This window comes from Megascapheus bottae, chromosome 9, assembly GCF_031878675.1.
Source record: "Megascapheus bottae isolate mThoBot1 chromosome 9, mThoBot2.hap1, whole genome shotgun sequence".
Classification (NCBI taxonomy): domain Eukaryota; kingdom Metazoa; phylum Chordata; class Mammalia; order Rodentia; family Geomyidae; genus Megascapheus; species Megascapheus bottae.
In genome coordinates this window covers 40,565,669-40,632,014 of record NC_143517.1, presented here as the reverse complement: position 1 = coordinate 40,632,014, position 66,346 = coordinate 40,565,669, and the positions used below count along the sequence as shown (strand labels likewise).

General features: G+C 43.0%; 2 protein-coding genes across 2 annotated transcripts in view; both read left to right on the top strand.

Moving 5' to 3' along the window:
* Positions 1 to 6,521: 6,521 nt before the first annotated feature.
* Snx31 (sorting nexin 31) lies at positions 6,522 to 48,258 on the top strand. The gene is given in 14 exon segments (XM_090339148.1): positions 6,522 to 6,640; positions 6,642 to 6,762; positions 14,257 to 14,371; positions 18,656 to 18,720; positions 23,565 to 23,675; positions 25,140 to 25,230; positions 30,082 to 30,169; positions 31,001 to 31,070; positions 33,356 to 33,448; positions 35,216 to 35,419; positions 39,532 to 39,645; positions 42,223 to 42,300; positions 45,870 to 45,926; positions 47,462 to 48,258. Coding segments are annotated over 14 exon segments (1,422 nt in total). The 3' UTR covers positions 47,558 to 48,258.
* An 8,849-nt stretch (positions 48,259 to 57,107) lies between these two features.
* Positions 57,108 to 66,346, top strand: part of Ankrd46 (ankyrin repeat domain 46) — a 20,735-nt gene continuing 11,496 nt past the window's right edge. Inside the window, exon 1 of the mRNA XM_090339147.1 lies at positions 57,108 to 57,153. The gene's annotated coding sequence lies outside the window, so the exon portion shown is untranslated. The remainder of the gene's footprint in view (positions 57,154 to 66,346) is intronic.

Sequence of the window (66,346 nt, the reverse complement as noted above, 5' to 3'; positions counted from 1 at the left end):
CTGTTTTGGTTTTAGGCAGATTAGTTATTTCCAAGTTGCATTTTTGTATTAAAATTAAAGCAAAGGGAACTCTAGCTAAAAGTGGCTTGTTTTGATGTTGACTGTTCACTCTTTTTCTCTCTCTCATTCCTGGAAGGACTGATGGCTCAGTCATGATGAAATGATGTGCAATTCCAACATTGAACATGAGAGACTTCAGTTTGGTTTAGTGAGTTGGGCGGAGCGCAGGAGATAAGTCCAAACCAGTGGCTTCCTACAAATTTTATTTAACAAGTAATCTTGTTCTACTTCTGTGAACTAGGAATAGAAAGGGGAAATAGTCTCTCCTTCCAGAGTTTGGAGACTTGTACAATATGGCCATATTCTCTTAGGATAGCTGATTGGACTAAGGATAAACCAAATTCTCTTTTCCTGTAACTTCAAACCAGGGCTTCAATGAAATGTATCACTGTCCAAAGCCTAAGCTATTACAAGCTATATGAAAACTAAGGGGGAGGAAAAGAGAGCTGTAATGTGGCTATATTGTATTGGGTGATTTAGGGAAATAATACCTAGAAAAAAGGAGGAGGAAGAGGAGTAAAAAGGGAAGGAGGAGGAGGAAGAGGAGGAGGAGGAGGAAGGGAGTTTCAGAAAGTCTTCAGTTCTGTGATTTATTCCTTGTCAAGACCCAACTGTGCCCTGATTTCACTGCTTTCAAATTTCTTTTTTTTTTTTTTTTGCCAGTCCTGGGCTTGAGCTCAGGGCCTGAGCACTGTCCTTGGACTTTTTCAAGGCTAGAGCTCTACCACTTGAGCCTCAGCACCACTTCCGGCTTTTTTTTCTTCTTCTATGTATATGGTACCAAGGAATCGAATCCGGATCTTCATGCATGTTAGGCAAGCACTCTACCGCTAGGCCAAACTCCTGGCCCCGACTGCTTTCAAATTTCTGTCTGGCTGGGCATGGTAGCACTTGTTCTAATTGCTGTTATATAGGAAGAAGAAAAAGGAAGATTATAGTTGGAGGACAGTCCTGGACTAAAGCAGGAGACCCTACCGGAAAAATAAACAAACAGAGGTCCGGGGCACGGCTCAGGTGGTGAAGTGCACAAGCACAAGGTCATGAGATCACATATCAGCACCTTCAAACATTAAAACAGAATCTATATCATTGAGCACATTCTCCTTTTTCTTTTACCAGTCCTGGGGCCTGAACTCAGGGCCTGAGCTTGGCCTGCCCTTGGGCTTTCTCAAAACTAGAGCTCTACCACTGGAGCCACAGCACCATTTGCAACTTTTTCTTTGTATGTGGTACCAAGGAATCAAACTCAGGTCTTTGTGCATGCTAGGCAAGCACTCTACCACTAGGCCAAACTCCTGGCCCCCACATTCTCCCTTTTTTGTCCACAGTGGATTTCTATGACTTATCTTTACAGAACTGCAAGATAATACTTTATTACTATAGGTATTTTAACATATCTCAGTAAATCTTGTTCTTTGACAGGCTGTAATCACAGGGCATCTTTGCTGTCAGATCTGAGTTCTGTTCCTCATCAGCTGTGTGCTTTAGGAAAATTTCACTTGCCCTTCTCCTTATTCTTAGGGCAATAAAAACATCCCTGCTCCAAGGCTGCAATGACAGCTGGGATGAAAACACAGAATACTTAGCACAAAGTCCAGGACTAAGCCAGGGCTTCCTGACCAGGTTTCTCCTCTGCCTTTCCCCTTTCTGCTTTATCTTTCACCTTGCAAGGACTGGAAGTAAATGCCAGGAGGATTGAGATCTAAGGTCAGCTGGAAAGAAACCAGATATCTTGTCTGAAAAATAACCTACAAGAAAAAGGGTGGTGAGTGTGGTTAAAGTGGTAGAGGGCATTCCTAGTAAGTGTCAGGTCTTGAATTCAAACCTCAGTACTTCCAATTTTCTTTTTCAAAGTTATAGCATTTGGTTAGAGTCAGTAATAACAGTCTCACTTCTCATTGTATAGTCCTTCTCACCAGATGCCTTTCTTTACTGATAAACCTCCCTGCTATACAATATCTTGCCACTAACAGCAACAGTAGTTTTTCTGTCTTGAACCCTCTTCTGGTCTCCACTGAGACTATCTCCTAGCTTTGCAGGACACTGAAGTGGTAAGGGCAGAGTGATTATCTCAAGTCCAAATGAATAAAACCCTGAGGAAGAGGCTGGAGACTCTGCCTATTTTGTATTGCACCCCCCTTTCCCACTGTGTGTGTATGTGGGGGGTACTAGAGCTTGACCTCAGGCCATGTGCTCTTGCCTGGATTTTTTTTGCTCAAGGCTAGTGCATTTCTCTTAATCGATGCCTCTACTTCCAACTTTTTGTTCATTGACTCGAAATAAGTTGATGTTTGTTTGCCAAGACTGGTTTAGAACTAAGTTCCTCAGATCTCAGCCTCCTGAATAGCTAGGATTACAAGCAGGGTGGGAGGGAGGAAGGGAGGAAAGGAGAGAGAGAGAGAGAGAGAGAGAGAGAGAGAGAGAGAGAGAGAGAGAGAGAGAGAGAGAGAGAGAGAGAGAGAGAGGCAGTCAGTCAGGCAGACACATAGTAGTTCTGAGACACAGAAACTCAGCTAGTCCTTTGTTTGGTCTAGTGCGTTCTAGCTTTGTCATCTTCAACAAAACTTTGCTAAGCTAATGTTTCTTCTTTAAAATGGTCCTATTTTTAAGGATTTGTAAATGGGAAGATGGCCCAGGGCTATGCCAAGAAGGGTGATGATTGTGATTTCCAACTGAAACAGCCTGAGTGAGACTTCAACTCAATGTTCAAGGTCAAAGTTTCCATGTTAGAACCAGGAGTGGGTAACAAGGCCCCTTCCTGCCTCTTGGTGTTAGGTGCAGGATGGTATGAGGTAGGATTTTGCAAGTGTGATAAAACCAAAGAAAATGCTTGTACTGGTTGTTCTACTCAATCTCCTGTTCTCAGGTCAAGTCCAACAGCCTTGTTCTTTGTTTCTGTGTCTCCATGAAGCTTTCACCCACTTATTGCTTTTCCGCTTACTCATAGCTCTATGTTCTGGGCCCCTTTTCCACAGAAAATCTCTCACCTTCCACTGCTGGCTTCCCTGCAAGGCTGCATGAAAGCACAGGGACAGCAGTAGCAGCAGCCCCTACAGCTCAGGTCCAGGCTCAGACACAACAGAAACCCGCTCTGCAGGCCAGCCAGCTTGTCTGGCCTGCTCGCAGCTGTACCATGTGCTGAACCTTGATCCTGCAACTCCTGGGTCAGAAATGCAGAAAAGCTGGTTGCCCTCAAGTTTATGTGTATTTAGCCAAAATCAAAGTCTGATAACTGAATGGTCAGGAAGGGTTAGCAGGCAGGATGTACCCAAGTGTCTTGCTATTTATTATGAAGTTGCTGTGACAGAAAATGCCCTCTCTTTGTCTCCTCCACCACTCCAGTCATGGCTCTCATTTCTGTTGAAAACACAAAATGTTCTTCGTATGAACTCTTAACTGATGGGGTTCCCTCAGAGCTGTGGGTATGGCAACTGAAGAAGGAGCCAAAAGAATCAAACACACAAACAGGACTTTTCTTTTCTTTTCTTTCTTTCTTTCTTTCTTTTTTTTTTTTTGCCAGTCCTGGGCTTGAGCTCAGGGCCTGAGCACTGTCCTTGGACTTTCTCAAGGCTAGAGCTCTACCACTTGAGCCTCACCACCTCTTCCTGGCCAGAAACAGGATTTTTCTTATTTAAAAAAAAAAAAAGTGTTGGGGCTGGGAGTTTGGCTTAGTGGTAGAGTGCCTGCCTAGCATGCACAAAGACCCGGGTTCGATTCCTCAGTACCACATACATAGAAAAAGCCAGAAATGGTGCGGTGGCTTGGGGGTAGAACACTAGCCTTGAGGAAAGCCCAAGGACAGTGCTCAGGCCCTGAGCTCAAGCCCAGGACTAGCAAAAAAAAAAAAAAAGTGTTCTGCAAAAGCCCTGTGGGTTCATAAAGTGATTGTGTGGTCATTTCCAGTAGTACTGTGAAGAAAAGAATGATTTCTGATGTTAAACTCTCAAGTAGGAAGATACTAGTCAGTGATAATCATGGATTCCTTATTTCCACTTACAAGTGAAGTGAAGAAAAGATAGGCTAATATGATATGATATCTATTGTTGGGAAAACAATCATACCTAGAAACATTCTCCACTCATCTGGGTGTCGGGACAAGGTATCTGGGACAAGTTCATTCTTGGCACAGGTTATTAGGGGTTGTGGTATTTAGCATAGGAGTTGAGAGGTCAGCTCTAAGATCGTTCTGTCTGGTTTGAGTCCTGGCTCTGTCAGTTATCAAATGGTTTCATGACCTAGGCTATTTCCTCAACCATACAGTGTATCTATAAGCTCAACAATAAATAGGGAACAGACAGGTATCTGCCTCAGACTGTGGGGTTAATTGAGTGATGTAACATACAGACGGTTCCTTACTGACTATCCTTCCAACTCCTTGATTTTCCAACTTTACTGTGAATTCAGTAGAAACCACTCTGCAGGTTTTTTTTCTTCTTCTTTTTGAGTTTGGATCCTTTTTTCTTGCTAACAATAGGTGGTCCAGTCCCCTGTATTTATTTTTAAAATATGGATGGAACCCAGGATTTTGCACATGCTAGGAAAGGGCTCTACTCCTGAGCTACCTACTCAGTCCTTTCCATTATCTCTCGAGAGACTGAGTGGGGGCATTAGGTTGAAGCACTCAGGCAGCCATGTGACTATGGGAACACACAGCCCATATTCTAGTATACTGCCTTGGGAAGATCCTGGGCAGAAAGGGTTTATCACATCCATCATCCACATCTGATATTTCCAGTTCACAATGGAGTTTTCAGGATGTAAAGCTATTCCAAGTTGAGAAGTATTGATATATGAAGTTCTAAGAAAGGTGTTTAGCCCAAGTAAGTACTCACAAAATATTAAGTACTTTGGCCAAAATGTGCCTATTAATAGGTGAATAACTAAACACACTGTGGTATACAGATGCAATAAGATACTACTCCATCAATAAAAAGAGGTGAAAACAACCCAATGGAATATTATTCAGCTACAATGGGATACAAACCACCCACATTCACCTACCTTGAAGACTCTCAAAGTAACTCCTGAGTAGAAGCTAGGTGATAAAGTTCACACTGAAGGATTCCATGACTATCTGAGACCTATAAACTAAGCCGTGGTGGCAGAAAGTAAATCTGTGGTTGTCTGGCTGGTGATGGTAGGGAGAGGAAGGAGGAAAGGGTTACCTGATGGTAGGAGGTAACTTCTGGGGTGATAGATTGGTTTACCATCTTGACTGTGAGAATGGTTTCACAAGTGTACATGTGTCAAAACTTACCAAAGTGTAAAGTTAAAATTTGTGCATTTTGTGTGTGTGTGTGTGTGTGAGAGAGAGAGAGAGAGAGAGAGAGAGAGAGAGCGAGAGAGAGAGAGAGAGAGAGAGAGAGAGAGAGAGAGAGAGAGAGAGAGAGAGAAGAGAGGAGAGAGGAAAGAGGAGAGAAAGAGATAAGACAGGTATATCTCCTTTACTGTAGGAAAAAGAAATATTAGTTGTTCCTGTTCCCTATCTTTCTGAACACAGTTCCCCAGGAGGCTGCCACCTGGATCGGGGTGCGAATTCAGTATTCCACATATATGGGGCATCCTGGCTTGGATGAAGTGTTTGTATGCTCTCCCACTTATAAAAGTTACAATTCTGTAATTTACCAGTCTTCCAAATCAGTTATTTTCTATCGATAGCATGGAATCATAATTCTTACCTTAAGATTGACTGAGAAAATGTTCAAGGGCTGGGAGTTTGGCCTAGTGGGTAGAGTGCTTGCCTAGCATGCATGAAAACCTAGGTTCGATTCCTTGGTACCACATACATAGAATAAAGCTGGAAGTGGTGCTGAGGCTCAAGAGGTAGAGCTCTGACCTTGAGAAAGTCCAAGGACAGTGCTCAGGCCCTGAGCTCAAGTCCAGGGCCTGGCAAAAAAAAAAAAAAAAAAAAAAAAAAGAAAATGTTCATCAAAGCCCTCTAAGAAACTGCACAGGGTCAAAAAAAAAAAAAAAGGAAAGCAATGGGTGCTGTGTGGCTGGCTTCAATACCTGACCAGCTGCAAGACTGGGCAGGCCTCTCTTTCATTGCTTGTTAGTTTTGTTTTGCTTTTGCTTCAGTACTTTCACACTATATAGCCCAGGCTGGCCTCAAATTTAGGATTTTCCTGCCTCAGTTTCCTCAGTGCTGTGACTGCAGGCCGGCCTGGCACAGTAAGGGGCGCTGAGACCAACCTCCACGCCCTTTCCCTCCTGGCACTGAGGCACAGAAGGTGACCCAGGTCACTGAGCCGAGGTGTGGGCGGGGCCTGGGGGCGGGGCCGAGGAGGTGGCTCTAGAGGCCACGCCCTCCGTGTGAGCGGCCCCGCGTGCGGCGCTGGACTCAGGCCCCGCCCCGTCGGCGAGGCTCCGGAGCTTCGCCTCTCCGGGCCGGCCCAGAGCTGCGCCGGCGCGCCCCGAGGCAGGTCGGCTTTCCAGAGCCGTCCCGGTTCACCGTGCGCGCCATGAAGATGCATTTCTGTATCCCCGTGTCCCAGCAGCGGCCCGACGGGCTGGGGGGCCGCTACGTGGTGCGCTGGGGGCCGGCAGGGTGTGTGAGGGGGGTGGGTGGCCATCCTCGCCCATGCTCCCAGCTCCCTAACCCGGGACGGGGTGTCTGTGTGCTTTCAGCTGTACTCCGTGTACCTGGACGGGTTCCTCTTCTGCAGGGTGCGCTACAGCCAGCTGCATCGCTGGAACGAGCAGGTGAGGGGCGGAGGCGGGGACCACCCCCCCCTCAGCCGCTGGGAACGCGGCTTTCCCAGGACCCCCGGCTTTGGGGAGCTTCAGGCGCCTTCGGGTTTGTGGGACTAGACTGTGGTAAGCATTCATTATGAATCGCGTTGACACACAGACATCCACCATCTGCGGTGTGAGATGGGGCAAAGGGCCCAGGTGATTCTGCCAACCCCGCTCCAGCCCACGGACACCACCGAGCCCAGTCCACTCAGGGTGCTGGGCCGAGGGTGGGGTTCGTTTTAGTGCCAGGGTTTCCCAACGATGTCCCCCTTCAAAGTGAATAAACCAAGTGGAGACCGGGGTGCAGTCTTAGGAAGGCTGCTTGGGGCTCTCTCATCTTCCCCTCCAGAGTTTGTAAGTTCACTCACTTTTAAAAAGATGTCTGTATTTCCATTTCAAGTCTGGGCAGACTTGTAACCGAGGATATAGATGGCTTTTCAAATCAGGAGTCCTTTTCTTCAGTTTTTCATTTTCTTGGGAAGGTAAATGGACTTAATGGATTTTATCCATTTCAGGAGGTCCTGTTAAGTCTTCAAAAGAGGTTACAGAAATAAATGGCTGTTTGGAAATGTTCATTTTTCCATGTTCTTTTTACAAGGAGTTCTTTTTTCTTATTTATTTATACCAGTCCTAGGTTTGAACTCAGGCCTGGGCACTGTCTCTGAGCTTCTTTTGCTCAAGACTATCACTCTTCCACTTGAACGGCAGACCCATTTCTGCCTTTTTCTATTTATGCTGTACTGAGGAATTGAACCCAGGACTTCATACATGCTAGGCAAGCAATCCACCGCTAAGGCACATTCCCAGTCCCATTGTTTTAGATTTTAAAGATGACATATCTGAAGTTAAAAAAGAAACAAAAAAAACCCTCCAAAAACTATTTGCTCAGAGACAACAGCTTAACAGCATACATTTGGGTAGGGGTGAAGAGAGACCTTTCAGTCTCAGATTTCTAGTGAATTGTAAGTGCACCATGTTTCATATCATCAACTTCTCTTGGTGGACCGCTGAGTTTGATTTTTCTACTCTTGAAAACCTCACAGTGATCTTGCTCTCCCATCCCAGCACACGGGGATTGTTCATTTTCAGGGGATGCCTATTTTTGGAATAAACAAGAAAATGGGTATAATGTGATATATATTGCCAGTACTGGGGCTTGAACTCAGGATCCAGAAGCTGGTCCTTTAGCTTTTTCTCACAAAGCTGACACTCTACCTAGCCACCCTAGCCACAGTTCCGTTTCTGGCTTTTTGCTGCTTAATTGGAGTTGAGTCTCACAGATATTACTATCCCTGCTGGCTTGGAACTGTAATCTTTAGATTTCAGATTGTTGAATATCTAGGATTACAGGTGTGAGCCACTGGTTCCTTGCTGTAATGTGATTTTTTAATTTGAGTTGTCACCTTTGTATTGCTAATGCCTGCCACAGTAAGTTCTTAGAAATGATTGCCAGATGACTGAAGGAAGATGACCTGGGTTCAGATTTCTGAAAGATGACAAGCTCCTTTTGAACACAACATGCTTAAGGAGTTATGAGGACTGCAGAGAAAAGCAAATGGGGGTTTGGAGGAAGAGGAAGGACAGGTGTATTAGACATTTGATGGTGGGAGTCAGGGCATCATCCCATCCCTCCTCTGTCTTTCTGTAAGCTGAGGTGAGAAGATGCCAAGCAGGAGTCAGTAGTGGGGCCGACTGGCCACCTCCAGGCTGGCCACCTCTCCTCTGTCCTTAAATGAATCAATGAGCAAGTAGATGGTTTGAGATACGACCTTCTAGCACGCTTGTGATACTATTAGGGGCAAGTTTTCTTGTCTAGTCTGGGATTTAGTACCAGAGCTTCAAGAATTCCTTAGCTAATAGTGTCAGGAAAGTTCTGCTTTTCAGCATAACTGGATGTATCAAATCCCACTAGGTCCAAAAGCAGACAGAGATAATATTTTTATTTATACCAGAGTTTTCAAAAGCCTGCAGTGGGTATTTCTGGCCAGTTTCCTTTCACTTTGTACTTACCATTTTCCAGTGTCTCCAAAGGAATAACTTCTTTTGGTGGTACTTTTGTTTATGTTTGAATCAGGGCCTTGCACTCTTACTTAGCTTTGCTGCTCAAGACTGGCACTCTCCCACTGGCCCCAGGGTCCACTTCAGCTTTTTGGTGGTTAATTGCCCAAGGTGCAGGAAAGTCTGTGGGACTCTTATTTCCAAGTAACAACCAGAAAACCAGAAGTGAAGCTGTGGCTCAAAGTGATAGCGTGCTACTCTTGAGCAAAAGAGCCAGGGACAGTACCCACACCCAGACTCTGAATTCAAGCCTTATCATTGACAAAAGAGTAAGTCTCACAAACTTTTCTGCCCAGGCTGGCCTTGAGCCTTGATTCTCAGATCTCAGCCTCCTGAATCGCTAGGGTCATAGGCATAAGCCACTGGCACCTGGCTCAAATTCTTAATGACTTAATGCTAAATACTATAAAAAAGCTCAAGGCTAGTACTTTACTGCTTGAGCCATAGCTTCTGACTTTTGCTGATTCATTATAGATGAGGCTTATGGGTTTGTCTGCCTACATTGGCTTCAAATCTCCATCCTCAGACCTCAAGTCTTCTGAGTAGCTGATGATAGGACTGGTTTGGTAGCTAGCTACCTGTTTGCTTAACAAGGACCTCCTGCCCAAATGAGGTGGTCTTAAGTCCACTTAGCCAAGATAGGTAAATAATTAATGCATAAATGACTGAACCTGAGGAAGAGACAGGTGTGTATCCACTAGATCACCTGTGATGAGCTCTCTAAGGTCATCACCCGCAGCCCTGTCCTTGAGTGAGGCTGTCTTAGGGATGGGAGAGTGCTGTTCATCCCTCTGCCTTGCGGACTGGCTGACTGATCTCTCTGTGCCTTCAGATGAATAAGCACCCTTTGATTTAAGCCCCGGCCTTTGCCTGAACTATCCTCCTTAAATGATGTAAAGAAAACAGCTCATTCCATTCTAGTGTTAAGAAGGAGGCACTCTGGGTAAGTTGGGAACAGGGTGCTACTTTTTGCACTCTGCCATCATCAGATATGACCAAGTCAAGCTAGAAAGGACACTGTAGCAGGGGCAGAGGCTGAGGCTGGGGGCAGTGCATGCTCCTGTTTTGGTGTACCTCCCGGCTCCATGTTCCTTTTCCTGCACCATCCCCACACTAGGCTAATCTGATCTCCCCTTTTATTTTTTTCCTGAAACAAGGTTGTGATGTAGCCCAAACTGGCTTCATATTCTTGCCATCCTTCAGCTTCAGCTTTCTGAATGCTTAGATTGCAGGTGTCCACAACCAAACTAGACACCGATCTCTTTCTCTTTCTCCATTTATCTATTTCTGTCAGGCTGGACCACTCATTATCTCTGCCTTGCTCACCTCCTGTGCTTGGAAGACTTGATTTCTGGCCCACCTATCAGGAGCCATCCCTTTCTAAAAGCCCGAGCTCATCCAGGAAGTCCCCATGGGTTGCATAAGGTACCTCTGTTTGATTTCTGCAACATTTTGCGTTTAGATACCACAACCCAAAGTACTTTGAGCTGTGACCCTTCTTTTGGCTGAAAGAGGACTCGGGGAGGTGGGGGGAATGAGTCAGGATTAGAAACAGAGAAGGGAGAAAGGACTCCATTCGATAACTCCACTTGTCCCAAGTTGCCACCAGCAGGTGTCAGGGCTGAGTGAAGTGAGGCAGGGGTGAAAGGTGATATTTCCTCATAGGATCTGTTCATGTTAAGAGGCAGAACTGCACATTGGGATGTCAGGAGGAAGATTTAAAAGTATCTCTAGACGGTACCAGTAGCTCATACCTGTAATCCTAGCTTCTCAAGAGGCTGAGATCTTAGGATCATGGTTCAAAGCCAGCCTATGCAAAAGTTTAAATCTCCATTACTACCAACAAGCTGGAAGTGGAGTCATAGTCTCAAATGATAGAGTGCCTTGAACAAAAGAGACTCAGAGACAGTGCCCAGGATCTGAGTTCAAATCTCAGGACTGGCACAATAACAACAACAATAACAACAACAAAATATATCAGCCAAGTTTCCCAGGTGTGTGTGTGTGTGTGTGTGTGTGTGTGAGAGAGAGAGAGGGGGGGGGGAGAGAAGGAAAGAGGGAAAGAGGGAGAACCACAGAAGACTTTCACTTTTTTTTTTTTTTTTTTTTTGCCGGTCCTGGAGCTTGAACTCAGGGTCTGGGCACTGTCCTGGGGATTTTTGAAGGATTGAACTTGAGCCACAGTACCACTTCTGGCTTTTTCTGTGTATGTGGTATGGAGAAATCAAACCTGGGGCTTTATGCATACTAGGTAAGCACTCTACCACTAGGCCACACTTGCGGCCTTTTGCTTTTCTTTGACAATGAGAATAGGCTGAGCTATAGAATCAGAAAATGTGCTGTAGAGTTTCAACTGGTATATTTTGTATTGAGACCTGTGCAAAAGGACTGTGTTGGTATTGTTGAACTTTAGCCACATTGGAGAAGGGAGGTGAAAGATTCTTTGAGAAGTCAGCTCATGTTGTGAAACCTGCTGGGAACCTATTGCCTGCGATGGGCCTTAGAACCTTAATGTGTGTTGACTTTTCCCAGCTCTAGGCCTCCATGGAGGCGGGGCTCCCAGGATGCTCTCTTGTAGATAGCTATCTCTGCTTCTCAAGGCTTCTACTATTGGAATCCACTGGAGAACATCTGCGACATCCATGAACACATGCCTAGGAAGCCAATGGCCTTTTAAAGATCATGTAATCAAGAGATAACTGCATGCAAAGGAGACATATTTCTACTTCTGCTGAATGGAATTAGCCTTGTCTGGAAGGGAATGCCAATGGGGGAACTTTTGATAACCTTTAGCCTGGCAGGAACATTTGAGTTTAAGAGTAGTACTGTTGTATTTACGATGCTGTGTACTGGGGTTAGATGAGAGACTGCATCTGTTGGGGTCAGTTAAATCATTTCATATGCCACGATAGCATCATATAAAACAGCTTTAGTACTGTAAAACAATTCTATAAATTCTGTTTGGTACCCCTGATCCCAAGCCCTAGTGTTAACTACTTGGGTTTTTTTTTTCTTTTTCTTTTTTTTTTGCCAGTCCTGGGCTTGAGCTCAGGGCCTGAGCACTGTCCTTGGACTTTCTCAAGGCTAGAGCTCTACCACTTGAGCCTCAGCACCACTTCCGGCATTTTTCTGTGTATGTGGTACAGAGGAATCGAATCTGGGTCTTCATGCATGCTAGGCAAGCACTCTACCACGAGGCCAAACTCCTGGCCTTGTTTGTTTTTAACCATCTCTATATGTCTGCCTTTCCCCAAGATGTCATATAAATGTAATCATACAGAGTTTACCTTTTCCAGACTTTTTTTGGTTTACAATATGCATTTATTTAAATTTTATCCAGTATTTTTTTTTTTTTTTTGCTAGTCCCGGGGCTTGAACTCTGGACCTGGGCACTATCCCTGAGCTCCTTTTGCTCAAGGCTAGCACTCTACACTTGAGCTACAGAGCCACTTCCAGCTTTTTCTGTGATTAATAGGAGATGAGAGTGCAGTAGGCTTTCCTGCGTGGGCTGGCTTCCTACCACAATCGTCATCTCTCAGCATCTTGAGTAGCTAGGATTGCAAGCATGACTCATCAGTACCTAGCTCCAGGTATCTTTTTTTTCTGGTTGTGGGTCTTGAACTCTTCACCTAGGCACTGTCCCTGAGCTCTTCAACTCAAGGCTAGCACTGTACCATTTGAGCCACTCACCACTTCCTCTAATCATTTTTTTGCCAGTCCTGGGGCTTGAACTCAGGGCCTGAGCACAAACTCACAGCCCAGGCATTTTTATACGTAGTATTTTTTATAAATAATATCCTATTATGAGGACATCTATCATTACTGCTCATGGATGGAAGGACATCTTTGGTGGCTTTCAGTTTAGGGTTATAATAAAACTTCTCAAGTGTTCACATGTGGGTTCCTGTGCAGTCCTAGTTTTCAAATCAGTCCAGTAAATATTTAGACGATTGATTGTTCAATTATTTAGTAAGAATACATTTAGCTGTGTAAGAAACTATTTTCCAGAGTGACTGTGATGCTTTGTATCAAATATTGAAATAATAGAACTTAAAAAGCCATGGAGGAATTTGAGCCAGGAGTTCAGTGGTCTGACATATATTTTGAAAGTTTCACCTTAAATGCTGCATAGGAATAGATGGAGGGAGGTCAAGGATAGAGCAGAGAAACCTTTTGGAAGGTTACCTCAATAATCTGATTTGATTTGGTTATTTGGTTTGGTTAGCATGTGGTACTGTGGTAGATAGAAATGTTCAGATTCCCTATATCTTTTGAAGTTAGGAACTATATAAAATAAACATTTGTGTATTTAGGCACTGTAATTCTGCAATAGGTAATTAAAAATTTAAATCTTGTCAGTTCTCAACTACATTTCTCTTAGACCTGCTTTCATTTTGTTTTAAGACAATGATTGATAATAAGTTTCTTCACTTTCAAAAGTGCTGCGTTAAAACGTGACTGGGTTTCTGACTGGTGTGTGTGTGTGTGTGTGTGTGTGTGTGTGTGTGTGTGTGTGTGTGTGTGTGTGTGTGTGTGTGTGTGTGTGTGTGTGTGTGTGTGTGTGTGTGTGTGTGTGTGTGTGTGTGTGTGTGTGTGTGTGTGTGTGTGTGTGTGTGTGTGTGTGTGTGTGTGTGTGTGTGTGTGTGTGTGTGTGTGTGTGTGTGTGTGTGTGTGTGTGTGTGTGTGTGTGTGTGTGTGTGTGTGTGTGTGTGTGTGTGTGTGTGTGTGTGTGTGTGTGTGTGTGTGTGTGTGTGTGTGTGTGTGTGTGTGTGTGTGTGTGTGTGTGTGTGTGTGTGTGTACCAGTCCAGGGCCTTGAACTAGGTCTGGGCACTATCCCGTGACTGGGTTTCTGACTGGTGTGTGTGTGCGCACCAGTCCAGGGCCTTGAACTAGGTCAGGTCTGGGCACTATCCCTGAACTTTCTTGCTCAAGGCTAGCTAGTGTTCTACCACTTGAACCAGAGCTCCACTTCTGGCTTTGTTTGCTTGTATTTTAGGAGTTAGGTGAAGATAAGAGTCTCACAGACCTTCCTGCTCAGGCTGATTGTGAATAGTGATGTCAGCCTCATAAGTAGCTATGATTAGATAGGAGCCACCTGCACCCAGCTCCTTTGTGTGTTGTTTTGGAGAGATTAATACCATCTCACCTCCAAGCTTACGTATCCTAACTCATCCAAAGTTAGGAATCCTCAGTTGTGTCAGGTCTAATAATATCTTTAGAACATATGCTAAAATATATTCCTCCTTAAGAAAATCAAATCATCCTCATTTCTTCCCTTGGATAGTGCAGAGCATTAGTTTCAAGTAAAGTGTTGGGTTTTCTCTGAAAAGAGGCCTTAGTATCTCATCAGCGCTGAATTGTGGGTGCACCTGCCTTAACTGTGTATTTTCTGGATCTCTCAGCTGAAGCGGGTCTTTGGAAATTGCTTGCCGCCCTTTCCACCAAAGTACTATCTGGCAATGACCACATCTATGGCCAATGAGAGGAGAGACCAGTTGGAACAATACTTACAAACTGGTATGTATTGTTCTTATAGATTGAGATATAAATTACACATCATAAATTTTATCTGGATGGTTTTATACATTTTATATAATTGTGCAACCATAGTTTTAGAATGCCGTCATCATTCCAGAAGAAAAGTTATGCCTATTGGTAGTCAATCCCTTCCCCAACAGGGTCCTGACAACCACTTTATTATTTTCTATCCATAAATTTGCTTATTCTGGATTCCTCGTTATGTATAGAATTATACAGTGTATTATTATATTGAGATTTTAGAATACTTTGTGTTACTTGACACCAATGGCTCATGCCTGTAATCCTAGCTACTCAGGAGGTTGGGATGTGAGGAATGAAATTCCAAGCCAACCTGGCAGGAAAGTTCATGAGACTGTTATCTCCCATTAACCAGCTGAAAGCCAAGAATGGAGCTGTGGCTGAAGTGATAAAGCCTTAGCCTTGAGAGGAAAAACAAAATGAAACAAAACAACAAAAAAAACTAAGGGACAGTGCCCAGGCCTTGAGTTTATGCCCAATACTCCAATACTGGCATAAAAATAAAATAAAAATAAAATACGTTCTGCTATGATCCACTCTAGGGTATTGTTTTTTGTGCTAATACTGGGGCTTGAAAACTCAGGCTTGTGTGCTCCTGTTTGGCTTTTTTTTCTCAAGGCTAGTGTTCAACCACTTAAGCCACATCTCTTCTGTTTTTTTTTTTTTTTTTTTTTTGTTTTGTTTTGTCTCATGGATTTGTCTGCCCATACTGGCTTTGAACAGTTATAAATCCTCAGATCTTAGCATTTTGAGTAGCTGGAGTGTGAACCTCCAGTACCCAGACGTATTTGACTTTGAGGAAATGAAAGAAATATTATCTGGCTTAAGATAGAACGAAGGGTAGAGCTTTAGCAGTGCTGAAGATTATACCTCAAACTCAGCCCTTACCAGAACTGGTATGAAGGTACCAAGGATACGGACTCAGTGGCCAGGCTGGCCACTGTAGTCTGGGTCCTGCAAATGTGCACACAGCAAGCTTATAGTTAACAAGATTCACCTCTCACACAGAAGAGTGGCTTGAGGGAAAATAGTCATTCAAATATTTAAACTTTTAAAATCAGTCTGTGTGTGCAATGTTTTTTTTTTTTTTCTTTTTTGCCAGTCCTGGGCTTGAGCTCAGGGCCTGAGCACTATCCTTGGACTTTCTCAAGGCTAGAGCTCTACCACTTGAGCCTCAGCACCACTTCTGGCTTTTTTCTATGTATGTGGTACCGAGGAATCGAATCCGGGTCTTCATGCATGCTAGGCAAGCACTTTAACCACTAGGCCAAACTCCCGGCCCCCCCCCTTTTTTTTTTAACAATATAAACTATGCAAAAAACAAAAAGTATACAATGAAAGTCAGTCTTCCTCTCATCCTGGTCTCCCAAATCTCTAAAAGTAAACACCAGTTTTTTTCAGATCCCCAAAAGCAATCTTTATGATGTAGACTAGAATGAATATAGATACCTTTTTGTTTAGTGAAGATTGAGGTTCACCGTATGTGCTTTTCCATAACTGTTTTTTTTTCTTTTGTCAGTCATGGGGCTTGAACTCAGGGCTAGGGCACTGTCCCTGAGCTCTTCAGCTCAAAGCTAGTGCTCTACCACATTGAGCATCAGTGCCACTTTCTGTTTTTCTGGTAGTTAACTGAAGATTAGAGTCTCATGGACTTTTGTGCCTGGGTTAGCTTTGAACCATAATCCTCACCTCTCAGCCTCCTGAGTAGCTAGGATTACAGTCATGAGACACTGGTACCTGGCTGGTTTTTTTTTTTTAACTTTTTATTCTGAAACCCAACATATAGAACAGCAAAAAAATACAAAGAATTTCCATATATTCTTCAGTCTCTTTCCTGTGTGTATATTTGTTGTTGTTTTTTTTTTTTTTTTTTTTTTTTTTTTTGCCAGTCCTGGGCTTAAACTCAGGGCTTGAGCACTGTCCTTGGATTTTTCTCAAGGCTAGAACTCTACCACTTGAGCTTCAGTACCAGTTCTGGTATGTGGTACCAAGGAATTGAACCCGGGTCTTCATGCATGCTAGGCAAGCACTCTACCACTAGGCCAAACTCCCGGCCCACTGTGTATATATTTGTATATCAAGTATATACATGAACATGTATGCTTTTGAAATGATTCATATTACATACCTAAGCTATAAAGACCTGTCGGGGTCCTTCATCCCCAGTCCCTCTTGAGGAAGGATGGGGAAAAGCACACCCCAACCAGTCCAAGCCGTGAGAGGTGAGGGCCCACTGTCCTCCCGCACTCAGCCTTGCTTCCCCGGAGCATGAACAGAAACGCCACGCAGCTTCATCAAGGCAGGAACCTCTCTCTCTCTACAACTCCCCTCCTTATATTGGGTGTGGGAGCCTATCAGCACAACAGGTGGGCAGGATAAAGAGGTCCACTTGTTTACCCCTACTGCAGGTCTCAGCAGAAAGTTATTAGAATGGTGTTACTCGGCCCCCAACAAAGACCTACTCCTAGGTCTTTTTCCTTAGATCAAGGACACTGTTATATAAACATACATAGTTATCAAAATCAGTAAGTCATTGCTGTAACAGACCTTATTTGCACTTACTGAAGTGAACTATCACACTAACCTCCTTCACAATTAAAGTGTTTTCTTCCATATATTGCCTATCTCTTTTAAAACACCTATACTTTTACCTGACAACTTTTCATAACTGCCTAATTCAAACTTACTTTCTACTTGTGTTTTGTAGTGCAATCTACAAAATACAATCTTTTGAGACCTGTTGAATAAGTCCTTTCAAGCTCAAAATGTAATCTCCCTTTCATGTTCAGCCTCTCTTGGTTTTCTTTCTCATGCCTCAGCAAAATCCACCTTTAATACCTGGCCTTTCGCTGATAACTCCAGAACTTATGGGATCACAGTTCCTGGCCCCATCTTCACCACATCATCAGGATGTCTTATATATCCTCTTTGACAAGGTCAAGAGAGGACAGAGTGCAGCTTAGTGTCATGACCAGAGTCACACTCCAAATTTGCTTTTCACTGGCTGTGTGACTTGGGGGTGAGATATTCACCTGTCAGGCATCTCACTTAGACACTTAGGTTCTTTTATCTGTAAAATGGAGGTAACAGATACTTCAGGACTCATCATCAAGATTAATTGAGCCAAAATGCATAAACTTCTTGTTTGTGCCAGTTACCTGGATTTAACATTCAACCATAGAGTAAATGCACATGGATGAATACTTTCCTCATCCCCAATAATCTGTGCTAACAATATGGTTTGGCTAATGTGCCACGTGTATTCCAGAAAATAAAGCCAGGGTTTCTCTTTTCTTTCCTCCCTCAAGACAGAGAGAGGTAAGAGCTGGTAGCTCACATCTGTAATCTGAGCTACTCAGTGGCCTAAGATCTGAGGATCATGGTTTGAAGCCAGCCTCACAATGTAACCCAGACTAACTCTGAACTTGAAACCATCTTGCCTTAGACTCCCCAGTGCTGAGATTACATGCCCATCTGGGAATGCCTTTTACTTATTTTAGTTTATTTGGAGTTTTAGTTTATTTGAAACACATGGCATTTCTTAGACAGTTACATCTTAATAATGAAGTCTTGAATGCTGTTTTGATGAAATGAGCAAAACAACAACAAGAAGAAAGGAAGAAATTTAAGAGTGATTTAGAAGAATATAATGTTAGCTCAAGTATTGGGTCTAGGAAGGCCTTTGAGCCAAGAGAGCCAAGGCCAGAGGAGGCAGGCTGGCAGCTCGGTGTCTGCAATGCTTACAAGGGGTGGTTTGCTCCTGGCTCTGAGGGCAGGTGAGATGATTTTTTGTTAAGAACTAAGCTTTTTAAATTTCTTGTCACTCTTTGGATAACCTTTTGAGAGCCTTGACTTTTCAAAGTGGTGCTCTCAATTGATGTTTCTTGGCTGATTGGATTTTTTTCAGGTAACCCGAACTTGTATGATTTTTGTGCTGTTTCTTATCAGTTTCATCACCAGCCCAGCAGGACAGTGAGATGAATATTGAGCAGTGTGATAGCATGAATAATGTGAGATTCCTGGGCATGCCCTTACCCTGCATTGGTACAAAGGGTTCATGTGGTTAAGGCTATCTGCAACTGGCAAGCTTTGTGGATTTTCCTGTTCTGGAGGAAACTTCCTTGCCTCCAGGGAAGCCACCATGTGCTGGCCAGGCTTGGAAGACTCCCTGGAAGACAAGCACTTCATAGACAGGGCTCCCCCCAGTTCACGCTCACCTGGCTTGCTGTCCATATTTTTCAGTAACTGCGGACCCAAATGTGTTGAGAAGTGATGTCTTCATTGAATTTTTAAGGCTTGTCCAGCTGGTAAGCTTGCTTCCTTTATTTCTCTGCAGAGTATGTCTCTGTTATCCTCCTCTGCATGTATATAAGTACATGTGTGCTTTTACCATCAGCCATGCACAGACCTAGGTAAAATATACTTATTTTGAATAGATTGGAGCATGGTTCTTATTCTAAATGGAAAATGAAGTATGCCATTGGCTTTTGGTTCCACCACTTTTTTTTTCTTGTAGCCTAAGTACTTACTATCCCGCCCCAAATTGAATTCAAGGGAGCTAGTGGAAGGAGATGGAGACTCAATTGTAGCTTTATCTTTATATGTGTGTGTGTGTGTGTGTGTGTGTGTGTGTGTGTGTGCGTGCGTGTGCGCGTGTGCATGCACCCCCCCCCCACACACGTGTATAAGACTCAATAGCAAGGAATGGGCATTGCCCTTGAGCTATTTTTTTTTTTTTGCCAATTGTGGGGCTTGAATTCGGGGCCTGAGCACTGTCCCTGGGCTTTTTTCAAGGCTAGAGCTCTACCACTTGAGCCATAGCACCACTTCCAGCTTTTTCTACGTGTGTGGTACTAAGGAATTGAACCTGTGTCTTTGTGCATGCTAGGCAAGCACTCTGCCACTAGGCCAAACTCCTGGCCTGCCCTTGAGCTTTTTGCTCAAGGCTGTCATTCTGCCACTTGAACCACAGCTCCACTTCCAGTTGTTGTTTTTTGCCAGATAATTGGAGATAAAAGTCTCACAAACTTTTGTGCTCTAGCTGGATTGGAACCAGGATCCTCAGATCTCAGATTCCTGAGTAGCTAGGATTACAGGTGTGAGCCACCAGCACCTGGCTATTTTTGCATACTCTTGATGGTTTAAATAGACATATCCTTTCTTGTTATTGCTGTTGAAAGAGTGGTGATGATAGAAGAGGAATATGAACAAGGCAAAGTAACTTTTCCTGGCTGTAGTCCCTCTTCCAGAGATAGCTGTTTTTTGTTTTTAATAGTTAATGTATGCTCTCCCAACATATTTCTGTGCACATGCACTTAAATACACACTTTCTTTTAAGAATATACATACTTCTTGGACCCTGCTTTCCTCTCCCCCGACTGAGGCTCCAACCTCTGTACTATAGTACTCTGTATTGGAATTCAAAACATTGTCTTGCTAGGCAGGCATTCTACCACTTGAGCCACATTACCAGACTGAATCTTGCTTTTCAAAACTTGTCATCTTCAAATCATTCTATATCAACACATATGAAGGTAAGTTTGACTTTAGTTCTTTTGAGGATACCTGATGCATTTTTTACTTTAATGCTTTTAAAAAGTTATCCATGGGGTGTCAATGCCTTTATAAATTTATAGAAAAGTATTCTGTCCCCAGCTGTGGTTCTTTTGCTGCTTCTAATGTGTTTTGCACTTGTGCAATGGCCTTATTTTTCTCTTTCATTTTTTTCCATGAACTTTGCTAGCTTCCCCCCCCTCTCTCTCTCCTCTCTCTCTCTCTCTCTCTCTCTCTCTCTCTCTCTCTCTCTCTCTCTCTCTCTCTCTCTCTCTCTCTCTCTCTCTCTCTCTCTCTCTCTCTCTCTCTCTCTCTCCTTTCTCTCTTTCTTGTCGGTCATGGGGCTTGAACTCTGGGCCTGGGCACCGTCCCTGAGCTCTTCAGCTCAAGGCTATGGCCCTACTCCTTAAATCACAGCCCCATTTCCTGTTTTCTAGAGGTTAATTAGAGATAGAGTCTCCCATTCTTTAGTGTCTGGGCTGGCTTTGAAGTGCAATGGTCAGATCTCATCCTCCTGAGTAGTAAGGATTACAGGCATGAGCCATCGTACCTGCCCCCCCCCCCCTCTCTCTCTCTCTCTCTCTCTCTCTCTCTCTCTCTCTCTCTCTCTCTCTCTTTTTCTTTTTGGTGCCAGTCCTGGGCTTGAGCTCAAGGCCTGAGCACTATCCTTGGACTTTCTTAAGGTTAGAGCTCTACCACTTGAGCCTCAGCACCACTTCTGGCTTTTTTCTATGTATGTGGTACCAAGGAATTGAACCCAGGTCTTCATGCATGCTAGGCAAGTACTCTACCACTAGGCCAAACTCCCGGCCCCCCCCTCTCTTTTTAAATGCTGTTCATGTGTTTGGTTTATTGTATTTTAGTTCAGTTCATTCATTCATTTTTGGTATTGGTAGTGGGGCTTGAATAGAGGCCCTCATGGAATTTACCACTGCTTAGTAGTGAGGCGGAACCCATAACTCTTTTGTGTTAGGATCGGATGTTTCTGATGCCTCAGTTGAGGTAGATCAGCAGTCCCCAAAGTAGCTTAGTGGTTAAGAACTCAGGTTCATCACAAAGGTGCAATACCAGTGTGTATCTGATCACATAAAATCCTATTTATCCAAATGAACTCCAGGAAATTGTTTTAAAATCTTTGTTGCTGTTTTGTTTTCTTTTCTTGTTGCCTTGTTTGTTCAGTTATCTGCCTTTGGGAGGATAAGAGGGCACAGCAGTGGATGGACAAGGGGTGCACAGCAGTGGTACTCACTAGACACTGTGGAAAATGAACTATACAACTTGTGGGGGGGAAGGAAGGAAAAACTGGGAGAGAGTAAGGGAATGGATGACATTGTATAAAAAGAAATGTACTCTTTTTTTTAATATACTCTTTTTTTATTCAAAGATTTTATTTACCTGTGCAAAGACCAGCACTTCCTGATGTCCCTCAGGTTTCAAATAGAAAAATATTTTATAATCAAACATTCTGAAGTCCAAATCCATGGGGCCTGGGGCTGATGCCTCTGTTCCCCCCCTGTTATGAAGTATCACCCCCAGGTGCTCTCCCTTATTTTATATATTTACCTGCCCTTTCCCCACTTACTATGCTCTAGATATTTATTTATTTATTTTTGCCAGTCCTGAGGCTTGAACTCTGGGCCTTGGCACTGTCCTTGGGCCTTCTAAAGGCTAGTGCTCTACTACTTGAGCAACAGTGCCACTTCTGGCTCTTACTGTGTATGTGATACTGAGGAATCAAACCCAGGGCTTCATGAATGCTAGGCAAGCACTCTACCACTAGGCCACACTCCTGGAACCTCAAAAAATTTTTTTGTTTTTGTACTTGTCCTGGGGCTTAAACTCAGAGTCTAGATGCTGTCCCTGAGGATTTTGTTTTATGTTTGTTCAAGCTGATGTTCTACAACTTGAGCCATAGTCCCACTTTCAGCTTTTATGGTGGCTAATTGTAGATAAACGTCTAATGGACTTTTCTGCCTGGGCTGGATTTGAACTGTGATCCTCAGATCTCAGCCACCTGAATAGTTATGATTACTTTCATGAACCACTGATGCCTGGCTTATACTCTGAAACTTTGCCCTGTGATTATGTAACAGGTAAAGGGACATTTGAAAAGACAAAACTAAAGCCTTTGGATTTAAGATCCTTTTATGATCATGGTTCCTAAAGTGGACTGTTCCCAGGCAGCATGTAACACTGCAAAGCTGACCATAAGGAGACAGGGAAGGCTCCTTGGAAGTTAGAGACAAATTAGTAATTCAACAAGTTTTGGGGCTGGGAGTTTGGCCTAATGGTAGAGTGTTTGCCTGGCATGCATGAAGACCCAGGTTCAATGCCTTGGTAACACATACATAGAAAAGCTGGAAGTAGTGCTGTGGCTCAAGTGTAGAATGATAGCCTTGAGGAAAGCCCAAAAACAGTGCTCAGACCCTGAGCTAATTAGTCCAGGATTGGCAAAAAAAAAAAAAAAAAAAAAAAAAAGTTTTTCTCACTGTGGTAGCCATACTCAGGTGTTTGGAATCAACTATTAAGAATTTAGAGTTTCTAGAGTGGATATTTTATTCAAGAAATAATCATTACAGGGCTGGGAGTTTGGCCTAGTGGCGGAGGGCTTGCCTAGCATGCAGGAAGGCCCAGGTTCGATTCCTCAGTACCACATACATAGGAAAAAAGAAGCCAAAAGTGGTGTTGAGGCTCAATGGTAAAGCTTCTAGCCTTGAGAAAGTCCAAGGACAGTGCTCAAGCTCTGAGCTCAAGCTCAAGCCCAGGACTGGCAAAAAAAAAAAAGAGAATCACTACAGTATGTTCACTAAAAAATGTTGACATATGTAATTTTTTTAAAATTCATAATTCCGTATTCTTTTCATATTACAGTTCTATACTCCATTTGATAAGAGTTCATTTTCTACTCATAGTATTTATATTTCACAAACATTCAATGTTAAGAACCTTTTCTCCTTTTCTATAGTTTTTGCTAATTACTCATCTCAAAAAACCCATTGTGGCATTTTAATATTCAAACAAGAAAATACATTGTTTCTGGTATAATGCGTCATTGTAAATGTAGTGAACTCATAAAATTAAAAAGAAAAGCAAGAGAAAAAAGAAGAATTTAGAGTTTCACTTTTTGCCCATGATAACCTGGACTGCAGTCTTCCTGTTTACTCTTATCATAGTAGGGATGAAACTCGGGTATCATCACACTCCATTTTTGTTGTCATTATGGGGTTTCATGAATGTCTTTGTCTTTTTGGCCCAGGCATGATCCTAAAAGCATGATCCTCTTGATCTCAACCTCTCATGTAGCTAGGATGACAGCTGTGTGCTACCATGCTCAGCTATTTTGGTTGAAATGGTGTCTCCAGAACAAAATTTAAAACGTGTCAAGGCAGCTCATGGTTTGGAGGATTTTGAATTTTTTAAATGTATTCTTAATTTTCTGCTGTTTATTTGGAAGTTATGCAGGCTTTGTGTTATTACTCTGCCATGCCTGTCTTCATCTCAACACTCTCCCCACCAAATATCTGCCCTTGGTTCTTGTGTGCTTTGGTGCCATCTGCCTGCAGAGCACCTGGGCGACCCTTCTCTTCTCCAACTACAGAGGACTTTCAACATTCCGGCCCAGAAAGCATTTCTCGATGTGTTTCTGCCCGATGGAAGGAGCATGAAAGTAGACATTCTAACATCAGATACGGCTGAAAGAATCCTTGAGGTAAATTTTGTTTAATTTCATTCTAGAGCTTCACGGAGGAAAAAAAAATTCTGCTTAAAAAGCAGGGGCTGGGGTATGGTGAGCTTTGGGAACCTTCCTGGCTTTGGTTTTACTCGGTGTGTGTCTCATCTGTGATAAGTGCTGGAATTTCCTGGGAGGCTGAGCAAGGAACCTGCGCAACAGCCCTTCTAGGGCCTCTTGATTTTACCTTTCCAATGGATATCACTTTACTTTTTCCTAGAACTGAGCCATGATGTAGTTTAGAAACGTTCAGAAGGCTTTGTTACAAAACAGCCCATATATGGGAACAGGAGGGAGGTAGTTCCTGGTGGAGTCTAGAACAAGCCATACCCAAGTGGCTGATGATGGGGCCTGGCAGACTGTCATGGATACTTCCTCCTCACACAGGAATCCCCCAATACCCCTTTCCCCCGGAGCCTTGTCAGGTCTAATTCTGGGCACAAAGAGCCAAACCTGGTTTTGAATCATTGTGAGGATGACAAAGATGTCAGATGTGGCTGTCACTAGCCACCTTAGCCCTGTCTGCCCAGCTGAACTGCAGAGAGAATGGTGTCTTGTTATACTTATGTGAGCTCTGGGGTCTCACTTCCAAGACACTTTTCCCCTGCAGGATTTTACTTCCACTTTGCAGAGAAACATACAAGGGAGAATAGGACCCTAAGATACCAGGAAAAGTTTGTGTTCTGGTGATGGCATCTGGCCTCTTTGAGCTACCTGCTGGACCCTTTGCTCTCAGGCCTTCTTTGACCTGAGCCTCTGCATTGGGCTTCCACCCTACCCCCAGTCTAGAGGTCCCAGCCCATCCAGGCCCTCCACCTCTGCAGAGTAGGCCAGCCCTGGATTATATTGATTATGTTGGAACTTTTTTCCCCTGAAAATAATTGTGCACTCCTTTCCCCCACATCTTTCTTTTTTCCTTTTGTATTCCCAGGGTGGATGACTGGATTCAGCAGCTTCTAGATGCTTCTAGTTGCTGAGGCAGCCCATCACCCCAGGAGGAGTCCTCCTCGGCCTACTGATTCTGTGCCCCGAACCCTTCTCATACTGGTCACTTCTCTATCACCATGCCTCCATCCTGAATCAGTACAGGATGTCTGCTGCCCTGCAGCGATAAGAGATACCAAAATAATCCATGTCCATGCCCAAGATAGGGCCAGCAGCCACATTGGAGGCCAGTCAATTGGAGGCTATGGGGGGCAGAACACTGTCCCCTAAAGTGAGGCTTGTTTTTCTTTTCTTTATTTTAAAAAATATTTCTAAGATTGTTTTTCCGCCAGAATGGGAATGCACTACTTTAGATTCCAAACAGACTTCTCTGAATGCCCACTGGCCTGGACGAGCACTTCCTAATGCTGGACACTGGTCATTTCCAGTTCCTCACGTCACAGCTGAGCAGCTCCATTGCGATCCTAACCTTTGCCCTTGGTTTGTCTTTTCCTAAAGGTGGTGTCACATAGACTGGGACTGTATCAGGAGCTGATAGGTTACTTCGGACTCTTTCTCCTTCAGTTTCACAAGAATGGCAAACACTCTGGTAAGAAGAAATGGGATTGCCCGGAGTTTGGCCTAGTGGTAGAGTGCTTGCCTAGCATGCACAAAGACCTGGGTTTGATTCCTTGGTACCACATACATAGAAAAAAGCTGGAAATGGTGCTATGGCTCAAGTGGTGGAGCTCCAGCCTTGAGAAAGCCCAAGGACAGTGCTCAGGCCCTGAGTTCAAGCTCCAGGACTGGCAAAAAAAAAAAGAAGGAATGGGATCAATCAGGAGGCAGGAATCATGAGGGCTCAGCCCAGTTGTGAAAGACACTGCTAGACCCTCAGATTGTAGTCCCTCATGCTGTTCTTGGCCCTGGATTGAATATTGTAAATGGGTGGTTGTATTCTTATTCAGAATGAATGGAGAAAAAACAGCCTCAGAGAAGTAGCAAGGCCAGGATCTAGATCTCAGGAGGATAGCACTGACTATCCTCCCTCTGTGCCCACTTCCATAATCCCGGTATCTCCTTACTTTTATGTCCCACTCCCAACCCTAAACTGCTGGCTATGCATAGCTTTCTGGTACACAGAGTGCTGACTTCTGTTATCAGGACTCCCCACTCACCATACAGTGTCTCCTATTTAGGGAGTATTTGTGATAAAATGTTGCAAACATTTTTAGATTCTTTTTAAAAAATTAATTTATTGTTATTATTGAGGTGATGTACAGATGGACTACAATTGTTTGAGTCAGGTAATAAGTTCAGTTCCTCTCATACAGTGTCTTCTGTTCCCTCATTCTCTCCCAATCCCTCCTTCCTTTTCCACCCATGAGTTGTATAGTTGACTTTCATCAGTGTCTAGTAAGCTCCACCGCTGTACTTTTTCATTCTTCTTTCCCTCAAGTTCTGTACCCTCCCACTTCTGAAGATGTACAGTTGAATATACCATACATAAGGCAAAGAAGATAGAATCGTCAAAAACTAAAAAACCAAAAAGTCTACTGAGATAGGAAAAAGTGGCAATTTAAGTCCAGGACTATTGGTTTTCTTTCCACTGCATACTAGGTAACACAAGGGTATTTTTTTTTTAGCTGTACAATGCTCTCATTTATCCCAAAGCAATTTTTGTCTTCAAGAAGTGATACGGAAGAACAATAAGTCAAGAGAATGACATCAAAGGGATCCAAATAGGGAAAGAAGAAATCAAACTATCCCTATTCACAGATGACATAGTCCCATACCTGAACGACCTAATAAATTCTACTTCCAAACTCCTAGAACTAATAAATCACTTTGGCAAAGTGGCAGGATACAAAATCAACCTGCAAAAGTCAGTAGCCTTTCTATACACCAACAATACACAAACAGGAGAAATAAAAAAATATCCCATTTGCAATAGCCCTCCAAAGAGTAAAATATTTAGGAATTAACCTAACCAAAGATATAAAGGAATTAGTTAATGAAAACTACAAAAGCCTAAAGAAAGAAGTGGAATGACATCCCATGCTCATAGATAGGGAGAATCAACATTGTGAAAAATATTGCCAGAATTGATACACAATTTCAATGCAATCCCCATTAAAATCCCAAGGACATTCTTTACTAAAATAAAAGGTGTAATCCAAAGGTTCATATGGAGCAACAAAAAACCTAGGATAGCCAAGGCAATTCTAAGCAAAAAGATCACTGCAGGTAATATTCCAATACTAGACTTCAAACTGTACTATAGAGTCATAATAACAAAACTGCATGGTATTGGCACAAAATAGACCAGAAGATCAATGGAACAGAATAGAAGATCCAGAAATAAAACCATATACCTATAGCCAACTTATATTCGACAAATGGAGCCAGAGATATACAGTGGAATAAACATAGCCTCCTCAATTATTGGTGCTAGGAAAACTGGGCAGCCATATGTAGAAAACTAAAAATTGATCCCAGTCTGTTGCCATTTTGAGTATTAACCCAAATACCAAATATCATAGTATCAGACCTGAAACCCTGAAACTGCTACACAACAGAATAGGAGAGACACTGGAACTTATAGGCACAGACAAAAACTTCTTGAACAGAGTCCCAGGGTCACAACAGATTGGAGAGAGACTTGACAAATGGGACTACCTAAAAATAAAAAGCTTCTGCACAGACAAAGGCATAGCTGCCAAAGTAGATAGCCAACCAACTAGAAAAAGATATTTACTAATAATACATCAGACAAATGCTTAAAATCCAATATCTACAGGGAACTCAAGAAACAAATCCCTCCTCCAAATCCAACAAACCAATCATTAAATAGGCAATCACTAAAAAGAGACTTATCAAAAGAAGAGGTAAAAATGGCAAAGAAACATGAGAAAATGTTCATTATCCATGGTCATAAAGGAAATGCTAATAAAAAACAACCCTAATAATGCACCTTCTATCTGGCAAATATCATGTAACCCTTTTACTAATTACAATAAAAAAAAGAAAACAAAACAAACAAAAAAAAAACAACCCTAAGATTCCACTTTATCCCAATCAGAATGGTCAATATTCTGAACTCATACAATGACAAATGCTGGTGGGGTTGTGGAGAAAGAGGCACCCTACTGCAATGCTGGTGGGAATGTAAACTAGTACAGCTACTCTAGAAGGCATTTTGGAAGTTTCTCAAAAAACTAAAAATAGACCTTCCCTATCACCCAGCCATACCACTCTTGGGCATCTACCCTGAGAATTACAACTCAGGATATGATAAGGACACCTGCTCAGCTATGTTCATCTCTGCACTATTCACAATAGCCAAGCGATGGAAACAACCCAGACGCCCCACTACAGATGAATGGATACAGAAAATGTGGTACATATATACAATGGAATTCTACATAGGCAACAGACAAGATAAAATAATGGCTGGAAAAATTTGCTGGGAAGTGGATGGAACTAGAGTGGATCATGTTGCGTGAGATAAGAGCAAAGATGCAAAAGGCTCATGGTCTCCTTGATATGTGGACATTAGATCCAAACAGTACATGAGCAATGACTCAATATTCTGGTACTCCAGGTTATTGACATGATCTTGGACATGCAAATTTAAGTACATAGACATAAAAATCTATGATGGGATATATACTCTATTGACATAATGTTATATAAATCAATATGTCATGACATTGACATATGTCAATCTATGACATACAAATTCTCAGCTTAATTTTAATTATGTTCTAAAACTTATGTGCCAGTGATTGTGTATAGAGATTCTGTTCTTGAATACTTTTTTTTGTTAAACATGGCATTTGAAATATGATGTAAAAAATCAGTGATAATGGGGCATGGAATTTGGCCTAGTGGTAGAGTGCTTACCTAGCATGCATGAAGACCCAGGTTCAATTCCTTGGTACTATATACATAGGAAAAAAAAAAGTCCTAAGTGGTGCTGAGGCTCAAGTAGTAGAGTTCTAGCTTTGAGAAAAATCCAAGGACAGTGCTCAGACCCTGAGCTCAAGCCCAGGACTGGCAAAAAAAAAAAATCAGTGATAATAAAATCGTTTAATAAAAAAAGGCATAATACAAAACAAAGCAAAAACCAAACAAACAAAAAAAAGTGACAGGGAACCCAAAGGTTTTAGGTATAAATTGGGCCCTATGAGCTGTGGTGTGATGACCACAGCACTGAACACTTCTGGACCGATTATGATAGGGTAAGTATCCTACTTGAAGGAAATTTCCTACTTTGATGAGGATCAAATAATATTTACTTAAAATTATTATTTACAGGAGGATTACAATTACATGAGTCAGATAATGAGTATATTTCCTTTCACAGTGTCTTCCCTTCCCTCACTCTTTTTTTTTTTTTTTTGCCAATTTTGGGGCTTCAACTAATGGCCTAGGCACTTTCCTTGGGCTTTCTCAAAACTAGACCTCTACCACTTGAGCCAAAGCACAACTTTTGGCTTTTTCTGTGTATGTGGTACCAAGGAATTGAACCCAGATCTTCATGCATGCTAGGCAAGCACTCTACCACTAAGCCAAACTCACAGTCCCCCTTCCTCACCCTATCCTTGTAATATGTTTTTATGAACTTCAGGAAGTTAAAAATACATATAGCTGGGTGCCAGTGGCTCACGCCTGTAATCCTAGCTACTCAGGAGGCTGGGATCTGAGGATTAGGGTTCAAAGCTAGCCTGGTCACTAAAGTCCGTGAGACTCTCATCTCCAATTAACCACCAGAAAATGGTAAGTGGTGCTGTGACTCAAGTGATAGAGTGATAGCCTTGAGCTGAAGAGCTCAGGCCCAGAGTTCAAGCCCCACGACTAACAAGAAAAAAAATTATATATATTTTCAGGTGCCAGTGCCTCACACCTGTAATCCTAAACTACTCAGGAGGCTGAGACCTAAGGATCATAGTTTAAAGCAAGGCAGGCAGAAAAGTATGTGAGACTTGTATGAGACTTACATCTCCAGTTACCTTCCAAAAAGCTGGAAGTAGAGCACAGCCCAAGTGATAGCATATTAGCCTTGAGCAAAGACATTCAGAGTTCAGGGGCAGATCCCAGGCCCTGAGTTCAAGCCCCAGGACCAGCATACACACACACAGCTACATATATGTGCAAAAGAATATCATTTGTTTTATTCCCAAAATGATTGCCCCACTTGCTCCTCTACAAGGTTTGTAGGAGGGCTGGGAATGTGGCCTAGTGGTAGAGTGTTTGCCCAGCATGGATGAAACCCTTATTACCACATAAACACAAAAAGCCAGAAGTGGCACTGTGGCTCAAATGGTAGAGTGCTAGCCTTGGGCAAAAGCTCACGGACAGTACCCAGAACCTAAGTTCAAGCTGCAGGAATGGCAAAAAAAAAAAAGTCTGTATGTAGGCCTGTATGTAAAGCATGTGTGCTTTCCCCCTTTTCTAGTTGTGAAAAAGTTGGCAGACTTTGAGCTCCCTTATGTTAGTCTTCAGAGTTCTGAAGTGGAAAACTGTAAGGCTGGACTCAGAAAGTGGTGAGTATTTATAGTGACAGAAACCATATCTGGTCAGAACTTGTCACAGTCTCCCTACAGCCTACCCACAACCTGACAGAGCTGTGGAGAGAACAGAAACTAGGACGGGTGAGCGGGGAGGCAAAGAGGAAGTGAGAGGGTGCAATTAACCAGAAGGCAGAAGTGGAGGAGGCTGACTTTGTTCAGTTCTTTAGTCTCAGGTACTTCCTCAAGGGTAGAATTGAGGATGGTGGCCTTCCATTCTCAGTCTCCCCTCAAAGGCAAACAGAGAAGGCTTTAAAGGTGGCCACAGTGGAGTATGGATTGAGGCAAAGTCATGGTGAGAGAAGTTGCTGGCCTCATGTCTGCTTAAGAATGAATTACTGATGGTCTTAATGGAAAGATTTGTGATACTTACAAACAGATCTGACTCATTTGTTCAACTTTGGCATTCCTTGAAGGCAATCAGTAGACTCAGACAATTCTCTGAAGTGAATTGAACTCTTAAGTATTAGGCTTACTTTTCTTTCCAAACTATCTGTCCTAGGGGAGTATGTTCCAAGGCCTTCCAGATTCCTAGACTGAAAGTATTGTCTTGTCAGAAAATATTACCGCTCTTTTGAGAACAGCAGGTTATGTGGTGAAACAGTGAGTTACTCAGCACCAGTCCTCTAATCTGTACACCTCAGCATTTATTACCATGGCTGTACTGGATTGGTATTTAAGTTTAGTGTCTCCTAGCACAGTTGTTCTGTTATCTTAGCACAGAAGATCTGAAGAAAGACATTTTGAATCTAAATGTGGTAGTTGATGGTAGTTGTGATGCTTTGCTAGAGCTCCTGAATTGCACAGGTACCTGGATCCAGCCCTGGACTCCATGCTGATGGACTGCAGGGCAGCGGTAGATTTGCTGTATATGCAGGTAAGACCACCATCCTATTGATTCTCTGTCTATGTAGATGAAAATGCCATTATCACAGCCCATTGGGATTAGAATTGTTAACATTTTATAATCGTTGGGACTAGGGAGAGTGACTCACAGTTCTGATCCCAGCTACTTGGGAATGTGTGCAGCAAAACAGTCTAAAGACATAGCTCAAGTGGTAAAACAGGTCTCTGAGATCAATCCCCAGGACTACAAAAATCAGAAAAAAATTATAGTAGTTAAGCATTCAGCCTCCATACCCAAGAAAAGCAAATTTATAGAGTCAGAGACTAGAACAGACTGGGAAAAGAAGGAAAAGTTATTTAAAAAGCACAACATTTTTGTTTAGCCATAATGAAAATATTTTCTTGTAGATGATGCTATGGTTATACAATACGGTAAATATGCAGTACCAATGAATTATACACTTCCAATGTAACTGAATTGTAGACTTAAAAACGTTTACATGACAGATGCGTTATGGTCTATATTTTATTATAATTGAAAAGTAGAGGCTTTTAAAGAGAGACAAAGTATCATGAAATGTTTGTAAGTATATATCTAAGTTTGAGGAATGCTGCTGATGATGTGAGGTGAGTGTGAGGGTATCTGTTCCGGGGCTGGCTTCACAGGAACATGGCCTGTGCAGTCACATGCCTGAGTGCAGTGCTCAGAAGGGCCTGTGCTTAAAGGCCCTATGTTTGCTTAATGCTCTGCTGTGGCCATCTTGAAATTCTTAGTAATTTTTGAGTGGGGAACCACATTTTCTTTTTGCATAATGTAGTCCCTGCTAAGTATGTAATGGGTCTTGTGGCTAACCCCTCACCTCCAAGGAGTTCAGCCACCTTTCTCTTCCCTCCCTCCCATGGTGAAGGTTTCCCTGGGAGTGGAACAATTGGCAGATCTGGGCTCTGATAGGCTTGGGTGGCCCACTTCATTTCTCTGCCTGCTTCACCAGCTGCCCCACAAGGGCTCCCTCACACAAGGCAGCATCTCAGTGACCTGGTTTTTCTCAGCCTAGCCTACGATCAGAGGGAGGTTTGGAAAGTTCTTTCAAGGAATTTCTTGAGAACATCCCACTGTCTGTTCTCAAGCAGTGGGAACACGGTGTTCAGTTCCTTGACCTGCTCATATGACCGAGGCTTTCAATTCACTTAACCAACCCCAACCAATCCCAACATTGTGGCTTTATTTCATCTCTATCCTTTCCACCAATGAACGTACACGTGTGTGTTTACCGTCTCTTCCTTCTAGGATGATCTCACTATGTAAGCCAATACTTCTTTGTCCATTCTTCTATCCCCTGAAGCTAGACCTATTCTGGGAAGAAGGTAGCCTCTAAGTCCCAGGATGGTCTGGCATTATTTTAATTACATTTAATACCCTGTTGCATCGAAGCTTAATAATAACTCTGAAGGGACTTTTGGTGCCTTCGCAATTGTTAGAAGGAGGAGACAAGGAATTTGCTAACAAAGGATTGAGTCATACTTTTTTTTTTTTTTTTTTTTTTTGCCAGTCCTGGGCTTGAGCTCAGGGCCTGAGCACTGTCCTTGGACTTTCTCAAGGCTAGAGCTCTACCACTTGAGCCTCAGCACCACTTCTGGCTTTTTTCTATGTATGTGGTACCGAGGAATCGAACCCAGGTCTTCATGCATGCTAGGCAAGCACTTTAACCACTAGGCCAAACTCCCGGCCCCTCTTGGGACACTTTTTGCTCAAGGCTAGTACTCTGTCACTTGAGCCACAGCACCACTTCTGGCTTTTTCTGTGTATGTGGTACCAAGGAATTGAACCTAGGACTTCATGCGTGCTAGGCAAGCGTTCTACCACTAGGGGCCACACTCCCGGTTCCTGGGAGACTTTTATCTTCAATAAATAACCAAAAAGCTGGAAATAGAGCTGTGGCTCAAGTTCAAACTTGGTACTAGTGCATGTACACATACACATGCATGCACATGGGCATGTGCATGTACACACACACACACACACACACACACACACAGTAACCTTCATCTAGGAGTGGTAAGACATACCTGTGATCCAGAACTCAGGAGGCTCACACCAGAAAATATGTGTTTTTGTTTAGTCTCAACTACATAATGATAACTTTTCTCAAATAAATAAATACCAAAACAAAAAAGGAGAATAATCTTTATAATATTCTAAACGTATCTATAGATCCATTTGACTCTGTTTTTACAGTCCCTTGTACATGAGTGTGCTTTTGTTAGAGTAGTACACATCTGTAAGGTTGCTAATTGCACAGCTAATATTGTTTAAAGGCGGTGCAAGACATTAAAAAAGGATGGGCCAAACCCACACCAGTCCAGAGGGAAGAGTTAGAGGCTCTCCAGAAGGAAGACAATCAAACAAAGGTGAGTCAAAAATGGTACCAAGAGATCTTCCTTGGAAGGGAGTCCGAGAAACAATTAGAATTGAACTATTTCTATCGTTTATAAACTTACCCACTACCAGAAGTAAAGTTTGCTTTAGAAATGAGAATACCTCCATTGATTTTTGTTCTGAGTCTAGAATTAATAAAAGGTTATTATGTATATTGTGACTCCTTTGTCAAGTTAGTTAATATAGATCCTTCACATTATTTTTAATGAGTTCAGAGTATTCACTATTAAGGATGTTATCATTTAACTAGCCAATTTTCTATCACTGCAGGTCAGGTTGCTTCTAGCTTTTGCTGTTATAAATCATGTTGGCAGCGAAAGCCCAGGCCTGTTTCTAATTTCTACGTTCTGTATCACTGGCACCTGCTATAGGACTGGGCAGAGGTCCCAGAGCACTGCAGCCTCTGTCTCTAAGTGTTACATTAGGAGATGTTTCACAATGTCCATTGTCAAAGCTTCCAGAAGATGTGTACAAAGTCATACACCTCCTGCCTCCATGCAGCCACGGGGTTCTGGCAGACAAGACACCAAACAGCAGAAACAGCCTCTGTTTAATTTGGTTGTTCTTTTTCATATTTTAGACTTTATCAGTGTTTGCAGCGCAACATTGGTTTTGAATAAAATGTAGTAATAACTTAGAGGTTCATTCATACTTAGGATGATAAAGTAATTCTTTAAGGCTTAGGCCTTTGAGATTTTTATTGATAGTCTGCTGAGAGAGAAAGAGACAGACAGACAGACAGACAGACAGACAGAGACAGAGAATGAGAACAAGGCGATAAGGGAAAGCCACCTAGAGCTATGACTTGGTGTCTTCCCCTTATTGTATTGTGCCTCATATTTGTCCCTGAAATTTTGGGGTTCATTTTCTGTATGTTTGTAAATGTATGTATGTATGTATGTATGTATGTATATATGTATGTATGTAGACAGGCTTGTCCTCAGGGCCTCTTGATCAGCTTTTCTGCTCTTGGCTAGCACTCTACCACTTAAGCCACACTTCCAGTCCAGCATTTTGCTGGATTAATTGGTTAATTGGAGGTGGAGGTGTCACAGATCAGGCTGACGTAAAACCACAATTCCCTGAATATCAGCCTTCACTATAGCTAGGCACCTGCTTTGCTTATACATTTTGACAAAAACAGTTCCATTTTGATGGGTAGAGTAGGGTTGCCATGTTGGGTACCGTAACAAGTAGTGAGATCACATCACATCTATGTGTGTACATGATCTAACTTCTTAATTTAGTAAGTATATTGCTCTTGTTTCATTACAGTTTCCATTTCTGACCATTAACACCCTCAATTCTATAAAGCATCCTAAAACACAAACTCCTGTTTTTCCTACATAAATCTTAGTTCTTTTTTTTTAAATGATGATGCCAGTCTAAGAGTATACCTTCTACGACTGTTATAATATATTGAGACAGAAGCACATCTAGTCATTCATTTTATTCATTCATTCATTGAATATTTTGGTACTAAGCACTTTCAGGAGCAGAGGGACACAATAATAAAGGAGCAGGAATGGTTCCTGCACTGGCAGAATACACTGTGACAATCCCCCTCCCCAAACTTATTATCAGCACAAAAGGTCTTATCGTCTGCTGGCCAACGAGTACAGGTCCTTTGGTTGTGAGTGAATCTGTGTGTTCCATGAGAATGACACTGGCTTGTCATCTGAGTTTTTCAGCTGCATCCAGTGATCTTTTGTTTCTTCCTACCGCCCACGATGGTGCAGTTTTTGGAGCTGTCCCGGGATGTGCAGCATTACGGATGTATGCAGCTAGATCCTTGTACCTGTGATTCTCCAGAGCCTGGCTGTGGGGTTGTTCTTTCTGTCGGCAATAACTCCATTAGCTGCTGCTTAACCCTGCCGGACAACCAGACCCAGGAGGTCCTTTTCCAGATGTGTAGGGTGAGGTGCTGGCAGGTCACATTTCTGGTGAGTACTGACACCTTGTTTTGCCCATGTTGTTTTTGGATGACAAGAGTGGGCTAGGGAGAAAAGTTTCCTGTGTGCTGAGCACTGTGAGTGGAGAATGTTAAACATCCCAGGTGCTCAAGCCAGGGATTGTCCAATCAGGTGATTGTCTTTCCAGAGCGAGAGAGACCCTCATCTTCTCCCCTTCCACTTGCTGCCTTCCCTGTTGCTTGAAGTGGGGTTGGAGTGGTCCCCACCCATGGTGATCAGGGCTGCCACTGCCTGAATACTTAGTATTTGCTCTCCGTGCTCCCAGGACCTGCACACTGAAGCCTGACCCTACTGAAGGAGCCCTTGCCCGGGGCTCATATTGCCATTTTCTTTTTGGGCTGGTCCAAGGTTAGCACTCTACCACTTGAACTGCAGCTCTACTTCCAGGTTTTTTTGGTGTTAATTGGAGATGTGAGTCTTTGGGATGGCTTCAAATCACGATCCTCAGATCTCAACCTCCTGAGTAGCTAGGATTACAGGTGTGAGCCACCGCACCCAGCAACATGACCATCTTCTTACAAGACAACTAAGAGCTCTCACACCTGTTTGTGCTTTTTCCTCTTGGCAAATGAGACTTGAGATTGCCAAACTAGAAATGTGGAAATTGCCTTTGACTTTTCCTCTTCCTCCCCATACACATGTAACTTCTGAAAGTAGCCTAACCAATCTAACAATCTCTCAGAAATCTCCCTTTTATCGTCCTACTTGGTTCCATATTCCTGCATGGATGGATTGAATAGTTTCCTAATTCTCCTCCTCACCTCACTCTTTTTCCAATGGTCAAAGAAAATTCAGCATATAACTCTGTCTTCTTAAGCTTGTGGAAACCTGTTTTTTGTCCCCTATCTGACCTGTTTTAAGCAGTGGTCCGTATGTACTTTAGAGCTCTTTTTTGTTACATACATGGCAATTGTGGGGGGACTGGCTTTGTGTGTGTGTATGCATGTGTGTATACACTTGTATGCACATGCACTTGTCCTGGGGCTTGAACCAATCAGGGTCCAGGTATAGTCCTTGAACTTTTGTGCACAAGACTAATGCTCTACCACACTATATGTATGTATAAACTTGTATATATGTATGTGATATATATATATATATATATATGTGGTTTTTTTCTGGTCCTGAGGCTTGAATTCAGCTCTGAGCTTCTTTGTGCTCAAGGTTAGCACTCTACCACTTGAGCCACGGTAGTACTTCTAAAGAATCTATGTGATTTTTTTTTTTTTTTGCTGGTCTTGGGGTTGAACTCCACCTGGGTGTTATTCCTGAGCTTTTTTTTTTTTTTTACCAAGACTAGCACTCTACCACTTGGCTTTTTTCTGTGACTAATTGGAATTAAGAATCTCATGGATGTTCCTGCCTGGACTGGTTTTGATCCTCAGATCTCAGCCTCCAGAGTAGCTAAGTAAGTGATACAGGTATAAGCCACCAATGCCCCTGCTTTATCACTTGAGTCATCGCTCCACTTCTGGATTTTTTAGTGGCTAGTTGGAGATTAGAGTCTCATGGACTTCCCTGCCCAGACTGGCTTTGAACTGTGATCCTCAGACCTCAGCCTCTTGTAGATTACAGGTGTGCCTAGCCAAGACTGGATTATTTTTTTACAGCATAATTCTTTGGAAGGTTACTACATTGTTGGATGTGTCGGTTGTGGAAGCCTCCTAAGGTCTGTGGCAGTCACCTCCTGAAGAACATCTGATTGTTTTTCGTTCTCAGCTGTGAATGTGCCTGCTATAAATATTCATTGGGCTGGCTTTTGTCTGAATACAAGTCTTCCTTGCAGTAAATGCCCAGGAGTGCAATTGCTGGATCATAAGCTAATTGCAGTTTAGGTTTTTAAGTAATTGCTAAATTTAGCTGGCCACTGGTGGCTTATGCCTGTAATCTTTGTTGGGGCTAAGTCCCAGCAGAAAAGCCTACAAGACTCTACTCCAATTAACCAGAAAAATGCTAGACTGGTGGCCTGATTTAATAGGTGAGCAGAGGGTCTGAGTTCAAGCCCTGCTACTGGCACAGAAAAGAAAAGGAGGAAAGAGAAAAGGAAGAAAGGAAAGAGAGAAAAAGAAAACAGGAAGAAAAGAAGGAAGAGAGAGAGGGATGGAGTGAGAGAAGGAAAGAGAGAAAGAGAGAGAGAGGGAGAAGGAGAGAGAGAGGGGGGAGGGGGGTTATTAAACTTGAGCAACTTGAGTTTTTAACCATTTAATTTTGAGAATTCCATATGTATTCCAGATGCATGTCTTCTGTTGGCCAGTGGGTTTACAAATATTTTCTCTCTTCCCCACCCCCTTCTTTCTCTCTCTTCGCTTCTTCTCTCTCCTAATCCCCTTCATCCTCCCTCCTTCCCTCCCTCTCTCCCTCTCTTCCTTTCTCCCTCCTTCCCTCCCTCCTTCCCTTTCTGTTTCTCTAGTTTTCCACAGGGGCTTACTTTTGCAGGGTGATAGATTTTAATTTTAATGAAGCCTAATTTATCAGTTTCTTTCTTTTGTACTTTGTACATTAGATGTGATGTCCAAGAACAGTTTGTAAAACCCTAGAGCAGAACATTTTTCTACTGTTTTATTTTATCCCTAAAAGCTATAACCAGTTTTGAGTGAACTTTTGTTTAGGGTACAACCTGAAGGCCAGGTTCCCTCCATTGCCTCTGGGAGTTCAGCACGGCTGTGCTCCTCCTTCCACGTGCGGCCCCCACCTCCCCAGCTCCCCCTGCTTAGCCCAAGATTGGAGCAGAGCTCTCTGTTGTCTTCCCACAAATTCTAGTCTCTATCTCTTCAGATGTTTGTTTCTTTTTCCTCAGTTTCACAGGGTGCCTGAGCCTGTTTCGGTTCTTTCTCCTTGGTGTCACTTCCCGAAACGCTCATCCTCATGGGCTAAGTGGGGTCACGGTAGCTTATACCCCATCTGTTTTCCTTCTCTCTGATAATTGTTGATCTTCTCTTAGCTATTGCCCAGTTTATTTATTTATCTTTAATTTTATTGTAAGGGTGATATATAGAGGGGTTACAGTTACATACTAAGATAGTAGAGTATGTTTCTTATTGGACATTGCATGCTTCATGCTTTTGTCCCACTTCCCCTCTTCCTACCCCCTAGTTTATTTTTATGCCCATGCTCTTAGACTAAGATTTCTAGGATATAACTCTGTTTATTATCTAGTTTTTAAAACATTCTCTTTGTCAATGTCCATGGACTTCAGGATATGATCTGGAATCTTGAACTTAGCTTATGACCCCTATAAGAGATGGGACCCTTTGGTGGCAAACAATGGAAAAGAATACATACGATTAGTGACAAAAGAACTGATGGGAAGGACAAGGAATATCTGATATCCAAGTAAGCAAGTCAGGAACCAGCAGCTGAAGGTTTCAAGAGTACAGGACTGGGAGGCCTTGCGCTGGATCTCTCAACTCTGGTGTCAGATATGAAGCACAGAGTGTATTCGTCTAGTTGGCCTAAGCTTGGGTCACATGCCCCACCCTCTGACTTCTATTCCCTGCAAGTCCTGCATGGTAATCTACTGAGGAAGAGAGATGGCTTCCCAGGGGAATGTGAGATCCATTACTAGCAGTGAGATCTGGAGATATCCTATAGAGCAAATGCCACAGGTGATTCTTAGCTCTCTTTAGGACTGGTCCCACCCTGCCTGTCTATACCTTCTCTTTCAGCCCCTCATGGTTTGTGGTGAGTGCTGGGGCCATACTCCATCCTTTACCGTGTTTCTGGCAGGCCTCCACATGCCTCAGTGTATTTGTACTTGCTGCTTTTCCAGTTAGGAGTCATCTTGCTCCTTTCCCTCTACAAGCAGAACCACTGTAGCAGTTGTGGACAGCTTCTACTTCTGTGCAGTTGTCTCTCCTCTGGGAAGTCTTCCTTTCTGCTTCTCACTTGGGCTTCCCACTGCCCATTCTAATTCCTCCCTTACACCCGGGCCTGCTCCTCTGAGAACACTCCATCACATGCAGTGATTTACCTTCATGGCTTCGCAGCATACCTCCTTGGAACAGAGAGTCTTGCTCATTTTGACATTATGCCCAGCATACTAACAGGCATTTCAATTTCCAATGATACCTTTTCCTCTGTAGGGCACTCTGCTGGATATGGATGAACCCCAGAGAACTCTCAACCAGAACTTAGAGCTCAGATTTCAATACAGTGAGGATAGTCACTGGCAGTGGTTTGTTATTTACACCAAGCAGGTAAGTTCTCAGAGCAGAGCATGAGACTCTGTGTGTTTCAGAAGCAGTGGTTTGTGCCTGTAAATCCAGCTACACAAGAGGCAGAAATAGGGAGAGCATAGTTCAAAGCCATTTAGGCCCAAAATTAGTGAGGTCTGAATGGGGTGTGGAGAGATGGGGAGAATGATGAAAGAAGTGATACTAATCGAGTTACATTGCACTAGAAACTGACATGATGAATTAACCCCCCTTAGATAACTACTTAAAGATAAGGAAGAAAAGGGGAGAAATAGAGGAGAAACAAGAAAAGAAGGAAGGAGGGTAGGAAGAGAGGAGAGAGAGAAGAAAGAGAGAAAGAAAGAAAAAGGAAGGAAGGAGGGAGGGAAAGAGCAAGGAAAGGAAGAAAAGAAGGAAAGGAAGGAAGAAAGAGAAAAAGAAGAAGAAGGAAAGAAGAAAGAGAAAATAAAAGAAAGACCAGTGAGATCTTATCTCAAAGAACTAGCCAGTTGTGGTAGTAGATATCTATAATCTCAGCTACTCAGTAAGCAGAGATAGGAGGATCAAAGTGCAATGTTGGTCCAGGCAAAAGGCATAAAATACTTTTTAAAAAATAAAGCAAAAAGGGCTGGAAGTATGGCTCAATTGTCAGAGCATCTCCCTGGCATGTATGAGGTACTGAGTTCAAACCCCACATCAGAAGTAACTTGGGAAGATAAGGGGAGAGACTTTAGCGGTGAAACCAATCGCTTTCTCCCGCTCATCTCATCCAAATGCAGAATATGGTCCAGGTTTATTAGGTCTTTTATTTTAAACAGTAGCAAATGAATCTAAACACTACCGAGAAGGGCAATAAATGTTCTTTTAAAGGCTTTCTAATAAGACCTTCTCTTCCTTTGGAGTGTGAGTTCTTTTGATATGTACCCAAGGGCTGATTTTATAAAAGGTAGAAATGTGACTTGTGTGTTTTGCAAAGCAAAAGAGAGCCAGAGGGACCAAATCTTTTCTCAGCTCTTTAAACAAAAGCTCAATTCTTTATATTTAACAATCCCAACCTGGTTAATAGCAGTGTTAGCCTCCGTGTTTTCTTACATGGCATGGGAAGATGGTACATCAGCACAGGGCTCTGCAGCCTTGCTGCTTCCTGCTCTGGTTTGTGTGTACGTGTAGCTTGCACAGCCTTGCCAACTGACAGGGCTACTTCTTAGCAATGCCAAGATCTTACATGTCAGCTGTATTGCTCTTACTAGTGACACAGCTTTATCTGACTGCCATCCTTTCCCCTTAAATATTTATTTTATGCCTGTGACACTGTACACCCCTGAAAATGGTAAGGTGTTTCATTGTGTCTACTGGCATTCTAATTCTTCCATCTATGGGGCTACTACTCCCTAGGGAGATACAAGGGTATCTCCCTTGTCCCCAGCATCCTTTTCAGAAGAGTGATCATCCCCCAACTCAAGCTTATACTAAGGGCCTTTGAGTTTCAGTTGTATCGAATCTTAGTGGGTTTAAATGAGGAAACGGGGACTGGAGGCATGGATCAAGTGCTGGAGCATCTGCTTAGCCGAGTTTGTGTCCCGTGTTCAGACCACAGTACTTCCAAAAGAAGGGAGAGACATCAAACAGAATGAAAAAGAATTGCTGGGAAAGAAGGAAATGGAAAAATCCTAGGGAATCTTAAATTTTGCACATGGGGTACAGATCCTGAGACAGCGAGCTCCCCACTTCTGTGTAACAAGATGTAAGGGCTTGTGAGCTCTGGGCACTAACAAGACCAACTGAGCTGCCTTTGATGCTGGCATGTGAGGGATTAAGATATTGGTAAAAGAGGGAAGAGAACAAATACAAGTTTTTTTTTAAAATTTCAGTAAAAATGATAAGGTAATGATATATTCTTTTTTCTTTTTCGCCAGTCGAGGCGATTAAACTCAGGACCTGGGCACTATCCTTGGGTTTTTTCTAGGCCATCTCTTTACCACTTGAGCCACATACCACTTCTGGCCTTTTCTATGTATGTAGAACCAAGGAATCAAACTGAGGGCTTCCTGCATGCTTGACAAGCACTCTACCACTAGGCTATGTTCCTGGCTCACAATACATTCTTTAAAGCAAAACAGGTTGCTTGTCCTTGAGCTTTTATTATTTTGTTAAAAGATAATGCTCTACCACTGGAGTCACATCTCCACTTCTGGTTTTTTGGTGGTTGATTGGAGATAAGAGTCTCATGTACTTTCCTGCCCAGGCTGGCTTTGAACTACAATCCTCAGAGGTCAGCTTCCTGAGTAGCTAGGATTACAGGTGAGAGCCACTGGTGCCCGGCCATTCTCTGAAGTTTTATGAGAAAGAAGATTAGTGAGATTCAAGGCATTTTTCATCTGTCTTTAGATTTTATTGTAAACATATTCATGTAATTGAGAGAATTTATGTTTAGCTACTAATTACATTGTATGCTAATTTCTGGAAGTTAAAGAAGAAATGTGAACCCTTGAAAGGATGTTATTAGATTTTAAGCAGAGTGCTAGTTCTACTTGGTGGTATAAGAGGGAAGCTAGGAATGGCGATTGCTTGAACAGAGAGCATTATTTCTGGATTTCTTAGGCTTTTCTGCTAAGTAGCTGCTTGAAAAAGATGATCTCAGAGAAGATGGTAAAGCTGGCTGCTGAAAATCCAGAAATGGTAAGTGTCCTCATTTGCATTCATTTGCCTTTCCAAATTCCTATTTTCAGCCAATACCAACACACCAAGCTGCCCCTGAAGTCCCCGGCCAGCGGGTCTGGTCCTCAGGGAGGACTCCTCTTGTGCCTAGTGATCAGAATGGTATGTGTGTATGGCTGGGGGCGGGGGTGGGGGGAAGAGGGACTTCTGTCTTTAGAATGGAAGTTTTCCCAAGGAGTACTTACCTTTGGACTACTGAGAACTCTATAACTGTCTCCTGCCTGTAGAATTCTACAATGCTCTTTACTTTTGCTTTTTCTGATACTGGGGCTTGAATTCAGTGTTTTGCGCTCTCACATGACTTTTTCACTCAAGGCTAGTGCTCCACCACTTGAGCCATAGCTTCAGGTTCAGCTTTTTGCTGACTAAAGGTAAGACTCTTTTGAACTTGTCTGCCTCAGCTAGCTCAGAACCTCGATCTTCAAATCTCATCCTTCTGAGCAGCTCAGATTATAGGTTGAATACTATCACTCTTTCTCATCCCCTAAACGGAGGCTTCTGATTGGTTAGAAAGTGTACCTGATCCAAATCTTGAGGGGATCTTTAATATAGTGGGGATGATTTCAAATCAGCTCCAGTGTTGATTCTAGAAAGAATTCATAGCCTCTTGATCTTTGTGGTGTTCCAAAAGGAAACCATAAAGTAAAAGAAACTGTTAAGCTATTACTTGTTTTCTCAATGTGCAATTCTATTCTTCTACTATACATTTATTTATCAAGGCTGTAAATGGCACACTGAAAGGACTGGTGGTCGAACCCTAAATCAGAACTTACTGAGACTTTCACCCATTCTCATGCCTGCTTCTCCTCAGAGCCTACACATGTCACACATATAACAGTGACATAACTTTGAGTGACATTTGTAAGCTTAATTCTTTTACAGATTATTATACCAATTTTTAAATCTATAGCAGAAGATATTTGGAAATGTTCTGTAACCTTTTCATTTAAATGTAGTGCTTCGGGCTGGGATGTAGCTCAGTAGCAAAGCGCTTGCCTAGCAAGTGCAATGTCCTGGGTTCGATCCCCAGTGCCAAAAATGAAAAGACAAAAAAAATATACAGTTAAATGTAGAGCTTCATAAAAGGATGGGTTAACATTCAGCTTTATTTGACTTTTACATCTTTTTTTTCCTAAGAAAGTAATTGTGTTCTATACTTAACCTCTCTTCCTTCTGAAATCAAAAGTATCTTTACAGAGAAAATAAATTCACTCCTCTTTTGATTGAACAATTGAAAATGGACTGCAGAATACTCAGTGAAGGAGACTCTTTCTACACAAGTAATAAAATACAACCTCTTAAGCAGGATGGACCCCATTTAGGCTTTGATGGTGATCATGTATATAAAAAAGGAGAAAGAGAAAAGTAATTAGTTGAAGTAGCCTCCTTAAAAGGGAGAAGAGCCCTCAACTGTGAATGAATCAAATGTAAGCTATTCAATGCAGGAAATGCTTGTACAGTGAATAGCTAAAGAGTTCACTCAACAAAATAGAGGAGGCAATAATCCAGTTAAAGTTCTCAAGAAAAACAGCAGGAACTGAAATCAACCCTTTATGGCTGTGACCTATGACAAAACCAAATGTTTCCATCAACACTCTTAGGTTGCTTTATCCTAATAAACCTTTTATTTCCACAAATGATTTCTTATTTTTGTTCTTAGAACATAAAGTTAAGATCTTTTTCTCTTGAAAAAACTAGGTTTGTAAGAGCATACATATTGTAAGACTAGTTTGCATTTCAGGCTAGGACTTTGTCTACAGAGTCCTGAGGAAAGTGGAGAGACAGGTGGATCGCTGAGTTTTGGGCTTCCTCACATTGGGCAATGGACTAGAGTCGCTCTGTGGCTTCAGATAGCCATATATAAATGTAAGATGAATGCATTCTATTAGTTTCTTGGCAAAGTCACCAAGTGTGGACTGACGTGTCATTTAGAGAGGCTCTGTATAGACCAAGACACAGAGGTCTGTATTTCACAAGGTAGTCTGTGATTCTAAGCTTTTCACAACCTTGAAGAATCTGGGGCAAGGAAGACAGTGTGAGGAAACTGTAACCAAACAGCCTCATAAATAAAGCTGATGATGCCTGGAAACAGATTAAATAGTACTGGCTTTTCTTATGAAGATGGAGTGAGAGGAAGAAGAAATTTACTGCTCATTTGAAGTTAATTGGCCCAGTTAGCTCTGGGCATGGGTAGGACTTGTTTTTGAAACCACCATTAAAATTTGAGCTGAACAAACTCAGTAAAGAATGATGTGAAAACACCATCACCACCACCAACACAAATGTCATGTTAAATTCTTTTTTGTTGTTTGTGTGTGTACATGAGTGCATGCTGGTTTTAGGGATTGAACTCAGGGTCTGAACACTGTCCCTTAGCTTTTTTTGCTTAAGGCCAGTATTCTACCACTTGAGTCACAGGTTTATTTCTGGCTTTTTGCTAATTAATTGGAGATAAGCATCATGGGGACTTAACTGACAGTCTGGCTTCAAACTGTGATCCTTAGATTTTAGCCCCCTAAGGAACTAGGATTACAGGCATGGGCCACCAGCGGACAACTCATGTTAAATTCTTAAAAGCCTGGGAGTCGGGGGGTGGAGGGTAACATTTGTCTTCACCCCCACACACGCCCCTCTACCCTGTCCCTACACACACAGATCCTACAGAATTCCTCTATTCTTCCCTCATGTAGTCCCTGGGGCCCAACATCTTTTCATTCATGTGCTTTAATCCTACCCTTCCCTCTATCAGACCCTAGTCAATTAGGTCTTTTAAACAAAATTCTCTTTAGAGGGCCAGACATGATGGTATATACCTATAATTCCAGCACTTGGGAAGTTGAAACAAGAAGTTCTTGAGTTCAAGGTCAGGCTGGGCTATATTGTGAAATTCTGTGTCAAAAAGCTAAGGGCTGTAGCTGGGTGGAAGCATTTCTAGTTTTCATAAGGCCTTGAGTTCAATTCTCAATACTGCCTCCTCCTCCCTCTGTAAAATACCGCCCCCCCCACCCCGACCTTATCCTCAGTTCCTTCAGGGAATGTGCCATCTGCCTTCTGTCAGGCCCCCTGATGGGTATCTTAAGCACAGTCAAGTGTCTTGAACTTCAATTTGAGTCTTCATTTGATTAATGGAGCCTTTGATTACACAGGCCCCATTTGGCTTTGAGTCAGTATATGGATTGGAGCTTTTCGGATTATCTCAGGATTTAGAAGTGCATTTCATTTTGTGTAAAGTCTTTTAAAAGCTGTGGTAAATTGCAAAATCCATAGGCAGCCAGGGATGTAAAACATGAAGCTCTATTTTACCTTTTGGGGGATACAATGTTTCTAACACCAAGACCATGGCACAGGAAGTAGTGAGGTGCCTCCATGACACCAAGTGTGCCTGCTGGCTGACAGCTGGGGGAATCATTAAGAGGGTGTGTGTGTGTGTGTGTGTGTCTGTACAGCAGGGCAGATATATTCATTAAATAGATTATTTGTGTGTTTGCATATCTGGGCTGTGTGAACTGACATGTTACTAATCTATTTAGCAGATTGAAGTTCCTGAACAAGACAAAAGTAAAAGACAACATGTTCAACAAAGCCAGGTCTGTGACTACAATTACGTGCTTTCTATATTCTAATTTTGATGTTTGTCTTTTCCCCCTTTAACTGAAACCAATCCACTATCAAAGGAAGCTAGAATTTTGCTTCCCAGAAGTACCTCTGACAGACTACACTAAAAGGGGGCCTCACAGAAGTACAGTATTTTTCCTGTAGAACCCAGCGTAGGAAAAGACATTTTCATAGCAAATTTTTTCCAAGAGGGATACAAATTCATTAGTGATTTTCCTCTACACCTCATGCTTTTTTGGGGGGGAAGGAGGAGCAGCAGTACTGGGGTTTGACATCAAGGCTTCATGCTTGCTCTAGCCAGCCACTCTGTTGCTTGAGCCATGCCTCTAGACCATTTTGGATCTTGTTGAGATAAGGTTTCAGTTATTACCTGGCTTCATTTGAGCCTTGATTCTTGTCCTTCCACACTTGCAGGGATATAGGTGTGTGCCAACTTCTGAGCTATTGGACTGGCCTCAAACTGTATCCTCCTGAACTGTATCCTGAATAGTTAGGGTTACAGTCGTGAGCCACTGAGCCCAGCACCCCATGCACCTGCTTTGTGTGTGTGTGGGGGGGGGTGTCATGGGGCTTGGACTCTGGGCCTGAGCACTGTCCCTGAGCTCTTCAGCTCAAGGCTACCGCCCTACCCTTGAGCCATAGCCCCATTTCCTGTTTTCTAGTGGTTAATTGGAGATAAGTGTCTCATGTTCTTTAGTGCCCAGGTTGGCTTTGAATCTCAATCCTCAGATTTCAGCCTCCTGAGTAGCTAGGATTACAGACACGAGCCACCCTACCTAGCTTGCACCTGACTTTTAAAAAATATCTTCTCTAGTATATAAATTTTAGTATATGTTACATGTTTTAGGCTATATGTAATGTGGGCCCTAGGACTCACACAAGGGGGCAGGGAGGAACAAGACAAGCATAGTATTATCTGGATGACAACCCTGAGCCCAGGGCCATTCAGGAGATGGCAACCTTCACATGCCAGCGGGGCCACTTTTTTAACCCTTAACAGGTAGGTACCTATTCCTAAATACATTTCTATAGGACAAAGCCGTTTTTTAAACCATTGCTTAAATAGTTAAAAATTTTTTCCTTGGTGGTGTGTGTGTGTGTGTGTGTGTGTGTGTGTGTGTGTGTGTGTGTGTGTGTGTGTGTGTGTGTGTGTGTGTTGTGTGTGTGTATGCCAATACTGAGGGTTTTAACTCGGGGCCTGTATTCTGTCCCTGAATGTTTTATGGTCGAAGCTAGTACTCTACTATTTGAGCCACAGCTTGTACTTTGGCTCTTTGGTGGTTAATTGGAAATATGAGTCTCATGTACTTTTCTAACTGGGTTGGCTTGGAACTGTGATCCTCACACCTCAGCTTCCTGAGTAGCTAGGATTATTGGCCTGGGTCTGCCTGGGCCATGCCCAGCTCTGTTATCTTTTTAACCATGTTTTAATTTTCTTGAAGTTTTTGTTGTTATTATGCAATGTTTTTCCCTTCACTTACATTTCACCTCTCTGTTTACTTCCCAGCAGAAAGACTATTCTAGTTTTCCATCAAGAAAAAGTAAGATTAAGAAAGCTGATGGCGACTGTACTTTTGGGACCGTAAAAGAAGAAGATCTTTGAATAAAAGATTCACCTTAAAAAAATCTTGTGTTGGGGCTGGAAGTTTGGCCTAGTGGTAGAGTGCTTGCCTAGCATGCACAGAGACCCAGGTTCAATTCCTCAGTACCCCGTACATAAAAAAAAGCCATAAGTGGTGCTGTGGCTCAATTGGTAGAGTGTTAGCCTTGAGAAAACCCAAGGACAATGCTCAGGCCCTCAGCCCAAGCCCAGGACTGGCAAAAAAAAAAAAAAAAAAGGCTTGCTATCTCATGATGGCACACAAGCTTGAGTGTTGGAGCTGGGGTTTCTACCATCAAGAAATTCTTGACTTTTTCACTCCACACTAGTTTATATTTAACAACGCTACTGTAGCACTCTATGTAAATCTCAAGATTAAAAAGATAAGGGAACTAAAGACATACTGTGTTTTTAATGGCTCATCACTGATAGGTGCAAATTGGAATCAATGAATACTAAAACTCATTTATTTATTTTTTCCTAAAATAGATGGTTATTTAGCATCATAAAGTCTTTGGCATGTTCTGGTAGTTCTGGTGGCATGTGCTTGTAATTCCAGCTTCTTGAGAAGTTGAGGCTAGGAAGATCAAGTTGGGCATGGTGATACATGTCTGTGATTCCAGCTATGCAGAAGAATGTAGTTTGGAAGATTACTACTCCAGGCAAAAATTTAAGAACCTATCTGAAAAAAATAACTAAAAGATGACCTGAGCACATGCTTTCAGGCATAAAGCTCAGAGATCAAACACCAGTGTCTCAGGGTGCTGGAAGCTCATGTCTGAAATCCTAGCTACTCAGAGGGCTGAGATCGGAAGGTCATGGTTCAAAGACAACCCCGGTCGGAAAAGTCCTGTGCAACTCTTATCTCTAGTTTACCACTAGAAATCTGATAGTAGAGCTGTGGCTCCAAATGGTAGAAGAATGCTAGCCTTGAATGCTAGCTCAGGGGCACTATCCAGGCCCTGAGTTCAAGCCCCATGACTGGTAAAACAAAAAACACACCAGTATCACCAGAATACCGATATTGAGTTCTGTTCAATAATCATCATACTATTTTGAATATTTTTGTCTTTGAAATAAAGTCTCAAATGCTTTCTTAAATTGCTCAGATTTTAAATTATATTCATTTTCTCACAAGATCTTTCTTTTTCCAGTTTCAGTTAACTCCTAGTAATTTATGTAACTGTATAGAATTAAGGCCACAGTAAAGAAGAGAGACAGAATCTGTGCAGTGTCATTAGACAAAATTGTGGTTACATTCTATTCTGGATTGTATAACTAATGACATAATATGAAATACATTCTATTGAAAATAGAATTGACTAATGAAAATTCTATGATCATTTTTGAAATGTAGAATCTTATTAACTACCCTATAATATTTAGAATTCAATGCCTTTAGCCCTAATTTGCAGTACCACCAGGTTTTCTATTTCTGTCATAGGCTGAGGTTGGACAGTCTTGCAGTGGAAGTCCAGACAGACCACAGAAAGTTCCAGACAGTCTCAGGTAGGCTCAGTGAAGGTGCTAATGGATCATAATCAACCTTTGAATTAAAATGGAAGCTTATCTACTGTGTTGCCAACTTAAAAATATTCAGAGTCTATCTCTTTTTAGTAGAAAACACCTGTACAGTAGGAGGGGCTCTTGTAGAGACTAGAAATTCAAGGCAATTTTTTATTGGGCTAAGAAGAGGATTATAATAGGACAAACCATATGCAGTGGCTGCCTTTGTAGGTTAAAAAAGTTTTGTCTATTTCTTGTGATTCAGTTTGCTGTAGAGAGTGAGGAACCCAGACCATGTGCTGTCATATCAGAAGTATAGAGTGGACCTGTGTGTTAAAGTTAGAAGCCATGAGGAAAACGCAGTAGAAGGAGAGACTTTAAGTAAGAACATTATATATATATATATATATATATATATATATATATATATATATATATATAATGCAGTGGCCCCTTTGGCGATTTCTAGGCCTACTTTTATCTAGGAAGAGTTTGGAAGTTTGAATTACATTGGATTTGTACTTGGTTGTTGGCTAACAACTCAGAACTCCAACTTCCAGAAGGCCATCCATCCCAGAGGGATGGCAAGTGAGGGCCCGTCATCTTGGATGTGACATCCTCACACCCTCCCACCACCTTGCCACCTCAACACTGGGGAAGCCAGGAGCAGCTCGGAGCCTCTGTAAGGTGGGCCACTGTCACTAACCCCAAGTAACTCTTCAAGGAGGGTGGGGTGGCCTTGCAAGTGTGGTACATATACCATGCTTAGCTCCAATGTTGTTAGACTTACCATGGTTGTATTTTCTCTGAGCATGTGTAGACATTGTAATTTAGGGAATAGCAATGAGAAAAGTAACAATTATCTGCACAGCATTTACATTGTGTTGGGTGTTAAAAGGATGTCGAAATGATTTAAAGTGTTAAAAAGATTGTGGAGGTTACTAACATACAACTACTGAATGCTTTTATACAAGGTACTTGAGCATGCATGGGTTTGCCATCTGCTGGGGACACTGAAATCAGTATCTCGGGAACCACAGGACCTGAAAAAATACTTCCCAGTCAGCCATATTTTCTCCGGACACACCTGTATTGACCAAAATACCTTCTAGAAACTAGATACTCATCTGTTCCTAGGGTTGTTTATATCCCAAATAACCAGCACAAGTGCTTTGTCCACAGGCAAACACATTGAGTTTGAAAGTCAAAAATCATAGGGAAAAAAGGAGAGCTCATTAAGCTGCAGTTGGCCTCCTTGTCTAAGCTAGCTGTGCCTGTGGAGGGAAGTACGCCTAGTTTTCATCTTCCCAGGGCTGGATTTTGGTCCATGTAAAGTGTGGTGGATACTTACAGTTTGCAAACATTATTCTGTGGACCACTTCAGCAAATTCTATGCTAAATATTTTAGTCAGAAATGACTAAGAAAAGTCAGGTGTGGTAGTGCTTATCTATTATAGTAGTCAAGAAAAGACTGGCAAGTTCCAGGTCAGCCTGGACTACATAGCAGATCTGCCTCAGAAAGAACTCCAACTTTTAACCCTTCTGGTGGGCTGGAAGATAGGTAAAATACAGTTTTCAGGTTATTAAATAAAAATCATTTATAGTTATTTTTTTCATTCTGGTTGCCTTAAGTACACAGGTTAAGAGGCTGCTTTACACTATTTGCCTTTATTTCATACAAAATGTCAGGATTCTTTTTCTTGCTAGCCAGGAGTGTTGAATTCCACAGATGACTCAGTCTCATTGTGTTTGTGGAAATAGTTGTCAGAGTAAGGTTGTACAGTGCTGTGAAAAGCCAGAGTAAAATAGCCTCAGGCTTTCCCCTGACCTGACACAGCACTTCTGTAGAGGTAGAAATGAAAGAGAGAAGAGAGAATGAGACTGAACGAGACTGAAGCCAGGTGAAAATGAACCCTTCAATAACAGAAGACTGGAATTTTCTAAGCTGCTCATTATCTGGACTGAGCAAACATTCCCAAGCTTTGGGGATGTTTCCTATGCTTTTTCTATGCCCAGACTTACACTCTGAATTAGCATGATTTCTAGGGAGGAAGATGGTTTGGGGGTTGTTAATAAGGTAACATGGGCCAGGTGTGGTGACTCACACCTATAATCCTACCTATTCAGGAGGCTGAGATCTGAGGATCAAGGTTATAAGCCAGCCCAGGCACAAAAGAACCTGAGACTCCTATCTCCAATTAACCTCTAGAAAAAAAATGGGAAATAAGCTTGGCTCAAGGGTAGAGTGGTAGCCTTGAGCTGAAGAGCTCAGGGACAATGCCCAGTCTGAGCTCAAGCCCCATGACCCACAAAAAAAAAGAAAAAGAAAGAAAGAAAAGTAGGTAACTTGGGATCAGAAAGAGAGGAAAGGCAAGAGTAGCCTGGACCTCGGGTCTTTTCCTGTGTTATCTAGTATTATCCTTCTTTGCCTGTTTCTAAGAAAAGCCATAAGCCTATTGATTTTCAGAGTTTCTTTGAAGAGTAAAATTATGACCAGACATGTGGATATCCACATTTCTTGGGTGCTTAGGAGAGTTATTGTTTTATCTGACATTTTCAATGCTATGGAGTGCTACTCTTTGCACTCTTAGGGAGATTGTTTCTTAAGAGCTTTGGAATCAAAGTTTTCACATATCTGACATTCCAAAGTAAGATTCTAGTTCAGATAGCCAATAGCTGGAGTCTCGTTGCATCGTTTTGAGACCTGATGGAAATAGGCATGACTTCTCATCAAAGAGCCCCTGACACGGGGCCCGTGGAGTCTGGAATCAAGGTTGTTGGTGGGCAGTGAAGGTACACAGTCTACTCAGGAACTCTCAGCTCAGGAAGCAGACTCACACATGGTGTGTGACATTTTCCAATAACTTCTGCTTGAGATGCTTCAGAATGCAGTGGATTATTCCTCTTTCATCATGGTCCCCACCTGAACTCTGAGTTTGTTTCTGTCTCTGGTTATCCATATGTGTCTAAGCAAGTTACATGGACAAGATAACTTCAGTTCTCATCTGCAAATTTAGTTGTAAGAATATGTACATGTTCTAGATTGTTCTGCTCTGTCTTGTGAGCTTAGCTATACTAGAAACTACATTTCCCAGAATTCCCACTCCCTGTGGCAGAGCCAAAGCTAAAGAGGGAACTATTCCCTCATGGGGTCCAACCAAGTTCTGATTTTCCAGAATCCTCAGAGACTATTGTATGACTCTAAAGAATTTGCTTAAACTTTTGCCAAAGGTATTCATTCCCTCACTAGAATCCAACTGTTGAGCTTTTGGAAGGGAAAGGTTAATTAGGCTGTTCCTGTCTAAGGTATTAGTTCATCTCTGAAAATCGGTATAATCTGGCCTGTATAGGTTTGTGCAAAGAAAAATAACAGATGCCAAGCTGGTATTATGGGTGGTAGTTTTTTCCTCTTCCTACACTTCTGTTATCTTAGTAACTCCAAAAAATGCAAGATCTAAGATGTTTACAATTAGCAAAGAGAGAAAATTGTTAGCCTGAACACTCTCATGTGCTGGCTGCTGAAGGAAAACATTGGTCTCCCGGGCTTCAATTTTTTTCTTACAAGTAATTTTGCTTGAGAGGATAGGAACACACGCGCACACACACGCACGCACACACACACACACACTTATTTTCTTGTGGTTTAAATGTTTTAAATTGTTGGGGAATCAGAACAAATGTGACTCTGGTATAGACACATAGGTGCTGTCGTTGACTCAGGTATTTCCTGCTTGGGCTTGGGGACTCCAGGTGCTGTATGAGCCACCTGATTCATGCTAGCCTGATGTCAGAGGAAGCGCTGGAAAGCCATGCTTTTCTGGAGTATGTCTCCCTCTGGTGGTCATTCCTTGCTACCTATAGAAAACAACATGCACTTCTGGAATGTGGGAGCAAAGCCCAAACTCAGAAAGAAAAGCCTCTAACTTTGCAGGTACAATGTGTTCTTTCAAAACTTCTTCCTGTTCTGACCACATCTCTTCCTAATAATTACATCCAGATAATCACTTTTGGCTTCTTTTGATAAGTGTTTAATTACTGTTTGTGAACGTTTTCTGCATTTTGCATGACAGTCACAGGAACCTAAAATCCTTTGAGCACAGAACCTTCATTTACCTAATAAGAAACCTTCCTAAGTGAAAATTTTGCCCTGAGCCAGTGACTTTGTTCCCTTCCAGTTCATGTACACTTAGTTGCCTGCTAGAATTCTCTGTGTGGTTTTTAAAAACTGGTGCTCACACCCTCCTTTAAATGACTCAGACCGAACCCTGGCATTTGAAGCAATTTATAAGTGCTGCCAGGACAGAAAACCACAGGGCTAATATTCCTGAGCACATGCTATGTGTGGCTATTGTGGAAATTCAGGGGATTTGGCCACACTGACTCTTTGACATCACCATTCACAGAACTTTATATGGTCCCCTCTGCTTAGAATACTTCTCTTGTTCCCTGAACAATTGACTTCTCTGATTATATACACATATTTAAAATGATAGTTCTGGGGCTGGGAGTTTGACCTAGTGGTAGAGTGCTTGCCTAGCATACACAAAGACCCATGCTAGATTCCTTGGTATCACATATATAGAAAAAGCCAGAACTGGTGCTATGGCTCAGGTGGTAGAGCTCTAGCCTTGAGAAAGCCCAAGGACAGTGCTCAGGCCCTGAATTCAAACCAGGACTGGCAAAAAAGTGATACTACCCACATTGTCCTTGTGGCATTTTTTTTTGATCGTAGGACTTGAACTCTGGGCCTGGGAGTTGTCCCTAGGCTCTTCAGCTCAAGGCTAGTGCTCTACCACTTGAGCCACAGTACCACTTCTGGTTTTCTGGTGGTTAACTGGAGATAAGAGTCTCACAGACTTTAGTGTCCAGGCTGGCTTTGAACCATGATCCTTAGATCTCAGCCTCCTGAGTAGCTAGGATTACAGGCGTGGGCTACAGTGCCCAGTTGTGGCATTCTTTCTCTTTATTGCTCTTCTTCTGGTTGTAATCCAGTATACCTCTCTACTGGAAATCTCAATCTCATGAGCAGAACTGGAGACCAAATAGCTTTTTCTTTTCTAGTCCTGGGGCTTGAACTCAGGGCCTAAGCACTGTCTTTGGGCTTTCTCAAGGCTAGAGCTCTACCACTTGAGCCACAGCACCACTTCCAGTTTTCTATGTATGTGGTACTGAGGAATTGAACCTGGGTCTTTGTACATGCTAGGCAAGCACTCTACTACTAGGCCAAACTCCTGGCCCCCCAGATAGATTTTGATGGTGAAGACAGAAATGGCAGATTTACCTAAAGGGAAGGAAACATAGGCTTCTAGGCTCTTGCAATAGACTGGATAATAGTCCTTTAAAGATGTGCATGCCCTAGGGCCAGGCATGGGGCATTCATGTCTGTAATCTCAGCTCTGCTGGAGGCAAAAATTTGGAGGATGGTAGCTTGAGGCCAACCTGAGCAAAAAACAAGATCCCATCTCAATCAACAAGCTAGACATGGTGGTGTTCATCTGAGCTTCCTGCCACACAGGAGGCAGAGATTAGAGGGATCTCTACCTGAGGTCAACATCAGAATAAAACAGGAGATTCTATCCAGAAAATCGCTAGAACAAAAAGATCAGAGGGTATGGCTCAAGTGGTCAGGTTTCTGCAAAACAAGCATGAGGTCTCAAATTCAGACTCCAGTATCACCTCAAAAAAAAGAAAAAAAAGGTCCATGAACTCTTATGAGTGAATTTGTTAGCCAGAAGAGTAAAAGAGGCTTTGCAAATGGGGTTAAGTAAGGCTACTGAAATGGGGAGAGTACTTGTATTGCCCTCATGAGCCCTCTGTGAAGCTTTACAGGCAGGAGAGTCAAAGCTAGAGCAGATGCAGAAGAAAGGCAGAATCCAGAGCTAAGAAATGGGACCCTATAACCCCACTGGAAGATGGAGGACCAGCCAGGTGACCTTCAGAGGGTGGGGAAAGTAAACAGTTTCCTGAGAGCCTCTGGAAGGAACATAGCACTTTGTCCACTTGGATTGTGGCCCAGTGGGAAGATGGTAGACTTCTGATCTGACCAGCAAGATAAACAATGTTTTTTATTGGATTTGGGGGTAGGAATGAGTGTACAGTCTTCTCTATACATACCCTATTCGAGGCTCTCAGAGGGACTGTAGAAGTGTGTCCACATAACCAAGTAGTTGTGTAGTTTGCACAACTAAATACTTTCTTTAGCACAGAGTAAAACTCACTTGGCCTGAGCAGTGCTAGGTGGCTGAAAAGTAGTTGGAGATCCTTTGGTTTACATTCTGATTCACAGTCCCTTCCCTGCACCACAAGATATTGCTAGAGTGTAAAACGCGATTCCAGGAAGACCCCTAGTGCCCGCTGGGTCCAAGTCCCCAGGGTAGAAGACACAGACTGGGTGTCATGCAGTTACCCCTTCTCATCAAAGAAGAAGAAAAGGTCTTCACGGTTCATAACATTTTCAGATTGGACAAAAGCAGTCGTTCATGAAGTAGAGATAAATTTGAATATAAGCAATGAATAGACTCTCTGGTTATTTGATAAGCTAAGAAACCATGAACACATTGTGTGCACCCACTCAGCTAAGGTTGCCACAGTTTACTGGCACAAGTGGAGATCATCTAACCTCAGTACCCAACACCAGCAGGGCATTGATGGCAAACTGGAAATGTATCATGGCTTTGGAGTACTATTTATGATTAGTCACCACCCAAGAAAATGTGCAATGATCGAAGATATTTAAGTACTTAGTGCTGGAGATCAAACCTGGTTCTTTGCATTTTTGGTAAGTGTTCTACCACACTTAGGCAAATCCTTAGCCTGTCCTTGAGAGCCTATGATTCTTTTTTTTTTTTTTGCCAGTTCTGGGGCTTGAACTCAGGGCCCAAGTACGGTCCTTGTGCTTTCTCAAGGCTAGCACTCTACTCCTTGAGCCACAGCACCATTTCCGGCCTTTTCTGTGTATGTAGTATGGAAGAATTGAACCTGGGTCTTCGTGCATGTTAGGCAAGCACTCTAACCCTAAGCCAAACTCCGGGCCAAACCTGTGATTCTTCTGAGAAAGAAATACGGAGATGGAGGGACAAATAGTGAACAAATGCAGGAGTGGTTCTCACTAGACACTATGTTGACAACGAGCTATACAACTTGTGTGCGGGGAAGGGAGGGAAACACTGGGAGAGAGCGAGGCAGAGGTGGCATTGTCCAAAAAGAAATGGACTCATCTACCTGATACAACTGTAACCCCACTGTATATCACCTTTATAATAACAAAAAGAAAAGACAAAAATATGGTAGAGATTTCCTCAAGCTTGACAATAATCCTAATCACCTACAGGACATTGCCCAAAACGAGCTAGTGACAATAGATGGTCCCGGACAGGGTGGGCCTGAGACTTCTTGGAGAGTGACTTGGTTGGGTGAGTGGCGCTAAAACTGGGGGTGGGAAGGGCCCCCACGGTGGTGGCCAGGGGCGGAGTCATGCTGGCTCTAGGGCCCCAGTAGGTAAAGGAATAAAACATTTTCCACGAAGGAAATAGTTTTAGTAAATGGACTTCTCAGTGTTTGATTGTGACTCTGTGTGTGTGTGAAAGAGACAGACAGACCGACAGACAGATCGCCTGCCTGGGAATCTTACAAAGCCAGCTGTTTTTGAAAGAAAGATACCTAGGGTCATAGTGCAGAGCAGTCAGCCATTCTTGCTTTGGGGAAAGTGGGCTTGGATTCCAGGAACACCTGCAGCTATTAATGCATGCTTAATAGCGCCTCATAAAATGATCCCCGTCTTTGAAGCTTCCATCAGCGGGAGGGATGGGCGGGTGTTTAGACCGAGAGGCGGGAGTGGAGAATCCTCGGGGGAGCGGGGCAGATCTCGTAAACCCTGACCGTGGGGGTGGTCGCAGTTGGGGGAACTTGGCTCGTTCGGAGCAGGCCGAGCCACCATGTGGGCCTCCCATCTGCAGGGGGCGCTCGGACTCCGCGGCGCTCGGCCGTTCTGGCCCGGCGGAGGCCCCTTCCGCCTCGGTGGTCCTCTCCGCCCGCGCTCGCCCCGGAGCCGCCGCCGCCGTCACCACCTCCCTCCCCCGCGGCTGGGGTCGCAGGTACTCGGGCCTGGGCGGAGGGCAGCCCGGGGGCGCCAGCCGCTGACACCTCACCGCTGCCCTGCGGGGCCGTGACAGCCCGCGGAGCCCGGCCTGGGGCCGAGGCCCGAGGCGAGGATGCGGCGGGGGCTGGAGGACCCGGGAGGCCGGGGCCCGGGGCGGTCGGGGAGGGAGGCCGGGGGGCCGGGCCTCTTCACCGTGAAGCTGCGGGGGTCCTCGGGGCGCGCGGTTCACCGGGAGCTGGCGCGGAAGCCCCGGCGCCGCCAGCTCGCCGCCGCCGCAGCCGCCCAGGGAGGCGGGGGGCCACGGCCGGGAAGGAGGAACCTGGCCGCCCAGCCTCGGCTGCCGGGGGCCGGGGCGCATCCCTGGCACCCTGGCCTGGCGCCGGTCCCTGGGGCTGGCGCGCAGGGCAGCCCCCGAGCCTGTTCCGCCCAAGGCTGGCGCTCGACTGCTTGAGCCACAGCCCCGCTCCTGGCCTTTTTTTTTTCCTGGTTAATTGGAGATCAATCTCGTGGCCTTGCCCTCCCCGACTGGCTTCGATCCACAAATCTCAGCCTCCCGAGTGACCAGGATTGTAGGCGGGAGCCACTTGGCGCCCGGGGCCACCCCCTAAGCCTTTTGATTAATATGCAATGGTGTGAAGAAGCTAAGCATTCCTCCCCAGATTTCCCACCAGGGGCTCCAGAAAAAGGCATTTAGGTATTCTGGAGGGTGCATCGCTGCACAGTGTTGAAAGTTGACTGCAGGACATGACAAGGTAAAAATCGAATGATCACACATCTCTTCAAAGCGTCTTAAAGAGCTGTCCTGTGGGGTGGGGATGGGTTTTTTTTTTTTTTTATGACAGGGACAATTGTCTGAATGTGCATTTCCTATCAGACATGTTGCCAACTGATTGAAATGTGAACAGCTGTATTTGATTCTTGGAGAAACCTTGATAAGTAGGCCCAGCCTAAATTCACTTGGCTAAGGTCAGCTTGGCAAAGGATAAGTGAGATTTCAGCCTCAGTAAGATTTTTGTTTCATTTCAGTTGGTAGCCAACGGATTTTTCTCAGATTTAATATTCCAGGCTTCTTTTTAATGTAAAAGTTGAGTGAAAAAAGTATTTGCTCACTAAGGATTGTAGTGGTAATAAAATTAAACATGGGTGGGAGATACTACATCAGTACATTATGATTTGAAACAAATGGCTCTGTTTGGTTAACGCATGTTGTGTTTCCTGACTCATTTTCAGTAAGTTCACTTTGCCTTGCAATATTATGGTAACAGTGCCAAAAGATATCGAAGATTTTCCACAACTGTAAGTTAATGTTTCCAGGAGGTAGGAAAGATGTTGTGCAGTGATGAGAAATGATGAAATTACAAGCATCTAGGTTCTAGTGGTTCATCCCTGTCACCGTAGCTGCTCAAGAGACTAAGATTCTGAGGAGTCAGGCCAGGCAGACAATCTGTGAGACTCTTATCTTCAAATAATCAGCAAAACGTTGAAAGTGGAGGTATGGCTCAAGTGGTAGAGCATCAGCCATAGGCAAAAAAGCCAGGAGTGAGTGCCAAAAAGGCAAAAAAACAAAACAACAAAAAACCGTTAGTGTTTACATATGCAATAGAGCATGGTGGCTCAAGCAAACAGCTGGAGAGAGAAGTGTGGCTTAAGTGGTAAGGCACCAGCCATGAGCAAAAAAGCCAAGGTGAATACAAAAACCAAAAAACAAGAGAGAGAGTTACATATTCAACAGAGTATAGTGACTCAAGCCTGTAATTCTTGCTCTTTGGGAGACGGAGTTTGTAACTTGGAAGCCCAGACTGTGCATCACAGTTTGAGAGATGCCATATTAACCAATGTCTGAGTACCGAGGCAGGTGCCTGCCGACTCACTGTGGAGGAGGCACAGTGGCTGAGTACAGTGGCAAGTGCGTGTCATGTCCAGTGACATGAGGCAGTGCACGTGGGTCAGTTGCAGCTCAGACTGGCCTGGGTATAAGGAGATACCTAATTCAAAGGTAAAAGTGCAAAAAGGGCAAAGGATGTGGCTTAAATGATAGAGTGCCTGCCTGGCAAGGGAAAGACCAGAGTTTAATCCTCAACACTGGCCCCCAAACCCACAAAGGTTTACATACACAGTATTCATTCAGCATGTAAATATGCAGAGATTGTCTTTTATGCTCAGATGCTGTTCTAAGCATTGGGAGTATAGACGCGACCAAAACAAAGTCTTCCTCTTTCTGGACCTAACATTCCAGGGGAAGAGCATAAGCACAATAAACAAAATGTTACAGTTAAAGTATATCCGGCTGGATGGTAACAGTTACTAAAAAATAAAAACAAAGCAGCTAGGGGGCTAGGAAGCAGGGCAGGAGCAATATACCAGCGTGTGTGACAGCCATGTAGCCTCAGGAATAGTGCTGAAGCCCAGAACTGCCAATCTTGTTGGGTCTGAGCAGAGAGAGGGAATGAGTTCAGACACCTGACTTGGACTGCAAATGAAAGAGGTCATCAGGGGATTTGACTTAATGTTTTTGAAGGATCCTGTAGACTGCTGTCTTCAGAATTGACTCTAGAAGAGCAAAGAGAGAAGAGAAACTAGTTAAGAGGTTGGCGCATACTCAAGTATGATGATGGTGCTTTAGACAGGTGCTCGCAGTGGAGGTACCATCATCACTCACTCACAGAAGGTACATGCCAGGATGCCCAGTGCATGCCTCAGACCTTGGAGACCTATATACAGCACACTAGCTGTTTCCTCATATATGCATACTTACGACAAAACTTAGTTTACAAATTCAGCATGGAGATGAATAGCAACAACAATGAGATAGAACCATATAATGCTGAAGGTTATGTGAATATTATCTCTTAAAATATCTTCTACCGTACTCACCTTTCTTGTCGTGGGAGGAGAGGCTTCAGTGCCTACATGATGAGGCGAAGACTTGAACATGAGCACCGCAGTGCTGGCCTGCCATACTTGGTCACTAGATCATCTCATGATCAAGAAGGCTCTTAGTGGGCCAGGAGTTTGGCCTAGTGGTTGAATACTTGCCTAGCATGCACGAAGACCTGGATTTGATTCCTCGATATCACATACATAGAAAAAACCAGAAGTGGTGCTGTGACTCAAATGGTAGAGCCCTAGCCTTGAGAAAGCCCAAGGGCAATGCTCAGGCCCCGAGTTCAAGCCCCAGAACTGGGGGGGAAAAAAAAGGCTCTAAGTGACTAGAAGGCTGGTAGCAGAGGAGATATGCAGGACAGAGCTGATTCATGTCGAGGTTAAAACAGAGCTAGATAGTTTGAGATTATATTACCCTGCTCAGACTGGCACACATTTTAAACATTTCTGGAACTTTCCATTTAATATTTCAGATCAATATTGACCATGGGTGACTACTATAATTAGAACAGAGAGTACTGCAATATTCTAAGTGTAACTAACAAATTCACTGGTGGATTAAATGTGAAATGAAAGACCAAAGCGTGAAGCATGCTGGCACTGGTTGCTAGGTTTACAGGCTTGACTAATTGGGGGGCTGAGATCCATAGGGTCACAGAGTGAAGTTAGCCCAGGCAGAAAGGTCTGTGAGACTTCATATTCAAAGTAACTAGCACAGAGTCAGGCTGATGGCATGACTCACATTGCAGAATATCAGCCAAACAGGCAAGCCCAGCAAGCACAAAGCCCTGAGTGCAAACCAAGAGAGAAACAAGCAACAACAAACAGAGCAAAATGTGACTCCAGTGCATTTTGCCCGAGTGTTAGAAGGGTATAGTTAGTATTTACAGAAGTGTATAGTTATAATTAAGTTATAGTTATAGTTAATGTATAGTTTAATACTAAAATTTGGCTCTGACAATACAGAAAATAAGTGGTATAGAAGGACATCATACTGGATGGTGATTTTTTAGACTTAGGTCTATTTGAATTAGCATCACCATAGGAGACATGCTGAAGTATTAGTGGAAAGTTTGTCTGTTTATTTACTTATTGCTGGGCCTAGAATTTGAGCTCTGGGCCTAGAAACTGTCCCTGAGCTCTTTTTGCTCAAGGCTAGCACTCTGCTACTTGAGCCACAGTGCCACTTCCAGCTTTTCCCATGAATAATTGGAGATGAGAGTATCACGGACTTTCCTGTGAGGCTGGCTTCACACCATGATCCTCAGATCTCAGCCTCCTGAGTAGATAGGATTATAGGTACAAGTCACCAGCATCCAGCCTGATAAATTTAAATATTTCTATAGGTTTGTCTTTGCTTTCCTATCTTTTTATTTCCGTAGAGTTTAAGATAATAGACATTTCATATTGTAGATCATTTTCCCAATCTAAAATTCTGAGAGAGGGCCAGGAACTTGGCCTAGTGGTTAAAGTGCTTGCCTAGCATGCACGAAGACCCGGATTCGATTCCTTGGTACCACATATACAGAAAAAGCTGGAAGTGGTGCTGAGGCTCAAGTGGTAGAGTTCTAGCCTTGAGAAAGTCCAAGGACAGTGCTCAGGCCCTGAGCTCAAGCCCAGGACTGGCAAAAAAAATAAAAAAATAAATAAATAAAATAAAATTCTGAGAGAGTAACTGGTGCTATTTGTTTTAAAATAACTGGCATATTCTTTTGTCTATTGCTTGAAGGCTGTGAAGTCATTGTATTTTTTTGTTTTGTTTTGTTTTGTTTTGCCAGTCCGGGGGCTTCAAGAACTGAGCATTGTCCTTGGGCTTTCTCAAGGCTAGAGCTCTACCACTTGAGCCACAGCACCACTTCCAGTTTTTTTCTGAGTATGTGGTACTGAGGAATTGAACCTGGGTCTTCATGCAAGCTAGGCAAGCACTCTGCAAGTAGGCCAAACTCCTGGCCCCCAGCTTTGTTTTTCTAGCTCCCCCCCTTCCCAATATGCAAGTTCTACCTGTACCCCCTTACTTCTTTTTGTTGTTGTTGTTCATGGGGCTTGAACTGTTCTTGAGGTCTTCAGCTCAAGGCTAGTGCACTACCACTTGAGCCATAGTGCCACTTGCAGTTTTCTAGTGGTTAATTGAGATAAGAATTTCACGGACCTTTGTGCCCAGGCTGGTTTTGAACCCTGATCCTCAGATCTCAGCCTCCTGAGTAACTAGGATTACAGGCGTGAGCCACCAGGCCCCACTACCTTTACTCATTTTTATCCTTATAATCCATTCATTTCCTCTAACCTAGAGCCATTTCTAGGCATGGACTCACTCCCTTTCTTCTCTCTGGATGCTTCTCCCAAGTAGTTTTTGCCAAAATAGGTTACTCTGAGCCCAAAGCAGGAAAAGAACCCAAAGTTCCCTGAAAGCATCAAATATTCCTGGACTTTTAGATACAAGCCATTTATTCCCTTCCCCCAGTTATCTAACCTCTCCATCTAGGGGAGAGAAAGAAAATAACCTAATATTCCATGTGGTGAACCGTTCTGCCATTGCTCAGTCATTTTATATACATGCCATTTGAAAAGGATGTTTAGTTAAGTCTGATTAGCTCTTGGGTTGTTTTTACTGTAGGACTACTTACAAGGACCTCTAGAGTTAGAGTAGGATTTAGGTTCATCAAGGACATCTAAGGAGTTCCTGAATTTTAAGGGTCACTGTGGGCATAAATGTAATAATAGAGAGATGTGTAGCTTCAGGCTGCAACTCGGAGAAGTCTGCTGGATCCTGTGTGAGATGTGTGATCCAGGAGGAAGACCTTGTCACCCTAGCTCACTGAAATGAATGTTTTGCCCAACAGGTGCTCCACACTAGAGCACTAAATAGCATACAGTGTAGAATGTGGAAGGGGACCTCTTATAGTAGAGCTGTGAGAAGTAAACCGTTACACTGAAAGTGATGTATGTTACAGTCTCACCACATGTCAAGACCAGGAGTAAATTTAAGTGACAGCTCTCTGATTCTTAAGATTCTTCATTGCAAATAATGAGTTTGGGCTAGACTACAATTCCAGATGGCACGAATAGCTCTACAATTTCATAAAAGCCTTCTAAGAATAATTTTTTTGTGTGTGGACAGTTTAGAAAATAAGGAATATTTTGCAGAAATTTTGCTCCTGTACTTTGAAACACGATTGAAGAAATATGCTCTTAAATTGGTACTTCATACACATAAACCTTCTAAGATGAGATTTAATGAGGTTTAGATTTCAGAATAGGCCTGGAATCAACTTTGTGCTATTAACTTTTTTTTTTTTTCTCAACTGGGGTTTGGAATTCAAGGTCTTGCCCTTGTAAGGCAGGTACTCCTACTTGAGCCTCGTAAGCTTTTGCTTTTAGTTAGTTTCAAATAGGGTCTTGAGTTTATGCCCTGGGCCTGCTTGGGCCAGGATTCCCCCCCACCCACCCTTTTTTTTTGCCAGTCCTGGGACTTGAATTGTCCTTGGGCTTTTTCAAGGCTAAAGCTCTACCACTAGAGCCACAGCACCATTTCTGGCTTTTTTCTATGTATGTGGTACTGAGGAATTGAACCCAGGTCTTCGTGCATGCTAGGAAAGCACTCTACCACTAGGCCAAACTTCTGGCCCCCAGGGTCCTTCTATTTAGGTTTGCTACGTAGCTAAGATGATGGAATAGGCCACCAGGCCCAGATTTTTATTGGTTGAGATGGGTCTTCCAGACCTTGTGCTCAGGCTGGCTGGGAAACAATCCTCCCCTTCTGAACTTCCTGAGTAGCTGGGATTACAAGTGTGAGCTGTCCACCTGGCTGATGAACATTTTTTTTTTTTTTGCCAGTCCTGGGCTTAAGCTCAGGGCCTGAGCACTGTCCTTGGATTTTTCTCAAGTCTAGAGCTCTACCACTTGAGCCTCAGCACCACTTCGGGCTTTTTCTAAGTATGTGATACCAAGGAATTGAACCCGGGTCTTCGTGCATGCTAGGCAAGCACTCTACCACTAGGCCAAACTGTTGGCCCGCTGATGAACATTTTTAAAGGGGAAATTAAACTTTATTTCAACTCTGAATTTCACACAATCCTTATGTTGATAAGGAACTGAAATGAAACAAGGAGAAACTATGGAGATACTCTTGCTTTATACCTGTACCAGATACTAAAGTTGCACTATAAGAAAAACGGGCCACAAGGTGGCACTGTTGGGCCATGAGAACATTGTTGTCATAGCTAGACCAAAAAGATTTTTTAAAAATCAGGTAACATTCTTTTTTTTTTTTTTTTTTTTTTTGCCCTTATGGTTAATCTCATATTGTTTCTGTATCTGACTTTGTTACCTGGTATATTGTATATATGTTTGTTTGCTTATTTGAAATAGGAAAGGGAAGAGAGGAGAAAAGATGATTGGGAGGGGTTGGGGAGAGGGAAATGGGGACAAAAACATGAGAAGGGGTATCAATCTGTCAGAAGTAATGCATCTACTACCTGACCAATGTAACTGTATCCCCTCTATACATTATCCTAACAATAAAAAAAAAAAGGAAACAAGTCAGGCAACATTGGCAATTTCTAAAAAATTTTGTTGGTCCAGATGCTGGAGGGGATGTGGCCAGGAGGGATCACTACTACACTGTTGGTGGGATGTAAAGTCCTTCAACCACTATGGAAAGCAGTATGGCAGTTCCTCAAAAGACTAAACATAGAGCTCCCCTATGACCCAGCAATTCCACTACTTGGCATTTACCCAATTGTCCAGAAACAAGGACATACTAAATCCACTAGCACAATGATGTTCATTGCAGCACTATTTACCATAGCAAAGATAGGGAACCAACCCAGATGTCCCTCAGTTGATGAGTGGATCAACAAGATGTGGTATTTATACACAATGGAATTCTATGCTGCTGTCAGAAAGAATGACATCACCCCATTTGTAAGGAAATGGAAAGACTTAGAAAAAATCATATTAAGTGAAGTAAGCCAGACTCAAAGGAATATAGGCCCAATAGTCTCTCTCATTTGTCATAATCAGTAGAAATTTTGGGCTCTCCTAGCAGAGATTTACAATAGAACAAAATCTAGAGACATTAGGCCAAATAGTATGACACTAAATGTAAGGACCTCCAGGATAAGGAAACAAAAACCATATAATGAGTGACTGTTGTTCTTAATGTACTATGTTATCTCCCATCTCTCTTGCTGTCCCTTGGCTATCTCATATTGTTACAGTATCTCACTTTGTTTTCTGATATATTGGATATATTTGTATTTGGTTATTTGAAATTGGATAGGGAAAGGGGGGAAATCAATCTGTAGCTCTTTTTAGACTCAAAACATCTGTTCAAGAACATTTAATTAAGAGAATCAGTGGTGAGAAGTTTGTCTAGATTGCTGTTACAGACCCAGAAAACCAGGAGGCAGCTGAGGAGAGGTGTTTTGTGTGCCACCACGTCTTTGCCATAGGCACCGGTTCTCTTGGGGACCTAGACCTCACATCCAGTCTGTCAGCTGCCACCCCCAGGTCCAGTGTAGCTCTATGTGACTACGGGATGTAGGCGTTGTAAATAGGCCTCATAGGGTGCCATAATCATTTCCTTGTGTAAATTAAGCTGAATGTAGTTGGTAACTGAGCACAAATGACCAGTAAAAGATCAACATGCATCTCAGCCTGACTGTGAATTTTGTAATTTGCACTTTCTATCCCACTCACTCCTTAACAGGACACATTTGAGACACCGTTAATGACTTGGTATTGCTTTGTTGTGACTCATGCTGCCCTCTGTGATCTTCCATGGTGCCTGGAGACAATAAATAGTTGAATGGGCGTGCAGGGTGTTCTTGTGGTCTCCAGGGCATAAAGGCCAACCCCCATGGGCCCCATCATAGGTGTATGAGCAAGGGTGTCAGACCACTGTGTAGGAGTGACACAGGCCATGTGGAGAAAGCTACTACATTGGGCCTGATTTTCTTCCACACTGAAAAGATGAGGAAAAGACTTAAGTATTAGTGTTCAAGACAGGTTAGAAACATTTTTATTAAACAAATCCTATTTTGTTTTAATATAAGTTATAGCTGATTTTGTTTACCCCCATTTTTCTTTTCTTTTCTTCCTTTCCTTCCTCCTTCCTCTTCTTTCTCTTTCCTTCTCCCTCACCCTCCTCTCCCTCTCCCTTTCCCTCCCCCCTTTTTTATTTGCCAATACTGGAGCTTGAACTAATGACCTTGTGCTCTTGCTTAGCTTTTTCATGCGTGGCACGCTCTCTACAACTTAAATTATGCCTCCAATTCCCAGTATTTTATTTCTAAAAATGCTTC